Source organism: Heloderma suspectum, chromosome 7, assembly GCF_057233095.1.
Source record: "Heloderma suspectum isolate Gila_16-S chromosome 7, 16-S_ref, whole genome shotgun sequence".
NCBI classification, from domain to species: domain Eukaryota; kingdom Metazoa; phylum Chordata; class Lepidosauria; order Squamata; family Helodermatidae; genus Heloderma; species Heloderma suspectum.
The window spans coordinates 96,783,433-96,855,521 of NC_139464.1; the positions used below are offsets into that span (position 1 = coordinate 96,783,433).

Sequence of the window (72,089 nt, forward strand, 5' to 3'; positions counted from 1 at the left end):
AAGCAAGAATTTAGCTGCCCTGTACCTCATCATGTCCTGTTTTAAGCTTGGGATTTACAAATACAAACAAACTGAGAAGCTTGCCTTTGAAGTCCTGCAAATCACCCCACCGCCTCCCCGAAGATTAATGGCTGCCTGAAAAATGCAAGTATAAAGCGATGCCCATCACCCCCCAGTGTCCTGAGTTTCGGCACTCAGTGTTTCAGTGCTTTCGTGTACCAGGTTAGAAAAGAAAAAAAAAAAGAGTAAGTTCTTAAAATGTCTGTGAGAGAACCTGACAGAAGTAAAATAAAATTTACAGAGGAGTTGCCCAAGTTAAAGCGTCACGGCTAGAGAGCTGAGCTGTGCGGCTCTGTTTAGACAGAGGCCTTGCTAAAAAGTTAAAGGCCCTTGTCTGTCAGAAGGGGTGTAGGGCCACACTTTCCCTTTTTAAACTCATGCAAAAGTAGAGAGCCTTTGCTGGAAACATCGCATCTTCATTGCCCAAAGCCTTCTCTGTTTGCCTCCATCATCATCTGGGCTTTTTAGAGACACTCTGCACATGAACTAAAATTTTAAATTGTCACAAACTTGCCATGGACAGTGCTATGAAGCTTTTGATAAACTTGAACTCTCATCGCTGTGGACCGTGTGTCTATGTTTGTAGTCAGCTCAGTGTACAGCAGGCTGAGTTTGATCTATAACTTTTAGATTTCCTTCTGCCAGAACTCATGCAGCATAGAGTTGCCGATGCAAAAATGGTGACCTAGAACTCTGCGTGTGTGGGTATGCCCGTCCCTTGATTTTAATGAGCCCTGAGCTTTCAGCCAGAAGAGCAGTATAATTGCTGGATCTGCTCCATCATGCCTTACCATGCAAGAAGTGTTTTCCATTCATTGTGTTAAATTGCAGAAAAAGTTTGTTGTATATATTTTATGATTTCTTAAATATCATAAAATATATGTGATATTTGCAGATTAGTGTTAGTTGCAACTCCAAATGATACTAAGTGTGGTTCCCAATGGATAACGAAGAGAAAAGACAAAAGCAAGTAGAAAAGAAAGAATAGAGAAAGTAGAAGACAGATAGAGAAGAGAGAAAAAGAAAAGGCAAAAGGCAAAGAAAAAACATTTGTAAAAAAGAAGCGTGGCCATAGTTGCCCCCAGGGTAAATTAAAAGCAGCTGATTGTGCCTGGAGCTTATTACCTGGGGTAAAGTAGCCACAATAATGTAATAGTTCTTTAAGATAAAGAAAATCTAACTAGAAGGAGAAGAAGAGCCTATCCCAAATGTGTGTCATTGGGACTAGTGTAAGGCAGAAAGGTTTAAGTAAGTGAGTTTAACTTGAAAAAGACAAATAAAGAAACAAGGCCGGTGCATAGATCAGAAAGTTTTATATAAAAAGTTTGAAACATGATCTGCAATACAGGCAGATCAGCAAAGAAAAAGAAAGCAAAAGAAAGAGAAAAAATTTGTCTTCCCATACTAATAAATAGAAAGTGTTATCAAGCACTTTGGGAAGCGAAGTTGTTTACAGGAAGCTGTGCCTGAGAACCAAGCACTTCTAGCCTATGCTGAAAATGCTTGCTAGTGTTGTGCTGCCTCATGGGTAACATGTATAGTATAAAAACCCATTTAGTGCAATAGCTCGTGGTTCAGAGAAGCTGTCTGATCCAAAAATTAAGTACGCCTGTGTGCTGTAAGTTACCCAATAAAGTCTCCTTGTAAGTAACCCCCCCCTGCTGGAATCCCAAAACACAAGTGGGGCTAGAGCGCCTCACCCAGTATCAAACCCTGCTGTTAAAAGCCATGAAAGCAGGTATGAAGAAGTCAGTTAATATGACCAAAGTGTCTAAAGTGCTGCAAGGTGCCACCGAGGCCCCAGAGCATACTTGGAGCATCTTTCAAATGCCTATCGCCAGTACACCCCCCTCGACCCAGAGGCCCAAGAAGACGTAAACGAAAAAAGAAAAGAAGAAGACCCGGCAGAGGCAGAAGATTCTTAAAAAAAAGAACCAGTGTGCCCAGTGTGGACAAGATGGACATTAGTGGCATGAATGCCCAAATAAAATAAATCAAATACACAAAGGAAAAAAACAAAGGGGCCAGAATGGGCGAAGAGGGAGACAGCTTGAGAAGGGCCGTGACATTGACTGTGAGGGGCCGTGACATTGACTTCATAATTGACACTGGAGCAGCATCAAAAGCAAGCAAACGTTAGCCTTAAACAAGAAGTCCAAACACTGAGCAAAGTTCTTCAAGCCCAGCGCCGCTTTGTCTTAAAAAAATAAGCCATTCCCATCACAGAAGCTCATCCTTTCCAACCAAGAGTTAAAGTATGAGTTAAAGAGGGAAAAATAACCCTTTGACTCCCAGATGGAAAGAACTCAGAACTGTCATACTTTCCACCCCCGCAGCTATGAAAGCAGCTAGAATTAAACCCTGGATACATTGGACACGAGTCAAGAGAGCGAGAGGGGGAAAGTAGACCATAAACAGAAATCCTGAAAATCCTTTAAAAATCATTCTGAAAAAGCAGTAAGAAGACTCAGACTAGACCTTACTGTGGACACACCGGGAAACTGTCCCCCTGCGTACGGTCAGACCTGCAACTGGAGAATTGAAGAAGGGGACTAGACCCTACTGCAGCTTGCCAGGTGAATAGCTGCCCAGCGTACGGTCAGATCCCAAAGAAGATCAAACATGCGTGTTGTAGTGTTAGTAGTGTTGCATTGTGTTTCCTTAATAAGGTGCAAAAAGGGGGGTCTGCCCCTAGAAAAAGAAGTTTGTCCCAGTGATTTGCTGATAATTACTGGCTTCACCTGGCTAACATCACGAGAGTAAAACATTTTTGTTTGCCAAGAGGTATACCTGCAAACAGGCTTATTAGCTCTTGCCTAATACCTGTCTGTAGACATCCTGGGAAAATTCAAAAAGATACCATGTTAAGAGTTTATGGTGTAAGTTTAACTTATTCCCAAAATGCTAATTGGGGCGTGGTTGCAAAGATCCTACCCCCTACAGAGTTCACTCTACGCACCCCCATCATTGCTGAAACAAATGCTACGTGTGCACAAATGCTTAATTGTCAAAAATTTTTCCAGAAAATACAAAGCTATCCCTGGCCCCCTTCCACTGTAATAAAATTCAAAACATATCTTTTAATGATGCCCACATACTTTTGCCTCATGGATGGTTTTAGACATGTAATTCCCGCACTTGGTCATTCATTCCTGCCAACTTGTCTGATAACCACCCATGTTGCCTCAGCCGCCAATTGAACTGGTGCCAATTCTTCCCCTGTAGCCTGAAAAAATCCATCAACGGCAGCCTCGAGCACTCCAACTAACTAAAAATTGTAATAGTCATGTGCAGTTATATTCTGACTCAGAAAAATTGGCCTTAGCAATGTCACTGGTTAAGGTTCCAGGTTTAGCCTTGGCTAATGGTCTAAAGAACAACTGGTTAGCTTGCAGCTTAGCCAAAAGCATAAATGCCACCTCACAAGCATTGTCATTGTTAAATAAAGAGTTGCGTGATCTAAGAGGTGCAGTTCTAGAAAATAGAGCTGGTATAGATTACCTCTTCCTTCTTCATCATTTAAGTTGTGAGACACACCAAAAGCTCTGTTGTTTTAACTTAACTGATAATGGCAATGCTGTAGATGAACAGATCAACAAGCTGCACAATATAGTAGCTAACAAAACAATAAGACAAAACAATTAGCTAAATTGGTTAACCCCTTGGCTTCCAGATCTTAGCTAGCTTAAAAGCATTGTTCATCCTAATTCTACCAGTATTGTTCATAAAAGTTCTGTTATGTCTCTGCGTTCCTTGTCTTATGCGCTGTTTAACCAATCTGTTTTATGTCTCAGCTAGTAAAACTGCTGCCCTCTACGCTCTAATAGCCCAACAAAAGGCTAAGTAATATGTATGTCACAAAAAGCTTTGTATGGTTATCAAAAATGCTATAATTGTAATGAAATTATGCATTTAAGGGGGGAATGTAGCAGCCATATCGGGGGTCAGACTAAGTAGCCTCATGCAGTCTCATGCTTCATGTTCTTGCTGAGCTCTTTCTCCTTTGAATATATTGTTGTAAGCTGACGAGACACAGGAATTCCTTATCTTGTCAAAGGTCATACAATTGTATATCTTGTTCTCTGCTGTTCTCTTCTGTTCTCTCCTTATCATGGCTACCCTATAACCCAGTTCTTGTATTATAAACAATGGTGCTAGGAGGAAAAATGTTGAGGATTGCAACCCCATGCGGGAGGGAGAGGAGGAGCCATTTCATATATGTCACAATGTCTATAAAACCAATGTGCTAATGTAAATCGGGGCTTCTGGCTCTTTGGAAACGATTCCAGCCTTAAGCCCGCGCGTTAAATAAAGAATCTCTTTTTCCTTCACTCCGTGGTCTCTCTGACTCTGGGTTCTGCAACACTACCAAAAATCTGAATCAGTCAGTCAATGGACAGTAGAACAAAAGATGCCTGACAAATCCATGAAACACTCATGGAGTGTGGATTTAACAAAGTCTGTACATCCCTAGGCAAGATTTATATTGAACTGGTAGTAATAATACTTAATATATAACTCACCACCTTTATTATTATATAGTTTTAGGAGCCAGTGCATGTTCTAAAAGATTAGGAGCTTGTGTGCCGAAGAATTTTATTTTTAAAAACAACTTCTGAGGTGAGTTAATATTTATCAAACCGTATTAAATATTCTGAAATCAGTTCCAAAAATGCCCCATTATTCCAGTAATCTCCAAGCTAATGAATCTGAATCATTAAAGGTCACAGCCTTTAATGAGTTCCCTGGGTATTTCTTAAGAATGAATATAAAGAAATTTGCACTTTAGCTGAAAATATTAAAATTTTATTTTAAATTTTAAGAGATGCTTCCTTTCTAGAAACATTTTTTTTTAGTACAGTATGATAATATTTCATCCTGTAGCATTTTCCCTATGATACTGAAGGTAAGAAATACAATAACAGAATATGCTTCTGATTAGGGATGCTGGATAAATTCGATATGGACTAAAATAAGCTTGGATTTCTGAGAATCCGACTTGCGGACTCTGCTGCGGAGTGACTCAGGCCGCACAGAGTCCGTGGGCATTTGCATGATTTTTTTTTACTTTCCCAAAATTTTGCATAAAAATGGTGGCTTTAGGGGTGGACGAAAGTCACTTACCTTTTCTCAAAGCTTGTTCGTGGTGGGGGGGAGGCGCTTCGCTGCTCCCCCCGCGAAGTTCAGGCCGGGGGGGGAGGCTTCCCGCCTCGCCCGGCCGAAATTCAGGCCGGGGGGGAGGCTTCCTGCCTCGCCCGGCCGAAATTCAGGCCGGGGAGGAGGCTTCCTGCCTCGCCCGGCCGCGAACGCGAAAGTTAAAAAACAAAACAAAACGCCCCCTGATAGGCTACGTGATGATTCACGTAGCCTATCACGGCTAGATCTGCAAAGTCAGCCGTGATAGGCTATGTCAATCGTCACGTAGCCTATCACGGGTGACTTAAAAAAAAAAAAAAAAGCGCGTACACTAATGGCGGCCCGTAGACTGCGGCGAAAATAAGGGCAACGCATAGCGTTGCCCTTATTTTCGCCGTAGTCTACGTAAACATTTACGTAGACTACAGCGACCAAATAAGGAGCGGGAATGGCGGCTCCCTATGGGGGCCACCATTATCCGTACACACTTTTTTTTTTTTTTTTAAGTCACCCGTGATAGGCTACGTGACGATTTACGTAGCCTATCACGGCTGACTTTGCAAATCTAGCTGTGATAGGCTACGTGAATCGTCACGTACCCTATCAGGGGACGTGTTTTTTTTTTTCTTTTATTGCAATGGCGGTGGTGGCAGCCGGTCGAAAGACCAGCTGCCGCTCCCGCCTCGCTCGAACACCCGCCGAACCACCGGCCGGACCCGCCGCCGGGAGGGACATTCGGCGAAGGTAAGTCCCGTCCCGGGGGGGGTGCGGGGGTGGGGGCATGCGGAGGATTTCTCCCCGAAACTTGTTCGGGGGGCCGAACACGTTGGCGCTCGGCCCCCCGAAGTTTCGGGGAGAAATTCTCCGCCAACCCTAGGTGGCTTGGCCTTTTTTGTAAATGCCCATCTGTGCAAATAGTGGCTGTAAAGCAGCCATTTACGCAAGATGACTTGGCCCCTTAATGGCTGCCATTTGTGCAGATGGGCATGTACAAAAAAACCCAAGCTGCCATTTTTATGGAAAATCAATGCCAGCTTAGTGGCAGGGACTGCTGCACTTGCCTGGCTTGGCAAACGCTGAATCAGGCAAGTGCAGCTGTCTCCAAACTGGAGTCTGGGAGGCTGAGTGGGGGGAAGTCCTCCAGACTCCACCCCCTTCCCAGACTCCTGCAACATCCCTACTCCTTGCTGGTTGAACCTCACCTAGCAAGCAGTAGCACCCAAGCAGCTCACGTTTCCAATGAGCCTGGACGGTTGGTTTATGAATTCACTATGAAGTTTGCAATTAATCACGAGCTTCTGAGCATGTGCCGTCTGTATCTCAACAATGCAATTCTCATGCATGCACTGCACTGGTAGGATTAAACCTTGCCTTGCCTAATCTGGGGCTGATTCTACATGGCTCTGGCTCTGTGAGAGGGAAAACTCTGCAGTGCCTCCCCCCCAATTTATGATCATCATACCAGCTCCTCAGTGGCTTCCCTTGGCACCACCACTACCACCACCACTGCAGCTCTTGTCTCCAAGGAGACACTGCAGGGTTATCAGCTGCAGCTCCCAAGATGCACTTTGATATCACACATGTGCAAAAGTTTGTTTACATGGAATGAGAATTCACTTTGAAGGTGAACTCTCCTCCCAGCCTTCAGGTGTAAGTAGGGATGCATGCATTCTGTAAAATTAGTTCTGTTTGCATTTCACAGATTGTCAGGTACCTTTCGTTCCATTATCTACTCATTAGCAAAATTGGATTTTTTCCAATTTCCCGAGTTTGTGCAAATATGCACTTGCAAAAATGCACAAAGCCATCCAACATGTGCATTTTCATGCATCAGCCTATGGGGGAAATGGGCATTTTTCGCCAGTTTTTTTTTTTTCATTTTACGTATTTTTCTATAAGTAAATGTGTATACATTTCCAGAAAGTTTAAAAAACAAAAAGGTCTACAACTGCATGGAATCCATGCATCCCAGGAACAGCCTGTGGAATCCATGGGTCGGATTCATAGAAACCTGAACTCATTTGATTCTTTTGCTGATTTCTCCGACATCTCTAGGGTGAATCTGTAATTTTCCAAATAAATATTAAACTCACTTTGGGTATGTTCACTAGGGCTGTGTATGGACCCCCCGATTTGACTCAGAAGCCACTTCAGGGCTTCCGGGGTGGGCCTGATTCAGCTTGGGCTGATTCAGGGCCCCCCTGACCCACCTCGGCCTATGAAGCCAAAGCGGGATTCAGACATTAAAATCTTGCTTTGCTCCCCCCAACATGCCACCCAGCCCAAGGCTCCTTACCTGAACCCTTGTTCTGGGGGCTGGGGGCTGATGCCAGGAGAGCCGCCATTGCCTGCGCTGCCAGGGAAAGCACTGCTGGGAAAACGGTTGCCTGTCAGAGCCCGCCAATCACCAACAGGCACAACAGTAGGAGTCACCCTCCAACTGTGCTCTCTCACTTCCTTTCAAGGAGGGGAGGGTGCCTGGTCGGAGTCCGACTCCCGCCTCTGCTCAAGCCCTCACAGGTTACTCCCTTTCAAGGAGCCTGCGAAGGCTTGAGTCAGGCAGAGGAGGCAGGAGTTGCCCTCTAACTTCACTCTCTCCCTTCATTGGAAGGACGGGAGGGTGCCCAGTTGTAGGCCAACTCCTGCGAATCAGGGTAGGCTGCCACCATTGCCTCCACCAGCTCCTAGGCCCTCTGGATGCACACCAGCAGCCATCTTGTTCCAGGGAATGAGGGGTCCATTTTTTCCTGTTTTTGCATGGCTGTGCCCATGAGTGGCAGATCCATGATTTTTCTGGTTCAATCTGGGCAGGCAGATGTGCTCTGTGATATGTTGGTGGTTTGGGAGATTTGCTCTGCAAAAATTTAGGGATGACGGAGAATTCCACCACGGATTTCAGTGAGGCCGAACGCACTGGCATTCGGCCCCCTGAAACCTGTGGTGGAACAGCCTCCCACCCCCTGCCATGCTGTGGAATTCCCCCTGGAACGAAACTTACCGCCGGTGGCGATGGCTGGTCTTTCGGCCGGCTGCTGCAGCTGCCATTTGCATCCTGCCAGGCTGCCATGATAGGCTACGTAAGTATTTACGTAGCCTATCACGGCAAAGAGCAGGGACGCAAACGGTGTAGCAGCCGCCATTTGCGTTCCTGCTCTTTGCTGTGATAGGCTACGTAAATACTTACGTAGCCTATCATGGCAGCCTGGCAGGATGCAAATGGCAGCTGCTATGGTGGCCGCCATTTGCGTCTGCAGCAGCCTGGCCGTGGCCAGAACTCCGGCTGCGGATGGCCCTGGCCGGCGGCTCCATGGAGCCGCTGCAGAGCAGAGCTGGCCAGGGAGGATTCTGGGGGGAAGGACAGAGCGCCTCCCCCCCACCATGAATCACACCTGCAAAAAGGTAAGTGACTTTCGTACATCCCTACAAAAACCATATGAAATCTAGAGGATCCCTGCCAAGGATCCATGTTTCTCCACTGTGGCTGCACCCATGAGTGGCAGATCCATGATTTTTCTGGTTCAGTCCACAGAAGCAGATGTGCTCTGTGATTGGATGGTGGTTTTGTGGGTCTCCCCTTTAAAAATCCTATGAAATCATGAGGATCCCTTTTTGATTGTATGGATCCTCGTTTTACCCAGTCCCCATAACATGCACTTTCTTCTCAGTTCCATTCTGCCAAAGGAGAGTGGGAAGGGTTAAGGTCTCCTCTGCCATGCCTGGCAGAGACTGGCGCAGTTGCTCCCAGTGGCTAGGGCTGGATCGGAGAGAGAAATGCCATGGAGCTTCCCTCTCAGCTCCCATCCCATCCTGCCACCATCACTGCTGCCGCCACCATTGCACACAATGGCAGCTTGTCAGGGCAGCAGGAGTCTGCTCAATTATCAGGAGACTTGTGCACCCAATGGATCATCTTGTGCCCCCCCCCCCAGGGTACATGCACCCCACTTTGGAGACCACTGCTTTAGCCAAATAACATTCAGGCAGTCCTCTCCTCTCTAATAAACCACCTCTCTCACAATGACAAAATGGAAGCTGACTCACAGCAAAGCTCACTCACTCCTCCTCCTCCCTCTCCTTTCCCCCTCCCCCGCCTCACCCAGTGGCCAGATCTCTCTCAAGTTGATACATTTGGTGCCTCTGCATCCTCTCACCTTTCCCCCCTCCCTCCTCCTCCTCCTGACCCTCCACATGATCTTTCAGAGGTTGATACATTTTGGAGACAGCCTGTCTAGGCTGCTCAGAAGGCATAAGAAGAGCTCCAAATATACGAGGCGGACAAGGCACTTTGTGGAGGAGCTGCTTCGCTTCAGGTGCCTCAGTGCTGGTCTGATCTGCTTCATTTCACAATGAGGCACCTCTGAATCAGCCTGCTTCTCCTCGTTATTCAGGCTTCGTACTGAAGTAGTGCATGTTCGCCTTAATGTTCGCCCATCGCTACTGTACAGCATCCCTTACTTTGATCCTTCTGTGTGCAGCAAACAAGAACATATGTACCACATGGGAACATGAGGCATGCCAATAATGAAATAATCCTATGTGGAGTGACAGGACAAATATGCAGATCCATTTCTGCGAGATGTGCATGAAGAGTTGGCTAAGTAGCCAGTCCATCCTCTCATCCTCTGCTGCATCTAAGGTAGAAGTAGATGAGCATCTGAATCAGAGTCCCACATGTGATGGTGATAGTAGTAGTTACACATAGGGCCCCTGAGTGCACAAGCATCTCTGGATCAAAACAGTGAAGAACCTATGTGTCACAAGTAGAAGGACTGCGCCCTAAATCAGTATGTGTAACTACCTATCAATTCTTATTGGCTAGATCAAGATTATTTGAATTTTGATCTTCCCAATACCAATGTTGACATAATATTAATCAGTAATGCCCAATTATCTAAGCAGTCTTAATATCTAACAGGATATTTGGATAAAATTGCTTTACTATGTAGGCAATTCAGGTAACACTTGTTTGTTTCTCATGGGAAACTCTGCTTAAACAACCTTAAAGTTCTTTATACTTGAAAGTTTACTGCTACGAGATTACAGAAAATTGCTTTTAGTACTGCTGCCATTAAGCAGATGTTAGATTGAGAATCTGAAAGTTTGCTTTTCTTTTTCCATTAGTTGGTCTCAGATCATGTTAAAAATCTGTTTACTGTATCAGTCCAGAAAATAAAAATGGAAGTGCTAATTACATTGTAAGCATTCATTAGTAATTAATGTTAAATGAGGTTGAAAAACTGGGGCCATCATGAGACAACAGAATGTTATTGGCATTTCTGATGTTTAATAAAAAAAAAAAAGCAAAACCTAATACGTTTGATTAGTTCAACTTATATTCCAAATAAGTAGTTCACATTTTATTTCGAGAAAAGAGCCGAGAGATAGTAACTGTGTAGACATACTGGGTGAAAGCCTTACCCATAGGATACCGTTGTTTTTGCAGGGTGATCTTATGCTTGTTTATTCAGAAGTCAGCATCACTTAATTTAATGGTTCTTACTCCTGGGAATGTGTGCATAGGATTATACACTTGCAGCCCAATCTTACACAAGTTTACTAAGAATGGATTTCTCAGTGTATGGGTATTCATATCCAGGTGAACATATGTCAGATTTTTAGCTTTAGCCTACCATACATTGCTAGGACATACAACATACATATGGTCCATCCACATGTACAATGCCAGTTGTTTGTTTGTGTCGTGTTCTGCACAGGAGTGCTTGGGGCTCAGAGCCAGGCAGCCAGAGCTCCCAGTGAACAGCTTACTTCAACAAGGTCTGAGACCAAACTGAAGCCTTTTAAGCTACAGTCCCAGATGACTTCTTTCCTACAAAATGGAAGCCTTAAAGGGACAGGTCTGGTCTGTAGCACTCTTCTGTCTCTTTAAGAGCTCATGCTAGGCATGCTGACATTGGTATGTTGGATCCGGGGAATGTGGGTTCCTTAGAGAAGGAGGTGCTGATCCAGTGCTGGAGCTAGGCTCAGGGGTCTCAGGCTTAGAGATGTATGGATTGTGTAAAATCCATTCCATCTAAGTTTCACAGATTGTCAGATGCCTTTCGTTCCATCATCTGACCATTGACAGAATCAGATTTTTTTTGTTTCTGAATTTGTGCAATTTCCACTCTTTAGCCTATTTGGAAAATGCGTATTTTTGGCTGTTTTTTTTTTTTTTAGTGTATTTTTTATGATACAATTTGCGCAAAATTCAGAAAAGTTAGAAAATCGGTCCACAAATTCACAGAATCCACCCGACAGTGGAAAAGCTGGTCCACTGCGGAATCCGTGGATTACTATCAGATTATTGATGTCGGATTACTGAAAATCTGAACTCATTTGGTTCTGTTATGAATTCCTCTGGCATCTCTACTCAGGCTTGGGGAGTGTCTGTCACCTTTTCAGCTCAGGGGTCTCTGGCATATCAGGTGTTTCTGGCACCTCAGCCTCAGGGGTCTCAGATTCCACAGTGGTGCTCAGGCCTGGAATTTCTTCTATTGGCATCACTGTTTCTTCAGCCTCTGAGTCAGTGTCCAAGTCACTGCTAAACTCCAGGGTCATGACAGTTTGGGAGTGGGTTGACTGAAGCAGTCCCCCTGTCTTCTCTACAAGGCATAAGTGGCACTGTTAAAGTTGACAGCCCCAACCATCTGAACCATTGATGGACTGCATACATTTGTGGATCAGAGCCTTGCTATTTTAGGGCAGTTCATACAAGCAGTGGACTGCCAATTTCCTGACTGGCATGGAGGGTGTGTGTGTCCACACCCCTATTAATAAGAAATTAATTGGCAATCCATTCTTTGTATGAACCTGGCTACCTTGGAAAGAAAAGAGTAGCATAAGATATTTTACTGTGTGTAAAATATGTGTGCGTGCTAGAATATTACATTAACCAAAATAAATCCTCAGTATTCCAGTTCTTGAAATCACCCTTGGGGCAGGGGGAATCAATCAGGAAGATTTTCTAACTATGTCAGAAAGTTTTAGATTTTCTAAAATGGCAGTTGGCTTAATAAGTGAGCTCCATCCACATGCAGGTCAAATTGTTTGACATTTTGGGATGCCCAGCATGACACCATTTCCATCCAGAATAGCCAGAAGAACAAAGCATGATTAGGAAACTCTAGGTTGAGGCAAGCCCCACTGTGGTCCTTTGAAAAACCTACCATGAAATAAATAAGACCCTGAATTTGGTCCTTGAGGAATAATTACAGAAGAAGGATAAAGCCAATAAAAAGAGCTTTCCAAATAAAATCTGTGCACACGCCAGTATTTGAACTTGTGCTTTCATCTGTTTAATTGTGCTCTGAAGTATGAAATCCTCATTTGTTATATTATGCCAGTCCCTTTAAACATACCAAAATAGGTGGCACAAGCAGTATGAATGTGGTGACTGGATATGTTCGAGAGGTGGAAACAAGGCTTGTAAGTATTGTAGTTCAGTTACATGACTGGGATTTACACAGAAGATGGGTGACATGTAAGCTTTGGGGCTTTCTGTTTAATTATCAGAATACAGGCAAGGAAGATTACAGATCAAGACACCTGGGGTCATTTTTGAAAAAAGGAATAGAGAAAGTTTCATTGGTTCTTTTTCCTTTCTCTTCTTATGCCTGTTATAACTCCAATCCTACTATTCTATGATTCTATGATCACAGGGTTGTATATATGTAGGGATGTGTGAGAATTTCAATTCAGTTCTGATAAGAATTTACCAACATTTGGAAAATTCTTCATACTTGAGACAAATATTTGGCCTTTGTTCAGTTACGGGCCTTCTCAGGCATGCTTCTAGTAAGAAAAGGGAAGGAAGGGGAAGGGGAAGGGAAGGAAAAGACTATGTAGGTTTGTAGCATGGGCCTCATCCCCATGTCAAATTACCTCAGGAGACAGGTGGAAGCTCCAAATTGACTAGCTGCAGGAAAGTTACCATTAGCTTTGGACTTTAGCTTCTGTTACTTCAATCCTGACAGTTCTTGGCCATACCATTTGGGCTGGCTATGGAGGAAAGGCCCAGATGAAAAGAGTTGTTTTCTGCCAGTATTGTGATCCTGGTCACTTTCAACACTTTTTGATGAGCTGAAGGAGAAGCCATAACTCATAAGAAGAGCCGTGCTAGATCAGACCAAGGTCCATCTAGTCCAACATTCTGTTCACACAGTGGCCAATCAGATGCCCCAACGGGAAGCCCACAAGCAGCACATGAGTGCACCCACCTGCCCATGCAACAGCACCCAGCAAGTGGCTCTGATACTGGAGGTAGCATATAGCCATCAGGACTAGTAGCCATTGATAGCCTTTTCCTCCAGGAATTTGTCCAAGCCCCTTTTAAAGCCATCCAAATTGGTGAAATAACTCAGAAACAGAGTCCTTTTGCTTTCTATGAAGGAGATCCCAGGTTCAGTCCATAGGATCTCCAGGCTTTTTGTTTTTGGTTTTTTTAAAAGAAAAATATCAGGTAGCAGGTGATGGAAAAGATCTCTGTCTGAGACGCTGGAGAGCTGCCAGACAAAGATGACACTATTAGGCTACATAAACAATCTTCCGACCAGGCATAAACCCTTTGTTCTGTGTGAACATGCCAAGTGAAGTGGCTGAAGCTGTGGGTGCCATAGTTTATTACGAGAGCTGAACTTGACACACATTTGGCAGGGGGAAAGCACAATATGCATATTAATGTCTGAGTCCATCATATTGCTTTGATAGTTAATATTGCCAAATGCATTTGCAGCTCACAGTAATTTTCAAATCAAGATTATATTTCATGCTAAAATGTGGCCTTTTAAATGTAAGGAAACAAATTAGCATTTCTAGCATCCAAGAAATTTCAAATGACATGATCTGTGGCATTTAAGATGTCTTCATATTGAGTATGCTATTTGAAATTCACCGTAAATCTCGTCTCTCTTCAATTCATTGAATGTTCATGCCCTGCTGAATTCAAGTTTTTTAAGTCTGTTGAAATAGGTTCATGTAAGGTTAAAAACATGGTATGATTAAGACATCCTGGAGTGTAATAGCAGTAACATTCCTGGGTTAAGTATATGTTGATATGACAAAGGAAGGAAGAATTGCTTTCAAGATTGATTAATCCTATTACTCTGTTTCATTGCTCTGTAGAAACATATAGTACCTGATATGGAGATCTGGGTTGCTGGCTGGTAGAAAACTGGTTATTTGACCAGAAATGCTTGGCAAGTGTATTTTCTAAATGTGATCCAATTAAAAGTGTATTATTTGTGTTCTTCTTTAGGACTGAATTCCCTGTTTCTACTGTTACTGTTTCTACTGACCTGCAGAAATTACTGTTTCTACTGACCTAAAGCAATATTGCATTAATGAGAAACACTGCAGATATATGCAAACCCAGAGTCTGACTATAGCCCTATATATGCAATTGTGTGAATATTTGTCAGGGAGGAGAGGGAAATGGATGCAAGCCCCTGATGTCCCAGTATGCATTGGTTTCATTACTGATCTGCACACATTTAGCATGAAGATCTGAAGGTGGATTCTAAGAATATTCATTTAAACATGCTTAGAATCCCTCTTTGATCTTCATGTGCAAAATGTGGAGCAGGTACATGGAGGGAGATTGGGACCAGGGCTTGTGTGAATGCCTTCCCCACTTTAAGCCCACATGCATTCACACAAATGCATTGATAGGGCTTATGTACCCTAATAAAATGACCCCAAATACAAGAGTAACACTAAATATTAACATAAACTCATGGTTGCCTTTAAAAATGTCAGCCATGCACCTCATTCTACCCTTCCATCCATGACGTCCAGTATAATTTATCTTATATTGTGACATCACAATGTTCTTAGTTTTTCTTGTCCTTGCCAGCAGCTAACAATGATACTATGTGGGGCAGGAAATGTTCCGAAAGGCATGATGTGCTGAATTGACAAGGTGGTGGTTGGGAACCGGCCATACAGTTACAGGTTTTGGAACCATATTTAACATTATTTCTAATAATTTGGGCTAATTTAAGCATCTTCAAAATGACAACAACAACAACAACAATAATGAATGCCTTTGTAACCTTTTTCTGCATATAACAATGTATGAGAAATGCTCACAGCAGCATGAGACCAAAGTACAAAAAACAGATGGAAATAACGTTTTCTTTTTCTGAGAAGACCTCACATGGTAAAGTGGTAAAAATCAGCTATGCAACTGATGTGTTCTATTTCTGCTTTTTGAGATTCCAGTGTAATATGTAATGGGAGAACTTAGGGGTATACAAAACCCCGCTTACCTGGCTCCGCCGGGTTCCACAGGTGGGGGGAGGTGATCCGTTCCTCCCCCCGGAATCCTTGATGGGGGGGAGGCAATCCGTTCATCCCCCCAGAATCCTGCCTGGCTGGCTCTGCTCCGTGGCCAGGCCGCGGAGCCGCCGGCTGGGTCAACCTGCAGCGGGGCCTCCAGCCGCTGCCAGGCTGGTGTGGACGCAAATGGCGTCCTGTGTAGGGGACTCCATTTGCATCCCTACGCTGGCCCATGATAGGCTACATAAATATTTACATAGCCTATCACAAAAAAAAAACAGCGAATGCAAATGGCGGCGGCTACAGCAGCCATTTGCGTTCCCTTTTTTTCCCGCCGTGACAGGCTACGTAAATATTTACGTAGCCTCTCATGGCAAAACAGAGGGGCACAAATGGCGGCCACTATGCCATTTGAGCCCCTCTGTTTTGCCGTGATAGGCTACGTAAATATTTACATAGCCTATCACGGCGGGAAAAAAAAGGAATGCAAATGGCGGCCACCATAGCCACTGCCATTTGCGTTCCCTTAGTTTTGCCGTGATAGGCTACGTAAATACTTACGCAGCCTATCACGACTTCTGCAGGGACACAAATGGCATCCCTGCATTAGCCGTGATAGGCTACGTAAGTATTTATGTAGACTATCATGGCTATATGGACAAAGCGAATGGCGGCTGCGGCCACGGCCACCATTCGCTGTGCAGCGCGGATGGCAGAAGGTAGGTGCTCCGTTCCGGGCTCATTTCGTGGGGTGGATGGGTGGGGGGGCTTCGTTCCGCCACGGATTTCAGGGGGCCAAATGCACTGGCATTCAGCCTCACCGAGATCCATGGCGGAATTCTCCACCATGCCTAGAACTTACACATGTCACCTGCAGCAAGATCTGTGATCACTCTGCACCAGCTATGGATATCTCTCCCCCAGAATTGTTTCCCTTTTCTGTTGTTGTTGCAGTGGTTCAGAACATTTAAATTTAATTTCTGTTGCAATACAGAATATCTGTGCAGCTTTTAGTCAAACCATGACTGGCTGTGACGTCTTTGTGATGCACTTTAACTGTTCTTTAAATTCTATTTTAAGCAGTTGAACCACAATTGAAATATATATATATATATATATATATATATATATATATATATGTATTAGCAGGGAAAGACTTGCATAAGACTTGACAATAGTACTATGGACTATCCACTTGATTAGGCAGTTAGACAGGAGCAAAATGTGTAGGTGTTTTAAACTAGTTATATTTATGCATCTTTGGAGTTTTGTGTTTGAAGGTTGCTAATAAATATTAGAATGCAAATTAAGATGACAGTAATATTGGTAACTACTGGTGGATATCAGAAGTTTATCTAAGACCAAAGCTACTCATTAAAAGTATTTTTCTGAGCAATGCTGGAACTAATTAGTAAAGAAATCCATTTAGCATTCAACTATATATGCATTCAACTATATATGAAGGCTACCATCAAAATCATCAGTATTTTTTGTTCGTGTTTCTGTCCCACGTGTTAGCAGAATTAGTACCACTATCTATTTCTTACATTTTTTTAAAAAAATAAAGCTGTAAATCTCAGGAGGATAACATTGATTAGACCTACAGTAGCACATCTTCAAATGACTTAAACTAGTTTCCAGCCACCTACACCGGTTGCTCATCCAGTCTCTTAAAACCTACAGTGAAGGTGTTTACACAGATTTCTGTTTGTGTATTTGTCCTGATGACTAGGGATGGCGGAGAATTTCTCCCCGAAACTTCGGGGGGCCGAGCGCCAACGTGTTCGGCCCCCCGAACAAGTTTCGGGGAGAAATCCTCCGCCCCCCCGCCCCCCCCCCGGGACGGGACTTACCTTCCCTGAATGTCCCTCCCGGCAGCGGGTCCGGCTGGCGGTTCGTCCGGTGTTTGAGCGGGGCGGGAGCGGCAGCCGGTCTTTCGACCGGCTGCCGCCCCCGCCATTGCAATGAAAGAAAAAAAAAAAAAGTCCCCTGATAGGCTACGTGACGATTCACGTAGCCTATCACGGCAAGATTTGCAAAGTCAGCCGTGATAGGCTACGTGAATCGTCACGTAGCCTATCACGGGTGACTTTAAAAAAAAAAAAAAAGTGTGTACGGATAATGGCGGCCCCCATAGGGAGCCGCCATTCCCCTTCCTTATTTGGTCGCTGTAGTCTACGTCAATGTTTACATAGACTACGGCGAAAATAAGGGCAACGCTATTTGCGTTGCCCTTATTTTCGCCGTAGTCTACGTAAACATTGACGTAGACTACAGCAACTAAATAAGGAACGCGAATGGCGGCTCCCTATGGGGGCCGCCATTCGCGTACGCGCTTTTTTTTTTTTTAAAGTCACCCGTGATAGGCTACGTGACGATTCACGTAGCCTATCACGGCTGACTTTCCAGATCTAGCCGTGATAGGCTACGTGAATCGTCACGTAGCCTATCAGGGGACTTTTTTTTTTTTTTTTTACTTTCGTGTTCGCGGCCGGGCGAGGCGGGAAGCCTCCTCCCCGGCCTGAATTTCGGCCGGGCGAGGCGGGAAGCCTCCCCCCCCGGCCTGAATTTCGGCCGGGCGAGGCGGGAAGCCTCCCCCCCCCCGGCCTGAACTTCGCGGGGGGAGCAGCGAAGCGCTCCCCCTCACCGCGAAAAAGCTGCGAGAAAAGGTAAGTGACTTTCGTTCACCCCTACTGATGACACACCACGGTATTGAATAGTTTATCAATTAATGTGGGGGTTTCCCCACCTGAGGTGGTCTTAATAGTGATCTTGCCAAAATTTGTAATTATCTGGTTCAGAATATGAATTAGCCAACATGGTATTATGAAACAAGCACCCCAGAATGTCTTTTGCTGGGAATGTACAACAGGATTCTGCATGTGTATGGTCAGTGTTCAGCAGACCAGAGTACCCAAAGCCAGCTTCCTGGTAGGTGCATGTACAGTATTTAATATTAGCTCTACTCTCAATGAAACTCTTGCTGAATCTCCCATTGACTGCTTCCAACTACAAAGCCCATTGCTTCTTAGGTGTATGCACAGATATTCTTTAATAGTAACTAGTGCCATGCCGAAAATGTATCCCATTTTTTTCAACCATACACATTCAGTTTGATAGAAAAGAAATTGTTTTCAAAAAGAAATTCAAAGGAGAAGGAATTTTGGAGAAATTCTCATGGGTTGGGTTCAGAGTTCTTGTATTTACCTTACTTATGAGGTGGCCAAGGAGGGTGTATGAGTGTCCTGTTTTTCATTGTATAATCATTTATGTGGCAGCCTGTAGCCTCCACGGCTTCCCACACCTCAGTTAAAGCCCAGGGGAAGACATAATAAAACCACTCCTCCCCTAGGGCTTATGCAGATCAGGAAACACAGGCAGCCTGGGAGGCCGTAGAACAACTGGGAGATGTGTAATAGAAAGAAAACACACACGTGCAGCACACTTCACTACATCACAATGATTAGGTAAGCTCAAAAACATCACCAAAATAAATTATAAAATGCAGAGAATTATGCAGAAAAGTGGAAGCTTCAACACTTATAGTGACAGCAGAAAAAAACAAAAACCCTTAGGAAAAAGTAAGGATGGACAAATCCCTTACCTCTGGGTCTGGCGGGGGGAGGGGAGGAGATCCCTCCCTCCCCCCGGAATCTGTCCGGGCTGGCTCCAGTCCACTGGCAATACAGCCGGCCGCCATTTCCGTGCCGTATCACTGGGGTAGGGTAAGTGAGTCTCCGGATACAAATGGCGTAGTGGGCGCCATTTGCAGCCATAAAGCTGGAAGATTAGCTTAAATGCAGCCATTTACAATGGCTCCCTAGGTAAAGTGGTCCGGAGACTCACTTTACCTAGGGAGGTGGTGGGCTCTCCCAAACTGGAGGCGTTCAAGATGAGGCTGGACAGCCATCTGTCAGGGATGCTCTGACTTGGGTTCCTGCATTGAGCAGGGGGTTGGACTCGATGGCCTTGTAGGCCCCTTCCAGCCCTACTAGTCTATGATTCTCTGATTCTAAGTGATGCTTTCAGAAGGAAGGCCAACAAGTTAAACAAGATTTAGAAGTGAGCCATATAGATAACAAAGGATTTGAAATGCAATTGGTATATGAGAAAAGCTGAAGGAAGTGCTCATGCTTAGCCTAAAGAAAGGGAAGAATAGGCACCACACTTTAAGAAGGATGCAGACAAACTGGAGAGGGTTCAGAGGAGGGAAAGAAAGTCCTATGAGGAGAGACTGAAAGAACTGGGCATGTTTAGCCTTGAGAAGAGAAGACTGAGGGGAGATAGGATAGTGCTCTTCAAGGACTTGAAAGGTTGTCACAGACAGGAAGGCCAGCCAGGATCCCTTCTCGATCATCCCAGAATGCAGGACACGGAATAATGGGCTCAAGTGACAGGAAGCCAGTTTCCAGCTGAACATCAGGAAAAACTTCCAGACTGTTAGAGCAATACAACAATGGAACCTATGACCTAGGGAGGTAGTGGGCTCTCCCACACTGGAGGCATTCAGAATTAGTCTGGACAGCCATCTGTCAGGGATGCTTTGACTTTGATTGCACTGAGCAGGGGTGTAGCAGCCATGTCGGGGGTCAGACTAAGTGGTCTCATGTTCTTGCTGAGCTAGCATAGTTTGGCAGGAACAGCAATGTAGAGACTTCCCCTGTCAGCAAGCCGAATTGCACAACACAGTCATGATTTTGCCTTTTTGCTTACTGCAAGACTGTATCCTTGTTCTCAAGATAGAATGTCCTATGGCCCATTTCCTGTACTATAAACAACTATACCAACTGTAAAACCACAGGAGAGGGAGTGGGAGAAAGGGTCGCTTGTGTGTCATCATCTCTATAAAAGTAATGTGTGGCTATGCCTCGGGGCTTTTGGCTCTTTGGAAAAGATTCCAGCCTTAAGCCCGTGCGTTAAATAAAGAATACTTTGACTCTCTCTGACTCTGATTTCTGCTACATAAATGGTGCCGTGACTCGGATGTGGCAGGCTCTGAGACAGAGAGGTGGCAGTTGCCTGCTCTTTATCGCCGCACCGGGAGGGAGAGCTCGGCGCACGCCTCCCTTTCTTGGCGCCACCGACCTTTTTGTCGGGTAAATGGGAGGGAGCCTGCGCCGGGATCGCCCAAACGGCAGCGAGCAGCAAGAGAACCTTGGGAAGTGGAGGAAGGAACTTGAGCCCTGCCTGTATCGCAGCTGCAATTGAGTTGAAACCCACATTGGAAGCCTTCAGGAGTAAGGCAAGTATGGAGTAAAAGTGGGCCCCGCCTTTAGGGAGAAAGGCCACTGGGCAGAAAAAAAGAGGGCCCCGCCTTATGAAGAAGGTCAGTGTTAGTATACGTATACGAAAAGAACCTACTCCTTGCGAGTAGAAGGGGGGCCTGATCACACCCCCGAGCAGGCGCCAGTACCCAGCACGCCAGTACTCAGTAGGAAGCTGAGGAAGCTGGGGAAGCCGCTTTCCGCTCTGGTGAAAAGTGGAAAAAGTGGGTGGCAGGGACATATGGATGCAGTGGAGAGATTGATGATGGTGTGAGTGGCTACTGTGGTTTCTGATGCATACCGTTGACCGTCCGGGTGCCCAGGCCAGTAGCAAAGTGCGTGGTGTGAAATTCCTTTTGTGTCGGCCAGTGAGACCCCTTACTCACTGACCAATCCCCTTTCCCTCCTTGTGTCTGTCTTTATCTTAGGAGAGAGGCTATGGGAGGTGGGGGAAGCAAGACTTGCACCCCCTTGAGATGTATGTTAAAAAAAAAAAAGGAAAAAGATTTTTTTAAAAAGGATTCAGAATAGAGAGGGGAAATAGCAAAAAAGCTCAAGGTCGAGCTGAGAGGAAAAAAAAAGAACAAGATCTGAGGCTGTTAATCAGAGAAATGTTGCAAGACAGCCTGACTTTTGACTAAGTGTGGGAGTGTGAGGCTGAAGAAGTAACCATTAGCCTAGTGTGCCGGGAGGGCAGCAGGAGAATTGCCCACAACGTTCTGAGTTGTGCCACATCATCACCTCGCCTAATTGAGATGAAATCCCTAAGAAATGGAAACTGAAAATGAAGACCCAGAAGATGAAGGCAAAATAGAAAATAAAGGTGAAGAATCAGCCCACAGGGCACAGGCTAGACCCCTCTTCAAGTGGAAAGTGTGCCATGCCCATAGGACGGTCCCAAGGCAGAATGAAGCGGAGAGACCATGATGAAGATCTCTGTCAAGGTAGCTGTGTTTAGCTTTGAACTGTCCTAGAATTTCATAGAGCCTGTAGACCATCAGCTATATGATTTCTGAAGAGCATAACCATTAAGCTTTTGCCGTGGGATTCCCTGCAATGAAGAAATCTCACTGATTTGAGTGTCCAGTGTTACACTGCCTGAGTGTGTGTGCTAAAGAGACGGAGAAACCAGACAGCATGTTCCTGGCCAAGCCAAAATTATGCTACTACCATGCTCCTGGAAGCTGCAATAAACTGTGTAAGCTGGGAGACCCAACCTGATTGAGAAGAAAAGAAGATATTGGAGTAACTGTCTTGAAAAACAGTGAAATCTGTGTAGCTGGCTGGCTGACGCTATCAGTGATGTTACAACTTTAAATTAAGACTGTTTTCCTGTTTGAGACCCCAGCGAAGAAAGCTGACCTGAGTTATTTGTTGCCCGTGCCAAAGCAAAGATTTGGCTGCCCTGTACCTCATCGTGTCCTGTTTTAAGCTTGGGATTTACAAATACAAACAAACTGGGAAGCTTGCCTTTGAAGTCCTGCAAATCACCCCACCGCCTCCCCGAAGATTAATGGCTGCCTGAAAAAAATGCAAGTATAAGGCGATGCCCATCACCCCCCCCCCCAGTGTCCTGAGTTTCGGCACTTTGCTTTTGTGTACCAGATTAAAGGAAAGAGAAAAAAGAGTAAGTTTTTAAAATGTCAAAGTCTGTATGAGCTTATCTCCATCAGCGTTCTCAGAGCCAGGGGGAGTCACCCAACTCCCTAGCTGGTCTGGCCTTGGCAGGCAGAGAAGCTAGAAAAGATGTCTGTGAGAACCTGACGGAAGTAAAATAAAATTTACAGAGGATTTGCCCAGGTTAAAGCGTCACGGCTAGAGAGCTGAGCTGTGCCGTTCTGTTTAGACAGAGGCCTTGCTAAAAAGTTAAAGGCCCTTGTCTGTCAGAAGGGGTGTAGGGCCACACTTCCCCTTTTTTAAACTGATGCAAAAGTGGGGAGCCGTTGCTGGAAACATCTCATCTTCATTGCCCAGAGCCTTCTCTGTTTGGCTCCATCATCTGGGCTTTTTAGAGACACTCTGCACATGGACTAAAATTTTGAATTGTCAAAGACTTTCCATGGACAGTGCTGTGAAGCTTCTCATAAACTTGAACTCTCTTTGCTGTAGACTGTGTTTCTGTGTTTGTAGTCAGCTCAGTGTACAGCAGGCTAAGTTTGATCTATAACTTTTAGATTTCCTTCTGCCAGAACTCATGCAGCATAGAGTTGCTGATGCAAAAATGGTGACCTAAAACTCTTTGCGTGTGTGAGTATGCCCATCCCTTGATTTTAATGGGCCCTGAGCTTTCAGCCAGAAGAGCAGTATAATTGCTGGATCTGCTCCATCATGCCTTACCATGCAAAAAGTGTTTTCCATTCATTGTGTTAAATTGCAGAAAAAGTTTGTTGGGTATATTTTATGATTTCTTAAATATCATAAAATATATGTGATATTTGCAGATTAGTGTTAGTTGCAACTCCAAATAATACTAAGTGTGGTTCCCAATGGATGACAAGGAGAAAGACAAAGGCAAGCAGAAAAGAAGGAATAGAGAAAGTAGAAGACAGATAGAGAAGAAAAAAGAAGAAGAAAAAGGAGGCAAGAAGCAAAGAGAGAAAACATTTGTAGAAAAGAAGCGTGGCCATAGTTGCCCCCAGGGTAAATTAAAAGCAGCTGATTGTGCCTGAAGCTTATTACCTGGGATAAAGTAGCCACAATAATGTAATAGTTCTTTAAGATAAAAAAAAAATGTAACTAGAAAGAGAAGAACAGCCTATCCCAAATGTGTGTCATTGAGACTAGTGTAGGGCAGAAAAGTTTAAGTAAGTGAGTTTAACTTGCAAAAAGACAAGGCTGGTGCATAGAGCGGAAAGTTTTATATAAAAAGTTTGAAACATGATCTGCAATACAGGCAGATCAGCAAAAGAGAGAAAAAGCAAGAGAGGGAGAGAGGTTTCTCTCTCCCAACACACAAGCGGGGCTAAAGCGCCTCACCCAGTATCAAACCCTGCTGTTAGAAGCCATGACAGCAAGTATAAAAAAGTCAGTTAATATAACCAAAGTGTCTAAAGTGCTGCAAGGTGCCACCGAAGCCCCCAGAGCGTACTTGGAGCATCTTTTAAATGCCTATTGCCAGTATGCCCCCTCGACCCAGAGGCCCAAGAAAACGTAGACGAAGAAATGAAAAAGACCCGGCAGAGGCAGAAGATTCTTAAGAAAAAAAACAGTGTGCCCAGTGCGGACAAGATGGACATTGGTGGCGTAAATGCCCAAATGAAATAAATCAAATACATGAAAGAGAAAACCAAAGGGGCCAGAACGGGTGAGGGAGGAGACAGCTTAGTTAGCAACCAAACTGGAAAGCAGGGGTCTATAAAAATGTATAAAGAAGCCCCCTTCATTAAAGTGGCTAAAGCCAAAAGTCTTAAATAAGACAGACCGGGCCCCCTTAATCTCAGCCCTGGGAAGCCCCTAGTCACTGCCACTGTGAGGGGCCATGACATTGACTTCATAATTGACACTGGAGCAGCATCAAGAGCAAGCAAACGTTAGCCTTAAACAAGAAGTCCAAACACTGGGCAAAGTTCTTCAAGCCCAGCGTCGCTTTGTCTTAGAAAATAAGCCCCAATTCCCATTACAGAGATTCATCCTTTCCAACCAGGAGATAAAGTATGAGTTAAAGAGGGAAAAATGACCCTTTGACTCCCAGATGGAGAGGACCAAAAACTGTTATACTTTCCACCCCCACAGCTATGAACTCGTGTACATTAAACACGAGTCAAGGGAGCGAAAAGAGGGAAATGGACTGTAAACAGACATCCTAAAAATCCTTTAAAAATCATTCTGAAAAAGCAGTAAGAAGACTCAGGCTAGACCTTACTGTGGACACACCCTGCGTACGGTCAGACCTGCAACTGGAGAATTGAAGAAGGGGACTAGACCCTACTGCAGCTTGCCAGGTGAATAGCTGCCCAGCGTACGGTCAGATCCCAAAGAAGATCAAACATGCGTGTTGTAGTGTTGTAGTGTTAGTAGTGTTGCATTGTGTTTCCTTAATAAGGTGCAAAAGGGGGGGTCTGCCCCTGGAAAAAGAAGTTTGTCCCAGTGATTTGCTGATAATTACTGGCTTCACCTGGCTAACATCACGAGAGTAAAACATTTTTGTTTGCCAAGAGGTATACCTGCAAACAGGCTTATTAGCTCTTGCCTAATACCTGTCTGTAGACATCCTGGGAAAATTCAAAAAGATACCATGTTAAGAGTTTATGGTGTAAGTTTAACTTATTCCCAAAATGCTAATTGGGGCGTGGTTGCAAAGATCCTACCCCCCACAGAGTTCACTCTACGCACCCCCATTGTTGCTGAAACAAATACTACGTGTGCACGAATGTTTAATTGTCAAAAATTTTCCAGAAAATATAAAGCTATCCCTGGCCCCCTTCCACTGTAATAAAATTCAAAACATATCTTTTAATGATGCCCACATACTTTTGCCTCATGGATGGTTTTAGACATGTAGTTCCCGCACTTGGTCATTCATTCCTGCCAACTTGTCTAATAACCACCCATGTTGCCTCAGCCGCCTGGTGCCAATTCTTCCCCTGTGGCCCGAGAAAATCCGTCGACGGCAGCCTCGAGCACTCCAACTAACTAAAAATTGTAATAGTCATGTGCAGTTACATTCTGACTCAGAAAAATTGGCCTTAGCAATGTCACTGGTTGGGGTTCCAGGTTTAGCCTTGGCTGATGGTCTGGAGATCAACCAGTTAGTTTGCAGCTTAGCCAAAAGCATAAATGCCACCTCACGATCATTGTCATTGTTAAATAAAGAGTTGCGTGATCTAAGAGGTGCGGTTCTAGAAAATAGAGCTAGTATAGATTACCTCTTCCTTCTTCATCATTTGGGTTGTGAGACACACCAAAAGCTCTGTTGCTTTAACTTAACTGATAATGGCAATGCTGTAAATGAACAGATCAACAAACTGCACCAAATAGTCGCTGACATCAAAATAGAGCAACATAATTGGCTCGACTGGTTGACCTCTTGGCTTCCAGATCTCAGCTGGCTCAAAGCATTATTTGTTCTGATTTTACCAGTAGCAGTGGTAGAGGTACTGTTATGCCTCTGCATCCCCTGGTTTATGCGTTGCTTAAACAATCTGTTTATTGCCTCAGCCACAAAAATAGCCGCCCGCTATGCTGTAATAGCTCAACAAGTTATTAAATAAGAAAGTTGCCATAAAAATCCTGTGTTATGCCTTGCCAACCGAGATGTCTACTTGTGTAATGAAATGCTATAATTGTAATAAAATTATGCATTTAAGGGGGGAATGTAGCAGCCATGTCGGGGGTCAGACTAAGTGGTCTCATGTTCTTGCTGAGCTAGCATAGTTTGGCAGGAACAGCAATGTAGAGACTTCCCCTGTCAGCAAGCCGAATTGCACAACACAGTCATGATTTTGCCTTTTTGCTTACTGCAAGACTGTATCCTTGTTCTCAAGATAGAATGTCCTATGGCCCATTTCCTGTACTATAAACAACTATACCAACTGTAAAACCACAGGAGAGGGAGTGGGAGAAAGGGTCGCTTGTGTGTCATCATCTCTATAAAAGTAATGTGTGGCTATGCCTCGGGGCTTTTGGCTCTTTGGAAAAGATTCCAGCCTTAAGCCCGCGCGTTAAATAAAGAATACTCATTTTTCTTTACTCCGTGGTCTCTCTGACTCTGATTTCTGCTACAGGGGGTTGGGCTCGATGGTCTTATAGGCCCCTTCCAACCCTACTATTCTGTGACTATTCTGTGATACCCTACCCCAGCGATACAGCACAGCGATGGAGGCCAGCCGTATCGCCAGCGGAGTGGCAGGATCAACACAGCGAGGGAGCCGACCCACACGGATTCCAGGAGGAGGCAGTGGTGAGTGCTCCATTCTGCCACAAGCCCCAATGGGGCTGGGTTCTTGGAAACTGGCCTCTTTGGGGTCTGTGGCGGAATTCTCCCCCATCCCTAGGAAAAGGAAAGAAAGAAAGAAAGAAAGAAAGAAAGAAAGAAAGAAACTGTGCTACAACCCCTCCAATTGTGAGTCTTATCTATGATAAACTGGAGAATTTCTCCTACCCTTGGAGAAGTTCAGTGAAATCCCCCTCTCCCAATTTCTCTGCCCACAAATACTCTGGAGAATTTTTAGAGGCCATTTGCGCACAGTTCTAATATTAACCCCATACTCTCAATTATTCCTGTGAACAACTGTGGATCAGACCACCCAACAAGGCAGCCCTTTTCTGGATTGGGGTGGGGATGAGGGTAAGTATCCTTCTCTATCTGGGTCAATCAATTTTCTTGACTGCTTCTTGCTAATATTCTACATGGTTGTTGTCTCATAATCAAATCAACAATCTCTGATTTCCAAGTGTATGGTGCAGTGGTTGAATTTCCATGTTGATCTCCATCACCGTTGGCAGGTGAAACCAAACTACAATTCCAGAGAGCACTGCATTAAAGGCCATGTGGGTGACACCTTCAGCATGCTTGCAGGAACAATTATAAGCCAGGAAGGAATCATAGAATCATAGAATCATAGAATAGTAGGGTTGGAAGGGGCCTACAAGGCCATCGAGTCCAACCCCCTGCTCAATGCAGGAATCCAAGTCAGAGCATCCCTGACAAATGGCTGTCCAGCCTCGTCTTAAAGGCCTCCAGTGTGGGAGAGCCCACCACCTCCCCAGGTAATTGGTTCCATTGCCGTATTGCTCTGACACTCAGGAAGTTTTTCCTGATGTTCAGCCGGAATCTGGCTTCCTGTAACTTGAGCCCATTATTCCGTGTCCTGCACTCTGGGATGATCAAGAAGAGATCCTGGCCTTCTTCTCTGTGACAACCTTTCAAGTACTTGAAGAGTGCTATCTTATCTCCCCTCAGTCTTCTCTTCTCAAGGCTAAACATGCCCAGTTCTTTCAGTCTCTCTTCATAGGGCTTTGTTTCCAGTCCCCTGATCATCTTTGTTGCCCTCCTTTGAACCCTCTCCAGCTTGTCTGCATCCTTCTTAAAGTGTGGTGCCCAGAACTGGACACAGTACTCCAGATGAGGCCTAACCAGTGCTGAGTAGAGGGGAACTAGTACTTCCCGGGATTTGGAAGCTATGCTTCTATTAATGCAGCCCAAAATAGCATTTGCCTTTTTTGCAGCCACATCACATTGTTGGCTCATATTCAGCTTGTGATCGACGACAATTCCAAGATCCTTCTCGCTCGTAGTGTGGTTGAGCCACGTATCCCCCATCTTGTAACTGTGCATTTGGTTTCTTTTTCCTAGGTGCAGAACTTGGCATTTGTCCCTATTAAATGCCATTCTGTTGTTTTCTGCCCAGCGCTCCAGTCTATCCAGATCACTTTGAATTTTGTTTCTGTCTTCCAAAGTATTAGCTATCCCTCCCAATTTTGTGTCATCTGCAAATTTGATCAGCATTCCCTGCACCTCCTCCTCCAAGTCATTAATAAAAATGTTGAAGAGCACTGGGCCCAGGACTGAGCCCTGCGGTACCCCACTCGTTACCTCTCTCCAGCTTGAGAAGGTCCCATTGATAAGCACTCTTTGAGTCCGATTCTGTAGCCAACTGTGGATCCACATGATCGTTGTTTCATCTAGCCCACTTCGAGCAAGTTTGCTCATCAGGATATCATGGGGCACTTTGTCGAAAGCTTTGCTGAAGTCGAGGTATATGATGTCTACAGCATTCCCACGGTCTACAAGGGAGGTGACTTGATCAAAAAATGAGATCAGATTTGTCTGGCAGGACTTGTTTTTGACAAATCCATGTTGGCTTCGAGTAATCACGGCATTGTTGTCAAGGTGCTTCCAGATGGATTGCTTTATGATCTGCTCCAGAATTTTCCCTGGGATTGATGTCAGACTGACTGGTCTGTAGTTCCCAGGTTCCTCCTTTTTACCCTTTTTGAAGATAGGGACAACGTTAGCCCTCCTCCAGTCATCTGGCACTTCCCCGGTCCTCCATGATTTCTCAAAGAGAATAGACAGCGGTTCTGAGAGTTCTTCTGCCAGTTCCGTTATTACTCTAGGATGCAGTTCATCTGGCCCTGGAGATTTGAACTCATTCAAAGTAATGAGGTGTTCCTTGACCATATGCCTGTCGATCTCAAGCTGCAATCCTGCCCCTTCAGCCTGTACTTCGCCTTTGCCAGGGGGGTCATAGACCCTCTTTTGGGAGAAGACTGAGCCAAAGTAGGAATTGAGCACCTCTGCCTTTTCTTTGTCATCTGTTATCATTTTGCCATCCTTATTTAATAGCTGAACCACCATTTCTTTCCTCTGCCTTTTACTATGCACGTAGCTGAAGAAAGCCTTTTTGTTGTTTTTAGCATCCCTCGCTAACCTCACCTCGTTCTCCGCTTTAGCCTTCCTGACGCCATCCCTGCAATTCTGTGCTACCTGCCTGTACTCTTCCTTTGTTACTTGGCCTTCTTTCCACTTCCTATATGTGTCCTTTTTTGTTTTCAGGTCATCCCTAAGCTTTTTGTGAAGCCACATTGGCTTCTTCTGTTGTCTTCCACCTTTTCTTCTTGTTGGAATTGTTTGTGATTGTGCCTTGAGAATTTCCTTTTTTAAAAGTTCCCACCCATCTTGGACTCCTTTTCTCGCTAGCATTGTTTGCCATGGGACCTTACTGATCATTGTTCTGAGTTTATTAAAATCAGCTTTCCTAAAATCCAGGGTACGCGTTTGAGTACACTCGGCTTTTGCTTCCCTTAGAACCAAGAACTCAAGTACAACATGGTCGCTTTCCCCCAGAGTTCCTGTAACTGCTACTTTATGCACTAAGTCATCTCTGTTGGTTAGGATCAAGTCAACGATAGCCGATCCTCTAGTTCCTTCCTCTACTTTCTGTAGGAGGAAGTTATCCGCCACACAAGTCAGGAATTTCCTGGAGGGGCCATGTTTTGCAGAATTTGTCTCCCAACAAATATCGGGGAAATTGAAGTCCCCCATTACTACTACATCATGCTTCCTTAAAACATTGGCTATTTGCTTTTCAAAAGTTTCATCCTTGGCTTCTCCTTGATTGGGTGGCCGATAGTAGACTCCGACCACCAGGTTCCTTTTATTCTTTGCTCCATTTATTTCAACCCAGATGCTCTCGATGGGGCTACCAAGCTCCTCCTCCTGTATTTCTGTGCAGAGATATGTATTTTTCACATACAGTGCAACCCCGCCTCCCTTTCTGTTCCTCCTGTTCTTTTTGAACAAGTTATATCCTTCAACTGCTGTATTCCAGTCATGAGAGTCATCCCACCAAGTCTCAGTTATACCTATCAAGTCATAATTTCCCTCCTGTATTAAGAGTTCAAGTTCGTTCTGTTTGTTTCCCATACTCTGGGCATTAGTATATAGACATCGAAGACCATGTGCTTCATAGTCTGGCTTTCTTCCTACATGTGTCTGAAGACTATTATTGGGCGCTATCAGCGCTGTTCTCTCCATTGCAGTGCATGCGCCTACGTCCATTGTTACCCCCAACATTACATCTCCCTTCCCCGTAGGATTCAGTTTAAAGCCCTCCTGATGAAGTTCTTCATGCTGTGGCCAAACACATTCTTCCCAGCCTTTGTGAGGTGCAACCCATCCCTAGCCAACAGCCCATCTTCCAGGAAGTATAGCCCATGGTCCCAGAATCCAAATCTCTCTCGTCGGCACCACCTTCGTAGCCAGTCATTCACCCGGAGTATTTTTCGTTCCCTTTCTATCCCTCTTCTAACTACTGGAAGGATGGATGAGAAAACTATCTGGGCCCCAAAGTTCTTGAGTTTCCTTCCCAAAGCTTCAACGTCTGACGTGATCTCTTCGTAGCTCCGCTTGGCGGTATCATTTGTTCCCACATGGATGAGAAGAAAGGGATACCTGTCAGTGGGCTTTATGAGTGCAGGCAACCTTTCAGTCACGTCTCTAATCTGTCCTCCTGGGAGACAACATACCTGGCGAGTCCACGGGTCTTCACGACATACTTGGGTCTCGATCCCACGCAGCAAGGAGTCTCCCACTACTACCACTCTTCTCTTCTTCTTCTTGTAGGCCTGGGTTTCATCGCCTCTGTTTGACTGACCTTTAGCCTCTTGCTCACTCTCATGCAGGTTCCCCTGTGATTCTTCCTCTGCAGGCTGTCCTCCAGTCTCATCTGCAAGTACCTGGAATCGGTTCCACAGCTCCACCGCTTCCACTGGTGCAGAGTGGCGTCTAGTTCTTCTTCTCCTAACTGTCACCATTTTCCAAGGAGTATCCTCTACTCCATTTTTCTTCTCCTCAGCATTTCCCACTTCTGCCTCATCTTGCTGTTGCTCTTCAAGCTTCTGGTCTGCCCTTTGCTGCTGTAGTTCCCCCATTCTGTCCAAGAACTCTTCGTGTTCTCTTATTCCCCGGAGGGTTGACAGTCGCCGCTCCAGTCCACTTACTTTTTCCTCCAGCAGCGTGATCAACTTGCACTTGTTGCAGGTGTAGGCCATGTTGTTCTCAGGCAAGAAAACAAACATGGCACACACCTTGCAGGTCACCACCACTGGGGAGTCTTGTCCTTCCATAGCCCCGTTTCCCTTTTTGTGTCTAGCTTTGTGATTGTTCTAGACTAGCCTGTGCCTGCTCCTCTACTCAGTAGAGATTAAAAGCAGAGTCCCACTGGTGTGGAAGTGTGTGTTACAAGACAAATAAATGGGAAAAAGTTAGTTAAAAAAAAAATGTTAGGGGCCTCCCCCTTGACCTCCCCTGCCGAACTCCCCTGGCCAACTCCTGTTTGCTCCCCCCGTTCGCTCGCTCTGTTCGCTCGCTCTCTGGGAGCTTGCCTGCTTCTGTAGTCCCTGGACCAGCTGGAGCAGCTTGCTCTGCTCTGCTCAGCTGGGAGGCGGGAAACAGACTGAAGCTTCCCGCCCAGTCAGCTGCTGGGAGTACTCAGGCCACACCCCTCCAATTCAGTTGGAGCTCTCAGAAGCTCCTGGTGAGCTCACAGCCAGTCAGAAGGATAAAGGGCAGCGCCCTGGGCTTCCTGCAACCCACTTACCTCTTAGCCTCTGTCTCCTTTGTCTCCTTTGTCTCTTCAACCACTGCAACTCCCCTGGCCAACTCCTGTTTGCTCCCCCTGTTCGCTCGCTCTGTTCGCTCGCTCTCTGGGAGCTTGCCTGCTTCTGTAGTCCCTGGACCAGCTGGAGCAGCTTGCTCTGCTCTGCTCTGCTCAGCTGGGAGGCGGAACAGGTAATCTTCTTCCAAGAATCTTTTGAGCAAGTTCATAAATAGTGACCTGGTTCCAAATTGACTTGAGGGGTGTTTACCCATCAGTTCTGCCTCTGTAAGCTTTGCAAAGCTAGATATGCCCTCCCCCCTCCCCAAGTGAACTCAGGCTGTTGTGTAGCACTTAGGATTCATAATATATTCTCAAATCAGACCAAACGCAAAAGCTTTTGCCACAGTAGGAGAGCGGGGCCAGCAGGGTTCTCCAGAGCTGCTGCCCATGCAGAAGAGATCTGGAGAGCCCTGCCAGCCCTGCTCTCCCACTGTGGCAAATGCCACCACTGGATAATGGCCAGTGGGGCTCTCTGAAATAGCTAATACCTTCCAGCTCTCTGTAGAACTGTGTAAACCAAAGGAAGTGGCTGGTGCAGCAATTGAGCCAGCCAGGCCAAGTGCATGGCTCTGAGGGAGTCCTTCCTCAGAACCAGGCATTGGTGCAGGCAATTCTTACAACCAGAACAGTGGTGTAGGCAGTCACCTGGAACACCCCTCCCACAATACCTGGCTCTGAGGAAGGACCCCCTCACAGCCAGGCATTTGGGTGTGGCCATAGCTGGCTCACTGAAGAGAGCCCACCTTCTTAGGGGAGGCAGCAGTGGCAATAGGGTGAGGGGTGGGGATGATGGGTGTGGTGGCAATGGTGGGATGGAGTGATGGTGATGGCAAGGGGTGGGGGGCATTGGTGCAAGGGTACTCTCCTGTGGAAGAGCTTGGTTTCACAATGGGAGAACTGGTGTCCAACCATAGCTGATTGGAATCTATTGGTTGCCCTCGCTACAGGACTGTGCCAAGTTTGAAGCAGCCCATCCAACCCCTTGAAGAATGGGGAGGGGGGCATTCTCCTGGGAGAATGGCAAACTCAGCATCCCGCTCTTACCAGACAAGCCCAGTTCATGAGCTGCAAGTAGCACATATGATCCCCCCTATCAACAGACAGGTATGGTGGACTGCCAGGGATCAATAAACTTCCTTTGGCTGATTGTCTGGAACTTCAGCAACACCTTACAGGCTACAATACTTGGCTGATGCACTACGTTTGGCTTATGGGTAACAAGTTATGCACACCTGCTCTGGAACCTATCTGTTCGTTACGGATCCATTTTTCTTCGTTAGAAATCTACTTGCACTTTTCGTGTATACAAGTGGAAAGGAGGCCTAGCAAACGTAAAATAATAATAATGAGAACATGTAGTGCCAAATAGAGAAGAGAATCATGTTTCATGATCAGGAATGCAATACATAATTGCATAATTGCGCCTCTTCCCACTAGCATATTTCTAGAAGGTGCAACCTAAGTAGTAGAACTTCTGTGTGTGTGTGTGTTTTAATAACCCACACATAATTGTTATATAATTATTCATGCTGTGAGAGTGTGGGACAGTTTTTCTATGTTGTGCTTGGTTGCTGGGCTCTTACAATCATCTTCTCATTTCCTCTTCATTTCCTCTTCAGATTCAGCTTGAGTCTTTAAAAACACATTCTTTCTTTCTTACACTATGCCCAAAGCAGAAATGCATGGCATTTATATGGAATCAGGCAGTTAATTTCAGAAATCTGTTTTCTTAGCTTGGGTTGCTATAAATTATTTTGCATCTCCGCAAATACATTTATGCAATAACTTTTATTTGCTGTAATTTATGCAACCCTTTTTAATATGGCTTTCAGGATGCCTCTTAAACTTCATTCTGCAGAGGTGTAAATGTTACATTTAATTCTCAAGATAGTTTCACATTGTTATGGCCTGTGCTACTTGCTGTAAACTTGCTAGTTAAACTTGTACTATTAGATACTAAATAGAAGTGCATCGGCTTTAAGATTTTTTTTTTTTTTTAGAAACTCTACTTAGTTGTGGAAAAATGTGCTCATTACATTGGAATTTTTCTCATGGGAAATTAAAAAAACTTCAGATATCTCTAATTAACAGCAAACTGCAGTAGTTTGTGAGCTGCCACGGTAGAATGTGAAGCTGAATATGAGACTGGCGCTCTCAGTTCACTCTCTCCAAACATCTTCTAATAGCTTTTGCTAATATATTTAGGCCATGATCCTGCACAAACGTACTTGGGAGTAAGTCCCACTGAATTCAACAGGACGTATTTCTGATTAGACATGTATGCATTTATATATCTTTCATAGGGTGAAATGAATTGGTCAGGTGCAGTAATATAAGTGTCAGGGATGTTTCTGAGTGGAGGGAGTGGGATAGCAGTTCAGATTCTGAAGGAGAACCATCAGACATGGGGGAGGTGTTTTCCCAGGCTAGTTCAGATATGAGTAGGCCTGCTTCTTGGGTTACAAACTTCCAGATGGCTGAGCTTGAGGGTCCCTCCTCACCCCCCCCCCCGGTGAGAGCCAGCGAACAGGAGGATGACCTAATAGATGCTGGGCGCAGGTGCAGAGCAAAGAGAGAGAAGGCAGGGGTGGAATTTAGATGGTCTAGCCAATTGGCCTTGTGTGAAAAGCTGTCCTTAGAGGCTTCACAACAAGAAAGGGACCTCCCCCCCTTAAGTTAGGCTAGCGAGACCACCTCCCTCTTCAAAGGGCGGGCAAGTCTCGTAATTTCCATTTGAATCCCCTGAAGCATTCCTTTGTAGACAGAGAATCTCTGAGAATTTGCATCTGTATGAACCTGTGAAGTAATGGATTAAAAGCTGTAGAGTGAAGCCTCTCGTCTGTGTATGTTAGGGTGTTGAAGTGAAGTGGGGGCTAAGGGAATCCTGACAATAAGTGGTATTAGAAAATGGTGTGATGTGGCTTCTCAAAAACACCCCAAACAGAGAAGCCTCCTCTGATTATTGTTTGTGGAGCCCTCTACACCCTGAAAACAAAATAAAACAAGATTCAGTGAAAGGGTACTGTGTCAGTTACTGAAGTAGCCAATTATTTTGTTTTTCTCCTAGCTATCCATCTCTCATAGTGGGCGCTAGTGGCTCTGATGTCAATAGGGTGGTGAATCTGCTCTGGGTTTCAGTCTGAACTCTAAAGGAGTTTTCCAAGATGCTGAATCACTGACATTGGAGCTACCACACTCCACTGCTCTCTCAGGGGCCAAGAAAGACAGGAGAGGGGGACTTGGAGGGATAATCATGTGACAAAGCCTCCTTCCACCCATAGGCAGCTTCACAGTTCCAGTTCCAGGTGTTCTGTTGTTTCACAGACCCAGGTTCTAGAAACATCACTAACAGTGGAATCCTATGCATGTTTAGATAATGAAACCTTTTTCTACATAGTATTGTGCCCTAAACAGCCTTTGAACCTCCTAGTCAGTCCTACCTCTTTGGACTACTGCCATCAGTGGACTGACAGGAGGTAGCACTGGTCAGTCCCTTTCACAGCTGAGTTGTTGGGACTTGCCTTTCAGTATGTCATTGCTGTGTTTCTGTTGGCAAGAAGCATTTGGCCAAACCAATTAGCTTACAGATGTCTTCCAACTATGTGTGACATGGACGCTTGGCTGAGTCCAGGAGTACAGCAACCTTCCCCCTGCTTGTGCCTCCAGACTGCACCTGCTGAGCGGCTACCCCCAATTGTACCATCCCCCTCCCAGCTTGCCGAACCACCCGCACCTACCCCAAGATTTTGCGAGTGCCCATCATTCCCACAGTCACCATTTTGTGAAAAAAATGGCGACTCAGGAACTTCCATACATTTGATATCGCACACATAGCAGCCCATTTATGCCAGTTATATTGCATAGATGTGGCCTCTACAGCCACGATGTGTGCAATATTAAATTTACGGAAGGTCCTGAGTTGCCTTTTTTTTTTTTTTCCAAATGGTGACCGCTGGAATCACACCTCTGCTCTCTTGGCCCTATTAGGAGTAAACATAAAAATAACATTTTGGAAACAGGAAAACCTTTCTTGCCTGAGGATCTGCCTCTTTGACTTCAAAGGATGGTTCCACATCTGCTGGCATGAGGGGTGGGGTACACCAGCCTCACCCACTGGAGCTGCCTTTCTTGGGCATTGCAGCAAATGACAATGGATTGTGCTCCCAATTTCTGGATACCATGACAGCAGCTCAATAAATCTATGGAGGTGGGGGAAAAAGCCCTGTGGGAAGGGGGCAGTGATGCAATGACTAGCATGGCACCAAAACACCATTTGGGTATTGCACTCTTGCGCTCACTAGCCCCATCTCCACTATTACATCTTCTCTGTCCCCACCCTCTGCCATCCACATGTTGGAGGGGAAAGCTCTGAACTACATATGTAGGCAATTTAGAACACTGTTTGATCAGTGTTGCTGTATATCATAAAGGTAGGTAATCTGTATGTATACATAAGGTTCCCTACTTCAGACATCTGTAGGGATGCATGAAAATTTCATTTTTGCCCACGAAACATGCAAGCATACCAGTTGAAGCCCTGAACACAACTGCAAGTGCAAGCACAAGCACATGTCCACCAAAAGTATTTGTAAATTGCTGAACATGTGGTCACATTTGATTTGCACAACTTCTCCAGTTTGATTTGCACAGCTTTCCTAGTTTGTGCAAATTCTCTGTAGACTGAATCAGCCCTGCTTTATTCTATGGAGGGAAGTTATGCAATTTAGGAAATTTGTGCAAATTTGGGGGAAATCGCGTACATTTCACATTTGATCGCAGCTCAATTTGCATGGTTTTCCCATTCATGCAGAGGTAGGGATGTACAGATTCCCCACCATCTGTTCTGGTGGGGAATCCGTGGGGAGGGGAGGTGATTCGTTCCTCCCCCCTGGAATCCTCGCAGAGCGGCTCTGCTCCGCGAGGATTCCACAGAGCCAAGGGCCGCTTACCTGAATCAACCGGAGCACTTTGCCTCCGCCCTGATCGCCATTAAAAAAAAAAAAAAGGCGATTGGCAGGACGTCCACAAAGACTTATACACAAAATAGAGACGTGAATCTTGCGTATACATCTATGTGTCCATAGGCTTATACGCAAGATTCATGGCTCTATTTTGCGTATAAGTCTAAGGGCACATCTTGCTGATCGCCTTTCTATTTTTTAATGGCGATTGGCGCGGAGGCGAAGGGCTCCAGAGCAAGCAGTGATTTCAAATGCGAGCAGGAATTGGGCACTGGATGAGCTGTGAGATGGTGTTCAGAGGATCCTAGCAATCCTGAACATCACTCACCCACCCATCCCTATATCCCCCCCATGTGTGGATGGCAGGGGGGATGGGGCCAGGAAACATAACCTCACTCTCTCCCTCACATAATAGTAATTGTGTGAGGGAACAACGTCCCCCAAGGTCCAGAGATTAGATATGAATGTTAATCTGTATGTAATGACATCATGATGTAACCATTAAAATGGTTGTGGAAATTGTCTTTCTGTCCTTACACTTGTGGACTTGAGTCAATCCACTGCCTAATCATCCTGCTGCTCTGTTGTGTCAGAGCTTATATTCTAAGCAACATTTTTTTTTTAAAAAAAAAATCTTTATTCATAGTAATAAATCACCTCTGGAAATTATTAGTGTATCAAACTGAATGTTTTGATAAAATGTATAATATTTACTTAAAGGCACAGTGTGTTACATTGGCAAGATCGAGGTTGGGATTTAAAGTAACTTTTGCCCATAGGAAGTATATAAGATCCTTAATATTTTTACATTCTGAAATATAAGCAGATAAAAATAAACATGTTGGCTCAGCATTAAATATATTTCATACTACAGTTTGGGTTCTTATTGACTCAAATTGGTCAAGAGAACAACTTTCTCCAATGACCTTGGAAAAAAAAAAAAGGGAAGGTACATTTTCAGAATTAGAATGCAGTACCGAAACTAGCAGTGACAAATTTGTCCATATGCAGGAAGATTACGATACGAGGAAAAAGTATTCTGCAGAAAAATATATTAAGGATATCTGTGGTGGCTTCTGCTATATCAGACTGGGGGATCACTTTGTTAGTGCTGATATCCAGCTGTCCTTGCTCAGCCGTTAGATACGCCTAATATATTTTATGATATATTCACAAAATCAGTTGCCTCTGTCTAGTAAGAATGTTTTGTGCAAGAAGGCTGTTATCCATGTCAACACTGCAAAAACAACAGCAATAACAATAACAACAAGCCAGCCATGTTTTCCCATGGTTATTACATGAATCTGATCTTTGGAATGTAAAAAGATGAGTACATCTTAATTAGATTTGACTCTGTGGGCTATGAGAGTCAGGATTCCATGTATTTTTTTCTCTCTCCATTGATTTTTTTTTTTAAGCAGGTATGGGAGTGAAGGTTTGCAATAAGTTTCACCTTTGTTCCCTTTTTACTATATTAACAGATCATCTCTACAAAATATTTTTCAATTCTCATGCTTTATACAATTACTTGAAAATGCTTTTGTACTGACTATTTTCCTGCAACTGAGTTCAGCAATGACATTCCTTTGTGTTGACACCTGGTTAACTGAAGTCAACATCAGGTAGGATCTTAGATGGCTACAGCTACATTTAGATGCTTACTAACTCAGATCGGACTTTATCAATTCATGAACAATTTTCATGGAGATGATGTAAGCCCGTCTTGCCCCTATATCTTCCTAAGCTATAATCAGGCCTATAGGATGGGAATTTGTTGTTTTTAATGTGTAAAATAATTGGTATTATTGTATTATATAATAATCTGTATTGATGTGTAAAATAATCTGTGCATTCCTATCTCGAGTTCTCAAAAGACTGGGACAGGGGGAGTGTTATAGGGGAGCAGGTATTAGTAGGAAGACTTGGGAACTATTGATGAAACTGTTTACTTGCAAGTTTAATATACTTCACGTGGAAGGACCCCTCCCATCCTAGTTTTCTAGCAAGCAGGGGATTACATCTATATACAGAGGGAAATTATTCTTCATTATGGACTTTCAGAGATTTTGACATCTGAAAATTATGTTTACATTTTAATCAGGATCAATGTTTAATCAAGAGAAGCAAAATTGAGGCTGTTACGTGTGAGAACCATTCATAAATCACCAAAACATATATCAAATCTCTCTTTTTAAAATATTCTCAAATTCTGGAGCATAATTAGGAACAAATCCAATTTATAGGAGGGTTTACGTCAGCTTAGAAGTCTCCATTTTAGTAGTGATGCTCTCTTGTACCCTAAATCCCCAATGTCACTATAAATTAGTTACTGTCTCCAAAGAGAACAGAAGATTCTACCTTCAGGTGAACCATTAAATATGTATCTTCCGACTTTAAAGAAGGCATTTCAAAATGAAAAATGGTTGGCTCCAACTTTTTCAATTTCAATGTTGTACTAGGTGCCAGAAATGACTTTGAAAATGATAGCCTCTGGGTAATAGAGAGTGTATACAAACTGCTTCATTTTACATCTCAATAGGCGAAGTTGACTGCATTAATCAACTGCAGGCAGCCTTAATGTTAGCTGAATAGACACCTTCTGGTTGACCTTGCCGATTTTGGTTACAAATGTGATCTGGGTTTCCATAAATGTGGATCCTAATACTTATTAAGGATTATGAGGGTGATACTAAGCAGTATTAAGTGTATATCAGGCTAGACTGTAAGGAGGGAAATATCTCACAATTAAATATGTGTAGATTTATTAAGACCGCAAAGAAGTCTGCAGTGCTTGTCACTCCTAGCTGCAGTCCACAAGTCTATGTTATCATTTTGGATCTAAGAAATAACCACCTGTGGCAAAAAAAAAAAAATACAAGAATGCAAAGGGTAACTTTTTCCACCTGTCAGAGTAGATGAATAGCACAGAATTGACATTTTGTGGGGCATTTGGTAGTTTACTTGTGAATGTTTCTGAGTCCCTTGCTATCATCAATGATGATGAATAACCTAAATGTTTTTATTCTCCTCTCTGCCATTTTCTTGCCTCACACATGCTCTTCAGTTCTGATTCCCCTGCGAGGCAACTTGCTTGTTCTTTTTTTAATATTAGTTGTCCTCCCTGGTTTTATTTTGCTTAGGTCTCCCTTTAGGCACATATCCACCTTACAATGCTTTTTGTTCTGGTAAATTCATTTGTGCTTCACTGACTTGCAACTTCTTTGTATCAAGTGTACTCCTTATATTTCCTCATTTCTGTCCTCCACCCCACCCCACCCCACCATTCATTTGGCTTCTCCTTCCCCCATTTTATACATTTTGTTTGTAATTTTCTTTATCACTCCCTTGCCATTCTCATTTCTCTTTTCCTCTCCACTCCCAATCTGTTGCCTCAGTCTTATATTTACTTTCCCTGCTCATTTTACTCTGGTTGCCTGCATAGACTGATGGAATCAGAAATGTGTAGGGCTGGAGGTTCATCTCCCCTGGCCCCTACGCCAGTACGAGCTGAAGAAGGAACCCTGCCCCAGCTGCTAGACATAAATTGCTCTTCTGGCTGTTGCGGCATAGGAAAGGGTTGTTCTTGGTGCCTGGCTGCAGTCATAAATGTAGTTATGTGGAAATGAGCTGCAGCTGCTTCAGTGGGACCTAGTGCTGCATAATGGTTGCAATCCATAGCCATGTTTGCGACTGCATACAGGACTGCCGTGGCTTGCTATTGTAGTAGACAGAGCTATCTGAGTATACCCATCTCAATATCCTTGTAATTGTTACTTTTTTTAAAGCAATTTATTAGGTTGTGGTTGAAAATGAGCACATGCCTTACTGGGGGAGGGGGGTTTCTTCAGGTCTCCAGGAATTTGGGACCATTGGGCGTAGATAACAGGAACTATGCATCTCCCTCAATTATGTAGCTAACCTTGAGAATGTCAGATTTAACATGGTTAAAAAGTGAAGATCAATTAAATTTAAATCATTATCAAACAAAACTCCCTGTGCTTAAAATGCCCTAATTCTAATGTTAAAGGAAGATTCTTTAGAAATTAAGTAATGGAGGGAGCAATCCCATGGCCGCTAGTCAGTGGCTAGATGGCCAAGGGTTACGTGGTTTTCTGGGAAGTGACCTCAGAGCCTGCGCTCCAAGGCCGGTTCCTGGAGAACCGACCTCCCCCGGCTTCTGCTCTGACTCACAGGCAGTGCAGAACAGCCCCATGCTCTGCACTTGCAAGAGGAGCACAAAGCAGCCAAAACAGGGCATCCCAGGGGGCATTCTGGGGCACAGAAGACAGAAATGCCGGTACGACACATTCTATGTGTCGTCTGGCAGCCTCCTCCCCTGTTCCACCTTCCCATGGCTAGACAGCCGAAATCGGTTGTCTAGCTGCAAATGCAGGGCAGGAGAAGTGCAGAGGGAACGATCCCCTCCATGTTTCTCTTGCCCTGCGTTGGATAGGCAGTCGCCTTCAAGTTCGGAGGTGGCCACCTATCCCCATACGATTGTGCCCTTAATTGGACAATAATGCCCTCTATTAATCAATCCAATGCTTCAGAGCCCCAAAGATCTGAAGCAGAAATTACTCTTTGAGCAATTACTTTGTTATGAAAAGCAAAAAATATAGGATATTAATTATTCTGTGTTTGCTTATTAGCTTAAATCCCATTCCAAAGTCATGAAAATGTAGCTAATTTTCAACATATGCATCTCTGACTGATTTATTTTATACACAGTGCTTGAAGTGGACTGAGGCGCCATCCTGATTCTTTTCAGGTGCACCTGAAACCATCCCACTTCTGTTTAATGGATGTAAAAATAAATAAATAAAGCCTGAAATGCTGCAGAGAGCAGGGTAATGCAGTGTTGTAGAAAGTCATGTGACCTAGGCCAGAGCTATTTGTGGAGCTTGGAGAAGCAGCAGGCAGGTCCTGGAGAGGCAGGTAGGTGGGTGGGCACTTGGATGCATAGCTTCCTCTTCCTTCATGGCCTAAACCCAGTAGAGGCTTTGCTGGGCTTGAGACTTCCGCTGGTGGAAGGAGGAGGAGGAGGAGAAGGAGAAGCAGCAGCAGCAGCAGCAGCAGCTAGGGTTGTGTGAACTCATGTGAGTCCGCCCCGCGACCCACTCGCCAGAACCCTGCCCATGGCTGGACCCAGCTTGAGCTGCTACATGAGCCAACTGGTGGTTCGCGGGGGCCCAGTGAGACTGTCGCTACCACTGCTGCAAGCAACTGTGTCCCTCTTTGTCAAGCACTGGCAGAGAGGGGCACGGTTTCTCTTGGCAGCAGGGTGGGAAGCGCTCCCCCCCCCGCTTGCCATCTTGCCCTCTCCGCTACCACCCAGAGCAACTGCACCCCGCTCTGCTGAGCACTGGCGCTTCCTTCTCCCACTGACCAGTGCAACTGTGCCGCTCTCTGCTGGGCACTGGCAGAGAGGGTCTCAGTAGCTCATGGCAGCAATGACAGAGGGCTTCTCCTGCCACCGCTGCCACCCAGAGCAAGTGCACCTCTCTCTGCCGGGCACTGACAGAGAGGAGTGCAGTTGCTCTCGGGGGCAGGATGGGAAGGCTTCCCATCATGCTGTTGCTGCTTGGGCAAGAAGCAGGGGCCACAGAGCTTGCCTGACTCAGCATGCACCGAGTCGGGCAAGAGCAGACTGGCATCTGGGGGGCTGAACTGGAGAGATCCCACCAAGCTCAAGCCCCCAAATGGATACCCATGACATCCCTAGCAGCAGCAGCAGTAGCTGTCTTGGCAAGTGCCTGCCTCTCCTAGGCCCACTGTATACAGCAGGGGTGGGCAACATCAATGAGTTGGAGAGCCACATTGTCACCCTGGACCCCACCAGGCGCTGTCTCCATACCCCCAAATTTCCTGCCAAAATTTGGTGGCACAGTGGCAGCAAAATCACCACTTCTTTGCCACCACCGCAAATCTGGTGGTGCTGTGGCAGTAAGGGATGCAAAAACGACCAGGGGACCCGCATATTGCTCACAGGCTGCATGTGGCCCACCGTGGTGTACAGCACAGATGTGCACATGTGGGTTAAGAAAGCAAGAAAAACCCTACATTGGATGCCTGTCATGTCATAGTGAAGAACTAAAAGATAAAACGAAAGCGAACCGAGAAACGGTGTGAGTGTAGAAGAGACAGTGTCTACTGGGAGATGTCCCAGCACCAGCACGCAAGGAGAATGCCCACCCCACAAAGAGGAAGAGCATTTTCCAGATTACTGGTCCAAGGGATCAGTAGTATGAAAAACGTGAAAGACATAAGTTTCTGACACTTAGTAGGAAAGGTCTAGGATGTCCTATTTGCAAGCCTGTAGGGACATGGGGATCAATGAAGACACAAGGCCTTGAAACTAATAAGTGAATGGGTGAAAGAGGCTGCTGCCACTGTATCTGGTACATCAAAGAAAAGACACAGGATTTGTTTGTTTGTTTGTTTGTTTATTGATTGATTTATTAGCCACCCATCTGGTCAGTTACCCGGCCACTCTAGGTGGTGTACAATGCAAGCAACAACACAAAATACAACATAATCAACTGAACAAAACAACATTGCTCTAAAAAAAACCCCTAGGGATGTATGAAACACTTACCTGGCTCCTTTCTGGGGCATCCGCAGTGGGGGGAGAGGCGCTCTGTCCCTCCCCCTGGAATCCTTCATGGCCAGCTCTGCTCCATGGTGACTCCACATAGGTGCCGGCCAGGGCCAGCCGCAGCTGGAATTCCGGCCACTCCTGGGTTGCTGCAGCTGCAAATGGCGGCCGCTATGTGGGCCGCCATTTGCATGGTTGCCAAGCTGTGATAGGCTATGTAAGTATTTACATAGCCTAGCACGACAAAAGGCAGCCACACAAATGGCGGCCGCTATGGCATTTGCGTGGCTGCCTTTCTTCGTGATAGGCTACGTAAATACTTACGTAGCCTATTATGGCAAAGAGCAGGGCCATTTGCGCCCCTCCTCTTTGCTGTGATAGGCTATGTAAGTATTTACGTTGCCTATCACGAAGAAAGGCAGCCATGCAAATGGCGGCCACTATGACGGCCACTATTTGCGGCTGCAGCAGCCCGGCAGTGGCCGGAAGACTAGCCGCCGCCACCACATCCACAACCACTGGAGCCGCCGGAGCCGCCACATCCACCACCAGGTACGCTCCATCCTGGCAGGATTCCACGGGGTGGCGGGTCGGGGGGAAGGCCATTCTGCCACAGATTCCAGGGGGCCGGATTCTTAAGAATCCAGCCTTACTGGAGACAGTGGCGGAATTCTCTGACATCCCTAAAAAACCCCTAACCTACCCCAAATGCCCACCTGAACAGCTAGGTTTTCAAAGCCCGGCAGAAGCTCATCAAAGAGGGGGCATGGCAGAGGTCACTAGAGAGGGAATTCCACAAAGTGGAGACCACCTCTCCCTAGTCCTCACCATCCTAGCTGTGCTGGCTGATGGGACAGGCAGAAGGCCTTCCGAGGTCGATCTCGTTGAGCGGCTTCCCTGGTGTTGCTGGAGGCGCTCCTTGAGATAGGCTGGCTGGGCCAGAACTGTTTTAAAAGTCAGTACCAACACCTTGAATTGGGCCTAGAAAACAACTGATAACCAGTTAATTGGGGGGAAGGGGTGAACTGTCTGGTCACAAACAATCAGCTACACACATAAAAGCAAGTCAAACAGAAGCTGAATATTGTTTCCCGCCTCCCAGCTGAGCAGAGCAGAGCAGAGCAAGCTGCTCCAGCTGGTCCAGGGAATACAGAAGCAGGCAAGCTCCCAGAGAGCGAGCGAACAGAGCGAGCGAACAGGGGGAGCAAACAGGAGTTGGCCAGGGGAGTTTGGCAGGGGAGGTCAAGGGGGAGGCCCCTAACATTTTTTTAAATTATTTTTATTTTTTATTTTAACTAACTTTTTTCCATTTATTTGTCTTGTAACACACACTTTCACACCAGTGGGAGTCTGCTTTTAACCTCTACTGAGTAGAGGAGCAGGCACAGGCTAGTCTAGAACAATCAGAAAGCTAGACACAAAAAGGGAAAAGAGGCTATGGAAGGACAAGACTCTCCAGTGGTGGTGACCTGCAAGGTGTGTGCAATGTTTGTTTTCTTGCCTGAGAACAACATGGCCTACACCTGCAACAAGTGCAAGTTGATCACACTGCTGGAGGAAAAAGTAAGTGGACTGGAGCGGCGACTGTCGACCCTCCGGGGAATAAGAGAACACGAAGAGTTCTTGGACAGAATGGGGGAACTACAGCAGCAAAGGGCAGACCAGAAGCTTGAAGAGCAACAGCAAGATGAGGCAGTGGGAAATGCTGAGGTGAGGAAAAATGGAATAGAGGATACCCCTTGGGAAAGGGTGACAGTTAGGAGAAGAAGAACTAGATGCCACTCTGCACCAGTGGAAGCAGTGGACCGATTCCAGGTACTTGCGGATGAGACTGGAGGACAGCCTGCAGAGGAAGAATCACAGGGGAACCTGCATGAGAGTGAACAAGAGGCTAAAGGTCAGTCAAACAGAGGCGATGAAACCCAGGCCTACAAGAAGAAGAAGAGAAGAGTGGTAGTAGTGGGAGATTCCTTGCTGCGTGGGATCGAGACCCAAGTATGTCGCGAAGACCCGTGGACTCGCCAGGTATGTTGTCTCCCGGGAGGACAGATTAGAGACGTGACTGAAAGGTTGCCTGCACTCATAAAGCCCACTGACAGGTATCCCTTTCTTTTCATCCATGTGGGAACAAATGATACCGCCAAGCGGAGCTACGAAGAAATCACATCAGACTTTGAAGCTTTGGGAAGGAAACTCAAGAACTTTGGGGCCCAGATAGTTTTCTCATCCATCCTTCCAGTAGTTAGAAGAGGGATAGAAAGGGAATGAAAAATACTCTGGGTGAATGACTGGCTACGAAGGTGGTGCCGACGAGAGAGATTTGGATTCTGGGACCACGGGCTATACTTCCTGGAAGATGGGCTGTTGGCTAGGGATGGGTTGCACCTCACAAAGGATGGGAAGAATGTGTTTGGCCACAGCATGAAGAACTTCATCAGGAGGGCTTTAAATTGAATCCCACGGGGAAGGGAGATGTAATCTTGGGGGTAACAATGGACATAGGCGCATGCACTGCACTGGAGAGAACAGCTCTGATAGCGCTCAATAATAGTCTTCAGACACATGTAGGAAGAAAGCCAGACTATGAAGCACATGGTCTTCGATGTCTATATACTAATGCCCAGAGTATGGGAAACAAACAGAACGAACTTGAACTCTTAATACAAGAGGGAAATTATGACCTGATAGGTATAACTGAGACTTGATGGGATGACTCTCATGACTGGAATACAGCAGTTGAAGTATATAACTTGTACAAAAAGAACAGGAGGAACAGAAAGGGAGGTGGGGTTGCACTGTATGTGAAAAATACATATCTCTGCACAGAAATACAGGAGGAGGAGCTTGGTAGCCCCATACAGAGCATCTGGGTTGAAATAAATGGAGCAAAGAATAAAAGGAACCTGGTGGTCGGAGTCTACTACCGGCCACCCAATCAAGGAGAAGCCAAGGATGAAACTTTTGAAAAGCAAATAGCCAATGTTTTAAGGAAGCATGATGAATGGGGGACTTCAATTTCCCCGATATTTGTTGGGAGACAAATTCTGCAAAACATGGCCCCTCCAGGAAATTCCTGACTTGTGTGGCGGATAACTTCCTCCTACAGAAAGTAGAGGAAGGAACTAGAGGATCGGCTATCCTTGACTTGATCCTAACCAACAGAGATGACTTAGTTGATATAGTAGCAGTTACAGGAACTCTGGGGGAAAGCGACCATGTTGTACTTGAGTTCTTGGTTCTAAGGGAAGCAAAAGCCGAGTGTAGTCAAACGCGTACCCTGGATTTTAGGAAAGCTGATTTTCATAAACTCAGAACAATGATCAGTAAGGTCCCATGGCAAGCGATGCTAGCGAGAAAAGGAGTCCAAGATGGGTGGGAGCTTTTAAAAAAGGAAATTCTCAAGGCACAATCACAAGCAATTCCAACAAGAAGAAAAGGTGGAAGACAACAGAAGAAGCCAATGTGGCTTCACAAAAAGCTTAGAGATGACCTGAAAACAAAAAAGGACACATATAGGAAGTGGAAAGAAGGCCAAGTAACAAAGGAAGAGTACAGGCAGATAGCACAGAATTGCAGGGATGGCGTCAGGAAGGCTAAAGCTGAGAATGAGCTGAGGTTAGCAAGGGATGTTAAAAACAACAAAAAGGCTTTCTTCAGCTACGTGCATAGTAAAAGGCAGAGGAAAGAAATGGTGGTTCAGCTATTAAATAAGGATGGCAAAACGATAACAGATGACAAAGAAAAGGCAGAGGGGCTCAATTCCTACTTTGGCTCAGTCTTCTCCCAAAAGAAGGTCTATGACCCCCCTGACAAAGGCGAAGTACAGGCTGAAGGGGCAGGATTGCAGCTTGAGATCGACAGGCATATGGTCAAGGAACACCTCATTACTTGGAATGACTTCAAATCTCCAGGGCCACATGAACTGCATCCTAGAGTAATAAAGGAACTGGCAGAAGAACTCTCAGAACCACTGTCTATTCTCTTTGAGAAATCATGGAGGACGGGGGAAGTGCCAGATGACTGGAGGAGGGCTAACGTTGTCCCTATCTTCCAAAAGGGTAAAAAGGAGGAACCTGGGAACTACAGACCAGTCAGTCTGACATCAATCCCTGGGAAAATTCTGGAGCAGATGATAAAGCAATCCATCTGGAAGCACCTTGACAACAATGCCGTGATTACTCGAAGCCAACATGGATTTGTCAAAAACAAGTCCTGCCAGACAAATCTGATCTCATTTTTTGATCAAGTAACCTCCCTTGTAGACCGTGGAAATGCTGTAGACATCATATACCTCGACTTCAGCAAAGCTTTCGACAAAGTGCCCCATGATCTCCTGATGAGCAAACTAGCTCAAAGTGGGCTAGATGAAACAACAATCCGGTGGATCCACAGTTGGCTACAGAATCGGACTCAAAGAGTGCTTATCAATGGGACCTTCTCAAACTGGGGAGAGGTAACGAGTGGGGTACCGCAGGGCTCAGTCCTGGGCCCAGTGCTCTTCCACATTTTTATTAATGACTTGGAGGAGGAGGTGCAGGGAATGCTGATCAAATTTGCAGATGACACCAAATTGGGCAGGATAGCTAATACTTTGGAAGACAGAAACAAAATTCAAAGTGATCTGGATAGACTGGAGCGCTGGGCAGAAAACAACAGAATGACATTTAATAGGGACAAATGCCAAGTTCTGCACCTAGGAAAAAGAAACAAAATGAACAGTTACAGGATGGGGGATACGTGGCTCAACCACACTACAAGCGAGAAGGATCTTGGAATTGTTGTCGATCACAAGCTGAATATGAGCCAACAATGTGATGTGGCTGCAAAAAAGGCAAATGCTCTTTTGGGCTGCATTCATAGAAGCATCGCTTCCAAATCCCGGGAAGTACTAGTTCCCCTCTACTCAGCACTGGTTAGGCCTCATCTGGAGTACTGTGTCCAGTTCTGGGCACCACACTTTAAGAAGGATGCAGACCAACTGGAGAGGGTTCAGAGGAGGGCAACAAAGATGATCAGGGAACTGGAAACAAAGCCCTATGAAGAGAGACTGAAAGAACTGGGCATGTTTAGCCTTGAGAAGAGAAGACTGAGGGGAGATATGATAGCACTCTTCAAGTACTTGAAAGGTTGTCACAGAGAAGAAGGCCAGGATCTCTTCTCGATCATCATCCCAGAATGCAGGACACGGAATCATGGGCTCAAGTTACAGGAAGCCAGATTCCGGCTGAACATCAGGAAAAACTTCCTGACTGTAAGAGCAATACGACAATGGAACCAATTACCTGGGGGGGTGGTGGGCTCTCCCACACTGGAGGCCTTTAAGATGAGGCTGGACAGCCATTTGTCAGGGATGCTCTGACTTGGATTCCTGCATTGAGCAGGGGGTTGGACTCGACGGCCTTGTGGGCCTCTTCCAGCCCTACTATTCTATGATTCTATATGATTCTATGATTCTATGATTCCTTATATTACTATTAGGGCTGTGCAGATCATCCGAAGCAGCCGCACTCCACTTTGGACTGATTCAGACACCCTCCGCTTCAACTTGGATCCAGATCCGAACTGAGATTCAGAGATCCAAATCACTCATTTTGAGTTTTTTCCCATTGACTTGCATGGGAAAAAAAAATGGCCATAACCTTTTCCATTGTTGTGATACATTAGGGATGCATGAAACCCCCTTACCTGGAGTCTGCGGGGGGTCCCTCCCCCCCTGAAATCCACACTGGCCTCACATAGCCTATTACTGCAAATAACAGGGACACAAATGGCATCCGCTACACCATTTACGTCCCTGCTCTTTGCCGTGAATTAGGGACATACGAAAATCACTTACCTGTTCGCGGATTATGTTTATGGTGGGGGGGAGGCATTCCGTCCCTCCCTCCGGAATCCTGGATGGGGGGGAGGCGCTCCGTTCCTCCCCCCTCCGGAGTCCTCCTTGGCCAGCTGTGCTCCACGGCTGCTCCGCGGAGCAGCTGGCTAGGCCCAGCCAGGCCAGAGCCGTCCGCAGCCGGATTTCCGGCCGCGGAGGGCTCTGGGAAAAACAAAAACAAAAACTGCATACGCAAATGGCGGTGGCTATGGCCACCGCCATTTGCGTTCCTTATTTTTGATGTCTTAAACTACGTAAATATTTACGTAGACTAAGACGGCAAAAATAAGGGGAACACAAATAGCGTAGTGGACGCTATTTGCGTTCCCCTTATTTTCGCCATCTTAGTCTATGTAATTATTTACATAGACTAAGATGGCCCAAAATAAGGAATGCAAATTGCGGGTTTTTTTTTTTAAAGGCGTTTGCAAATGGCAGCGGCCGTAGCTGCCACCATTTGCGTACACCTTGTTTTTTGTTTTTTTTTACCCAGACGTTTTAGGCTACATAAAAACATACATAGCCTATCATGTTGGTGTAAAAACCCCCCAAAAACCTGCAAATGGCGGCGGCGGCAGCTGGTCGGAAGACCTGCCGCCGCCGCTGGAGCCACCGCCGCCTGGAACATCCGCCCCAGGTAAATCTTGTCCCGGGGGGGATCCGTGGGGGGCAGGGGGTGGCAGGCCATTCCGCCACAGATTTCGGGGGGCCAAATGCACTGGCATTTGGCCTCACCGAGATCCGTGGCGGAATTCTCTGCCATCCCTAGCCGTGATAGGCTACATAAAGATTTACGTAGCCTATGATGGCAAAGAGCAGGGACGTAAATGGTGTCTGCTACGCCTAACGCCATTTTCTTCCGCAGACCAGCGGCAGATGGACCGGACCCGGCTGGTGGCAGGTAGGATCCGTTTCAGGGCAACTTTGCAGGGAGGCAGAGATGGGTGGTCCATTCCGCCACGGACTCCGAGGGCACACGGAGCAGAGCAAAATGGTGTTCCTGATCATAATATTTCCTTTCAGGATGAGCCTGCCATCTCTGCAGTTCTGGTTGCTCACCTTTCATCTTCATTTGAAGTACATTCTCACTTCTTCTTTTAACATTGCTTCACATCAGTCATCTTTTTTGTAATAGCTCTCCTCAACCTGCGCCTCCCCTGGTCTCCACTCATCCACATCCACAGACAAAACAAACTTGTGTCGTCCAATCCAAGGCTGTCTCAGGTGTCTGTGTGTCAAGCATCATAGGCCCATGGGGACAGCTATCTCCTTTTGCATACCACTTCTGGGAAACAATGCTACATTTCCAGGGACATTTCTGGTCCTGCTGTGTTGACAGGGTGCAACAGGACCTGCACTTTCTAGCTTCTCTGAGAGGCTTTTACCTTTAAGGAAGTTAAAGAAAATAGAGAAGAAAATGTTTTAAAAGCCTTCACATCATCTTGTATTACTGTAAGTTTACTAAGAAACCTGTGAATATCCTCCCCACCCCAGAACATTCAGATCAGCCCTAATTAAAGTGTGTGTAGCAAGCACCCAAGCATACAGTTGCATGATCCCTAATCCCTACACACCCGGAACAACACTTTAGCAAAACATGAATTCATTTACAACGAAAAAAACCCCAATTTTGCTGTTCCAAAATTAAGGGCGCAATCCTATTCACGTTTAGACAGAAAAAAGTCCTACAACTCCCTAGTGGAGATTGCATCCTAAAGTGCTTAAAGAGAGTATCAGGAAGCATGTGCTTCCATAGCCTCATGCATGCAATTGCAGCCCTGAGTGTAAATATGGGTTTGAATTCAAACTACATGGCAGCGGGTCCCACTGATATCACTGGAGCTCAGTTCTACGTTACTGTTGTATAAACACCTGACAGGAATGATCAAGATTGAAGATGTTACAACTCCTGCCAAAATAGTCCTGATATATTTGATGTTACAGTTGTCATAGCTATGTCATGTGCAAACATCTCAAAACTACATATGTATATCAAATATTGTATTATAAGATGCAGATCAGGCAGGTGTAAACCATGCTCAGACTTTGTGGGGGGTGGGGTCGGTAGTTTTGTTTCTAATTAGGCCAGATTCAATTTTGCCTGAGGTCCATTCACCACTTCTGCATACATGTAAACTAGCTGCTAACAAGTTGAATTACTACAATTTATTTATTTATTTATTTATTTATTTATATACTGCCCAATAGCTGGAGCTCTCTGGGTGGTTCACAAAAATTAAAACCAAAGAGCACAGAATAAAACAATACAAAATATATAAAACATTAAAACCACAGTAAACAATACAACCAGAATAAAACCTAGCAGCAGGGCAGGGATTTTAAAGTACAGATTTAAAACAGCAAAGCTAAAAGTCTAGGAAGCTAAAATGCTAAAATGCCTGGGAAAATAAAAAGGTCCTCACCTGGCACCGGAAAGAATACAGTGTAGGTGCCAGGCGAACCTCACTAGGGAGCTCATTCCACAGCCGGGGTGCCACAGTGCCCTCCTGGCAGGGTTGTTGTGTTGCATCCTGCCTCTGTCAGTTCAGCAGAAACTGTTGTTGCTCTTCATTCAAGTCAACATGCCCACCTGGCAGGGTTGCTGTCATTGCTTCCTGCCTACCAGCCAGTGTTTTCCCAGGTAATTCAGCCAAAGAGTCCCTGAAGTTGTTGACTGTGTGAACAGGAAAGTAGTACTACTTGCACTTCAAAGAAACTTACAATAGAGTTTAGGGATAGTGACCTCCTCACCGCTTCAGCACCCAACTTGATTATCCCTTTATGCACTTTGGTTTGAGTTTCTGAGAACAGCGCATTTTACCTGCACCTTGCACAAAAACTAGTGGGCCTAACTGTCTGAGATTTGGCAGGTGGCATGCCCTCCAGGGGGGGCTGAGAGGGGCCCAGATGTCAAGCACTTATGTGGAAACAATTAAAAGTTATAGCTCTTTGCTTTGAGAGTTTTTGTGAGAAAACATCAAATTTTAACTCCACTTAGCACAAAAACTACCAAGCCAAACTGTCTGAAATTTGGCAAATGGAGTCTACTCTAGGGGGCCTGAGAGTTCCCCAAATGTCATGTATGTATCATAGGGATGTTAGAGAATTCTGCCATGGACTCCAATGAGGCCAGATTCTTTAGAAGCCGGTATCTAGCTTTTTCTGATCTAGCTAGTTCTGGGGATTTCATTGCTTGAGAGGTAAGATCCTAATCCTGACCCTTTTAAATGAAAAGATATTTTGCCAATGCTATTCTGAGGTGCTGAGACATACAAGTATGTTTTGTGCCCCCAAGAAGATATATTCACTCATGAGGAAGCAGCATTGCAGCTTTTTTTCATTACTTCAGGTAGGCACCATTGTTGTCAGTGGGTTCGAAGGTTATTACAACACAGTTGCCATTTTCTGTAACAGATTTGAGATTTGCAATGAAACTGCTAGTTAAATCAGATGCACATGGAGTGCAGAGACCCATTAATGAGATGAGGGTTGTGCTGCCATCGTGCCAGGGCGTATGTCAATGATTTAACAATTACTGCAGGAACAATGGTAGAGATCAGGTGGATAATTTTTGCATTAGTGGAACTGATGGAGTGTGGTGCATATGAAGTTTAGGTCTGAGAAATCTCAGGGTTCTTGTAAAGGAGAAATGATCCTGAAAATTTTAAACTGAACTCTGAGGTGAAGAACTGCGATGAAGAGCTAATGAGGGGCTCGAGGTAAAATGAACAGTGTTGGACTTGGGTATGGAGACAATAAAAACATCTTTACAGGATGAGAATGAAAGCGTTTTGTCCCAGAATGATAGTGCTGTGCTTCCTGAGAAAGGCAACGGTACCAGTTCTGCTATTGAGGGCCAAGGCCCATTTCAGAGGCTTGTTTTGGTCCCCACATGATCTGCCATGGGACTTCACATGGCTGCTGGTAATTTTGTGATAGAAAAATAATCACATAGAGGTGCTGGTTGTACGATCCATTGCATGGTCACAGACACTTGAAAAGGGGCTGTTCTGATCATCCAGATCATGGTAGATGTGTATTCATCTCAGATCTGGAGTCTCCCTTTGACCTCAGTTGGCTTGTGAACATTGTTCGTGGGTCGTGAACATTGCAGCCTTGAACATTCCAGCAGGTGTTCATGTGGCGATCAACAAGCATCTGAACTAGCTATAATTTAGTCTTTATTTACTTATTTACTACGTTTCTATACTACTCAATAACCAGAGCTCTCTGGGCAGTTCACAAAATAAAGGTTCGAACCCAGTGGAGGCTGGTAGCGCCAATTTCGTTGGGGCTGTGAATCCATTCTGGGTTTCAATCGGAACAGCTCTAAAGGAGCTATCCAAAGTGCTGAATCCTATTGCCACCGAAATCAGAGCTACCAGCCTCCACTGTTCAAACCATAAAATAAAATATGACATAAAATATAAAAGAAAGAAAGAAAGAAAGAGAAAACAGCCGCAGAATAAAACCAAAGTCAAAATGAACAGCACAGCACAAGAGCAGCACAAGGATCTTAAAAGTGCTACCACCACGTACTTAAAATTCAAGGACTGAAAATGCTGAGAGAATAAAAAGGTACCAAGCCGGCACCAAAAAGACCACACCATAGGTGGCAGATGATTCTCTCTGGGAAGGGCATTCTGCAACCCAGGTGTCACCCCTGAAAAGACCTTTTCTCTAGTAACCACCCAGCTCACTTCATGCAGTGAAGGCACCCAGAGAACGGCCTCAGGAGGTTACTGTAGGGCAGGGATTGGGGATTTCTGACCCACTGCTCTAATTTGGCATGTGGACGTTCCCCATCCAGTCTGTGGAGGCTTAGATTCCCTCTGTGGGGCCCACACCCTCCCCAAGCCTTGCACCCTGGAAGCTACTGGAGGACTGGAAAAGAGGTGGGGAGAGGAATCCACACTGTTATCCCCAGTCCACCCCCCACAAGTGGTTCCATACTTAGGATACTGACTTCGGATATGGGTTGGTATTTATTGGGGGCCCACACCTGCAGTTTAAATTGCCAAACAGTGATCCATATGGATTGGTTTTTGGCAATACATATTGCAGATCTCCTGCAATACGGATTGAGACCACAACAAGGAGGAAAGGATTGAAAGTCCCCTACACACACACCAGGTTCCTAATCCAGATTAGGACCACTGCACTTACTCTAGAGTTAAACGGAAGGGGGGGAAAGGAGAGTTAAAATACATGCTTTCACCCCCAGAGGCCATTTCGTGTGTGTGTGTGTGTGTGTGTGGTATATATGCGCATGCACACACACACACACACACTTTAAAATCTGGAGTTCAGACTGAGTGCAAGATCACGTGGATACTCAAGTGACAGCTACAGACAAGGCAAAATATATTTCTAAGCTCTTAAATGTAAGTGTTCAATATTAGAAATCATTTCTGAAAGTAATTATCTATCATTCTTCTTTGCCTGTTGTGAAATGCCAGATCTCTATCCTTCCCTTCCCTGCCCGTCCCCCAGCCCTCCTCTCTCTCCTCCCATTTTTCCCCAGAACACTCCAAACCTAGACCACTGAGAATGCGGAATTAAGAAAAGTGACTTAATAGAAATCTGTCTTGCAGCTGAGCTCTAACCAAATAAACAGTGCAGACTGTGCAGTCATGCATAGGCTTAGAGAATAGCACTCATTACTAGCAAATTATGATGTCGAAAGCCGGCTCAGTAGAAATATTGATTTCAAAGTATGGTGAGAGCAGTGGAATGTAGTAGTTAAAGAAGGCTGGAGTGGTTTTGCGAGTAACTTTGATTTATTTCATTGCCCCGCAGTTCATATGTCAGAGAGGTGCAGCAGGTGGCCAGCTCTGCAGGGAGGACTGGTTGCCTTGCTTAGCAAAACAGGAGCTGCCTAATACTCGGAAGAATGGTGATAAAGCTGACTGTTATTCATTGCTTTATTTAGCTGATTATAGCTAGCCAGGGAGCAATCAATAAGTGTAGTCAGTAGTAAATTGTACGCTAGTGGTTACCACCTATTATCTGAGGAGCTTGGGTGACAATTGTCAGCACAGCCTCTGTCCTAAGCAAATTAGTTGCTTAAAGCAGAGATTATAGATAAAGGTAGAGGGTGGACAATCACCCTCTGAGCACAGAGGAGGTTGGGGAAAGATGAGGCTATTTCATTCATTGATGGAGAAAGCTCTGGAGCAAATTAAGGGGCAAATATTCCCCGCCCCCACTCTGAATTCTTGGCTCTCCTTCATCGTCTGAGAGATGACAGGACCTCGCAGGGGGTGGGGGTGGAGTGGAACACCTCATTGGTGATAGGCTAGTGAAAGTATAGGAACTCAGCATCCTCATAAGCAAGAAAGTAAGTAGCAGAGCAGCAGAGGGAAAAGAAAGAGGATGATGCAATGTTTCCCCAGAGAGCGATGGCTACTGGGCAGTATAGAAATGAAATGAAATGAATGAATGAATAAATGAATGAATGAATGAATAAATAATTCAGTCCTAATCATGACCTTATATTAGCATGGCTTGCAGCAATGGGAGAAAATGGGAGAACTCACCAACTCTTCCTGTTCACATAGAATCATATAATAGTAGGGTTGGAAGGGGCCTATAAGACTGTCAAGTCCAACCCCCTGCTCAATGCAGGAATCCAAGTGAGAGCATCCCTGACAGATGGCTGTCCAGCCTCGTCTTGAATGCCTCCACTGTGGGAAAGCCCACCACCTCCCTAGGTAATTGGTTCCATTGTTGTATTGCTCTAACAGTCAAGATGTTTTTCCTGATGTTCACATGGAATCTGGCTTCCTGTCACTTGAGCCCATTATTCCATGTCCTGCACTCTGGGATGATGGAGAAGAGATCCTGACCTTCTTCACTGTGACAGCCTTTCAAGTACTTGAAGTGTGCTATCATATCTCCCCTCAATCTTCTCAAGGCTAAACATGCCCAGTTCTTTCAGTCTCTCTTCATAGAGCTTTGTTTCTAGTCCCCTGATCATCTTTGTTGCCCTCCTCTGAACCCTCTCCAGTTTGTCTGCATCCTTCTTAAAGTGTGGCGCCCAGAACTGGACACAGTACTCAAGATGAGGCCTAACCAGTGCTGAGTAGAGGGGAACTATTTGGAAGCTATACTTCTGTTAATGCAGCCCAAAATAGGATTTGCCTTTTTTGCAGCAACATCACATTGTTGGCTCATATTCAGCTTGTGATCGACAACAATTCCAAGATCCTTCTCGCTTGTAGTATTTTTGAGCCAAGTATTCCCCATCTTGTAACTGTGTATTTGGTTTTTTTTTTCCTAGGTGCAGAACTTGGCATTTATCCCTCTCAAATGTCATTCTATTGTCTTCTGCCCAGCACTCCAGCCTATCAAGATTAAACATCTTCTGTTTAATCTTGATACCATGAAGACTCCAACCATGACACTCTACTCATTATGGATGTATACAAATCAAAACTGAAGAAATTGATGCATTTGCAAGCAGGCTATTCAAATGTTCAGCACACCAAATAATGGAAAGCAGTAACTATTTCTTTTCTTTTATGGAGGTTTGGCATGCAAGGAGTAATAGTGTGGTTTTTTATTTGTTTGGGACTCCTCACTCCCCATTGATAGTTCAGTTAAGAAACTGATAGAGTGTCATTTCACACTGCTGGAGACAATATGTGTTTTAAGCAACTGTGTGCATGGCATACTATTAAAAGAACTAAGACACATCTGATTTTCCAAGGTCTTTGTTTCAACTAGCTCTCAAAGAATGCTGTGTCCTTCTGATGACATCATTGGGTTATACTCCTGAACAAGCAGCACCAATGGCATGCTTTTGATGTCCACACATACTCCCTAATAACATCTGATCTCACTATGGGAAGTGGCTCTGAGTTTGCTGTGTATAGGTGGGAGGGACATTTCAGCACAACTGTGTTGCATTGGCACTGTGAATTGACTATACACTGTCTTCTTACTATTTCTTAGACTACACAAGGCAGGCCAGTATTAGGGGCCCTGTCAGGGATATGTATATGGGTGTCTATATGTTACCAGCACCTGCATGGAGCCTGAATCCAATAGTTAAGGGCCAAAGCACATGTTACATAATGGCATAGCATGTATCTGAGCCTGATAGTTTAATTTAGTTTAGTGTAACTGTGCATGGCCCTGATTAGGATTGGGACCAGCATGCACCTGGAAGGGAAGATTAAACCTTCCTCCCATTTCACCACACCCAGGTTTAAAAAAGAAAACCACTCTCCATTGGCATCAGTGGAGACTTCCCCCTTTTAACCCCCCCCCCCGAGGTCTCTGTGTGTGGATTTTTGTAGTGAAATCAGGGAAAATTTAACCCTTCTCTCCCAGAGCATAGGGTGGTCAGAATCTGAATTGGAGCTGTGCATGCTTACACTAGACAAGCCTCAGCTACACACTACACGATTAGTATAACGTGTAGTTTGGCTCTAAGATTCAACAGACAACACAAGGTGTTTTCAGTCCAACTACAGAGAGATGCCACAAAACAGGTAAGCCTTGTGAAGGTACTCAGCCTGCACCCATGGGGGCTAAAAGGGTCGTTGGGATGAGGAAGTGCACACAAGCTTTGCCTGCAATGTCCATGGGCCTGCAGACACTGCAAAAGACCTTTGCATGTTTAGCGCTAAGCCCTGCATGGGTTTGCAAGCACATTTGGCTTACAAGCCTCCCTGTGATCAGGAACACCAGTCACAGGGTAGTTTGTAAACCTGTTCTGCTGAATGCAGTTGCAACCCCCCTGCAGACCTTCATGCTCAATATGCAATGATCTACAGAGGGGCCAGGCACATGGAGAGGTTGAAGGCAGGACTTGCAACCATCTGAGCCTGAGCCACACTTTTAACCCTCACGTGTGCCAGCTGAGCGCCTGCACAGAGCTGTAGAGAATGACTGAACTATCCAAAATACGTAGGCCACCATGAGGATGACATCTTATGAAGAGAAAATACTGACTGTCTGCTTGGGCTTCATGAGGTAAATCTTCCACTAAAGCCAGAAGTGTGAAAAGAGAAAAGACTTTAGAAGTCCAGGAGTTCATGCAAGGTCTTAAGAGCAGAGGATGTTTAACAACAACAACAACAACAACTGCAACAACTAACAAAGACTTTAGATTAAATTCTGCAATCTGCTCTAGGGTCCTATTCAGTTTTAGTGTAGAAAAGACATAACCCAGAACTGGATGAGGTAGAAAATCTGTGTCTAGGCTGTATCATTTCAAAGTGAGGTAGGGGTTAACAAAATTGAATATGAGCTTCCATACAAGTTTTTTGCTCCACAATAGTAAACTTGGGTTCTAACTTAGCCCATTTTCTGACATTCTAAGCCCTATTCAGGCATTCTGTACCTGAACAGAGCAAATATGTCAGAGGAGGGAGCACTCTAATCATGTCCCTCTGTGTCATCACATTTGTCACCCTGTATTTGCGGAGGGTGACAGACTGAAGAGGAGAACCAGAATGATGGAAAACCAGGGTTCTGGTGCATGTGGAGAGCCTCTACAGATACAAGAGGCTCTCCTCTTCAAACTGTCACCCTCCATGAGTACAGAGGACAGATGTGACAACAGATGTGACACCTGGGCTAGAATGCTCCCTCTCCTCACGTATTAGCTCTATTCAAGTGCAAAACACTGAATAGGGCTCCAGTTGTCTAGGAATCTCTCTCTCTCCCCCCGAAGTTTGACTGCTGCAGTATGAAAAAAATGATGCATTTACCTTAACGTAGCTACAAACATGCCTTCAAGCTAGACCTAGTTCACAAAATATGCTATCAAGTATGCTCAGAAATTACTGCAGTGTACTCTGTGGAAGCTACTAGTGTAGTGTGAATATAGAAGAACAGAGATAAAGGAGTGTCTCTATATCTTAATAGTTTAAAGATATTTGGGGGGGAGTAAAGTTCACAGTAGGACTACTATATTACACCACTTTCACTTAGTCAATAGTCTAGGGATCACTAGGAATCAGAAAATGTCTCAGTCCAATATCCCTAATCTGTGTCTGTCCATGGCACTACTGTGGGGCATTCTGTCCCATTATAATGTTGATTATTTGGCAACTTTGGCCCTGTTCAAGCCTTCACTTGAATGCATGAGAGTTTAAAGTGGGTAGAGCAACAGGGCTCTATATCTCCCTGTGCACAGGCTGCAACCTCCTCAGTTCAGACCTTGCCAAGGTGAATCAGCAATATCTGAAAGGGGGTTCTACTCACACTCACTTAAATGTGAGTTGAACTCTTTGTGTGATTTGGATCTCTGATAAGGCAGGGTCCGGTAAGTTCTGGTCTGTTTCCCGCCTCCCAGCTGAGCACAGCAGAGCAGAGCAGAGCAGAGGGAGCTGCTCCAGCTGGTGCAGAGACTACAGAAGCAAGCAAGCTCCCAGAGAGAGAGCAACCAGAGCAAGCAAACAGGGGGAGCAAACAGGAGTTGGCCAGGGGAGTTGCAGTGGTAGAAGAGACAAAAGAGACAAAGGAGATAAAGAGGTAAGTGGGCTGGAGGAAGCCCAGGGGGCTGCCCTTTATCCTTCTGAGTGGCTGTGAGCTCACCAGGTGCTCTTGAGAGCGCCAACTGAATTGTAGGGATGTACAAATTGTGTACCTTCCATGCCGCTTGACTTCCGCAGTTTGTGGCCAGTGCTCCGTACCACCGTTTGCAAGCCCCCAGAATTCTCCTCTTTTTTTTCCGCTCCAAGAATTACGAAGATAAATCCGTACTGACAGCCATAATTCTGCATAACTTCCATAAGAAAGGCTATTTTTCGTAGATATTTACGTATTTTTTCCCCTGCCCTGAGACATGCAGTAATTACTTTCAGCCAAAACACTTCCTCCTCCTCAGGGCTTCCCAAAACAAGGCTGCCCTAGGTGTGCCTGAGCGATGCACTCTTGGTTTAAAGCAATGCTGTTTGAAAGAAAGAAAGAAAGAAAGAAAGAAAGAACCTTTTAAAATGACCATGCCGGTCTGGAGCCCTGCACGAGGTATTATTCCCCCTGCTAGGCTTTCTATTTCCACATCCAGCCTTGTTGGTGACATTGTGAGGCTAAAATGGAGAGGAGAACCAACTCTGTGCATGTCTACTCAGAAGTAAGTCTTACTGAGTTCAATGCAACTTACTCCCACACATGTCAGCACCCCACTTGCCCCCAGCTCAGCTTTGTATTTCCACATCCAGCTCGTTATCAAACCTGTTAGTTATCTCACTGGGTGACTTTGGGTTGGACTCTCACCACTGCACCACACTTCTGTTATGAAACTCATGAAGAAAAAGAGACAGAATAATGGAAAGTTCTTTCTGAAGTAGTCACACTTCATTTGTAGAAATGCAGCATGAAGGGAAAGATCAGCAACCTTCTCTTTGTTTGAATAAAAAGCACACTCTGCACATGTTCAGGGAATGGACAAAATGAGGAATAAACATACCAGGGAATATGAAGAACTATATTCTTCCATTTATCAAAGAGTTCTTGGACAGAATGGTGGAACTACAGCACCAAAGGGAAGACCAGAAGCTTGAAGAGCAACAGCAAGATGAGGCAGAAGTGGGAAATGCTGAGGTGAGGGAAAATGCACTAGAGGATACTCCTTGGAAAAGTGTGACAGTTAGGAGCAGAAGAACTAGACACCACTCTATACCAGTGGAAGCAGTGGAGCTGTGGAACCGATTCCAGGTACTTGAGGATGAGACTGGAGGACAGCCTGCAGAGGAAGAATCACAAGGGAACCTACATGAGAGTGAGCAAGAGGCTGAAAGTCAGAAAAGCAGAGGTGATGAAACCAAGGCCGACAACAACAAGAAGAGAAGAGTAGTAGTAGTGGGAGACTCCTTGCTGCGTAGGATTGAAACCTAAGTATGTCGCGAAGACCCATGGACTCACCAGGTATGTTGTCTCCCAGGAGGATGGATTAGAGACATGACTGAAAGGTTGCCTGCACTCATAAAGCCCACTGACAGGTATCCCTTTCTCCTTATCCATGTGGGAACAAATGATACTGCCAAGCGGAGCTACGAAGAAATCACATCAGACTTTGAAGCTTTGGGAAGGAAACACAAGAACTTTGGGGCCCAGATAGCTTTCTCATCCATCCTTCCAGTAGTTAGAAGAGGGGTAGATAGGGATGGCAGAGAATTCCACCACAGACTCCTGTGAGGTTGAAATCCAGTGAATTCAGACCCCCGGAGTCCGTGGAGGAACAGAGCAATCCCCCCTGCCACCCTGCGATGTCTTTGCGGACCAGCATCTACTTGCCTCTGGTGGGCCTGGATCTGGCTGCTGCTGTCTGCCATCCAGTCTGTGGCCGCGAATGGCGTCCTGTGTAGCAGATGCTATTTGCATCCCCACTTTAGCCGTGATAGGCTACATAAATATTTACGTAGCCTATCACAGCAAAGAGCAGGGACGCAAATGGCATCTGCTATGCCATTTGCATCCCTGCTGTTTGCCATGATAGGCTATGTAAATATTTACATAGCCTATCACAGCAAAGCAGGGATGCAAATGGCATCCCCTACGCGGGACGCCATTTGCAGCTGCAGCCCGGCAACAGACAGAAGTCCAGCTGCGGGCGGCTCCGTCCAGCGGCTCCACGGACTCGCCGCGGAGTTGAGCTGGCCAAGGAGGATTCCAGGGGGGAGAAACGGATTGTATCCCCCCCCAGCGGACCCGCTGCAGACGCAGATAAGTGGGGTTTCGTACACCCCTAGCATAGAAAGGCAAAGAAAAATACTCCAGGTGAATGATTGGCTACAAAGGTGGTGCTGGTGTGAGAGATTTGGATTCTAGGACCATGGGCTATACTTCCTGGAAGATGGGCTGTTGGCAAGGGATGGGTTGCCCCTTACAACGGCTGGGAAAAATGTGTTTAGCCACAGCATGAAGAACTTCATCAGGAGGGCTTTAAACTGAATCCTATGGGGAAGGGAGATGTAAAGTTGGGGGTAACACTGGATGAAGGCTCATGCACTGCAATGGAGAGAACAGCTCTAATAGAGCCCAATAATAGTCTTCAGAAACATGTAGGAAGAAAGCCAAACTATAAAGCACATGGTCCTCGATGTCTATATACTAATGCCCAGAGTATGGGAAACAAACAGAACCAACTTGAACTCTTAATACAAGAGGGAAATTATGACTTGATAGGTATAACTGAGACTTGGTGGGATGACTCTCATGACTGGAATACAGCAGTTGAAAGATATAACTTGTTCAAAAAGAACAGGAGGAACAGAAAGGGAGGTGGGGTTTCACTGTATGTGAAAAATACATATCTCTGCACAGAAATACAGGACGATGAGCTTGGTAGCCCCATTGAGAGCATCTGGGTTAAAATAAATGCAGCAAAGAATGAAAGGAACATGGTGGTTGGAGTGTACTACTGGCCACCCAATCAAGGAGAAGACAAGGATGAAACTTTTGAAAAGCAGATAGCCAATGTTTCAAGGAAGTATGATGTAGTAGTAATGGAGGACTTCAATTTCCCCGAAATTTGTTGGGAGACAAATTCTGCAAAACATGGCCCCTCCAGGAAATTCCTGACTTGTGTGGCAGATAACTTCCACCTACAGAAAGTAGAGGAAGGAACTAGAGGATCGGCTATCCTTGACTTGATCCTAACCAACAGAGATGACTTAGTGGATAAAGTAGCAGTTACAGGAACTCTGGGGGAAAGCGACCATGTTATACTTGACTTCTTGGTTCTAAGGGAAGCAAAAGCCAAGTGTAGTCAAACGCGTACCCTGGATTTTAGGAAAGCTGATTTTCATAAACTCAGAACAATGATAAGTAAGGTCCCATGGCAAGAGACTCTAACGAGAAAAGGAGTCCAAGATAGGGATGTCAGAGAAATCCACTGCGGATTCAAATGAGGCTGTATTCTTTGGAATCCAGCCTCAGGAATCTGCAGTGGATCGGGACCACTTACCGCCACTCCAGGAGGACTGGAGGCAGAATAGCACTCGGCTGCTTCTTGCCAGCCAGAGCCGTGTGCCTCCTCCCTGTCCCTGCCAATTGCCATGTCTTAAAAAAACAAAAACAAAAAAATGTAGTGATGTACGAAGCGACTTACCTGTTTGCGAATGTGATTCACGGTGGGGGGGCGGTGCTCCGTCCCTCCCCCCGGAATCCTCAATGGGGGGGAGGTGATCCGGTCCTCCACCCTGGAATCTCGCCCATCCGGCTCCGCTCCACGGCAGCTCCGTGGAGCAGCCGCCCAGGGCCGGCCAGGCTGCTGTGGACGTAAATGGTGGCCGCCATAGCAGCTGCCATTTGTGTCCAACCAAGCAGCCATGATAGGCTACGGAAGTATTTACGTAGCCTATCACAGCTAACCCCCCAAAAAAAACCAGCGTACGCAAATGGCGGCTATGGTGGCCGCCATTTGCGTTCCCTATTTTTCGCCATTCTAGCCTACATAAATATTACAGCGAAAAAAAGGGGAATGCAAATAGCGCCCACTATGCTATTTGCGGTTCCCTTTTTTTTTTAGCCGTAATTGCCTATGTAAATATTTATGTATGCTAAAACGGCAAAAAAAAGGGAACGCAAATGGTGGCTGCCATAGCCGCTGCCATTAGCGTACACTGTTGTTGGGTTTTTTTGCCGTGATAGGCTACATAAATATTTACATAGCCTATCACGGCAAAATACAGGGATGAAAATGGCAGCCGCTACGGCCACCGCCATTTGCATCCCTGCAGGCTGCCCAGTGGCCGGATGTCCGGCTGCAGGCGGCCCTAGCCGGTGGCGCCGCAGAATCTCTGCAGAGCGGAGCGGGCCAGAGAGAATTTAGGGGGAGGGACGGAGCGCCTCCCCCCCACTGCGAATGTCACCCTTCAAAAAGGTAAGTGACTTTTGTACATCCCTAGATTCACAGCTCTATTTTGCGTATAAGTCTATGGGCACATCCTGCCGAACGCCATTTTTTATTTTTAAAAATAGAGCCGTGAATCTTGCGACCTCAGCAAAGCTTTCCACAAAGTGCCCCATGATATCCTGATGAACAAACTAGCTCAAAGTGGGCTAGATGAAACAACGATCCGGTGGATCCACAGTTGGCTACAGAATCGGACTCAATGAGTGCTTATCAATGGGACCTTCTCAAACTGGGGAGAGGTAACGAGTGGGGTACTGCAGGGCTCAGTCCTGGGCCCAGTGCTCTTCCACATTTGTATTAATGACTTGGAGGAGGAGGTGCAGGGAATGCTGATCAAATTTGTAAATGACACCAAATTGGGCGGGATAGCTAATACTTTGGAAAACAGAAACAAAATTCAAAGTGATCTGGATAAACTGGAGTGCTGGGCAGAAAACAACAGAATGACATTGAATACGGATAAATGCCAAGTTCTGCACCTAGGAAAAAGAAACCAAATGCACAGTTACAAGATGCGGGATACGTGGCTCAACCACACTACAAGCGAGAAGGATCTTGGAATTGTTGTCGAACACAAGCTGAAGATGAGCCAACAATGTGATGTGGCTGCAAAAAAGGCAAATGCTCTTTTGGGCTGCATTAATAGAAGCATAACTTCCAAATCCTGGGAAGTACTAGTTCCCCTCTACTCAGCACTGGTTAGGCCTCATCTGGAGTACTGTGTCAAGTTCTGGGCACCAAGAAGGATGCAGACAAACTGATTCTTTGATTCTCAGCTGAGGAAAGTGGGGCCCATGCACTGGGAGACATAGGAGGTGGAGCTATTGGGCACAGCCCTGTCGATGTACGGACTTTAAGCCCATATGTGTTCAGGCCTGAACAGGGCAACAGTCGGGTCTCAAACTGCTGACCTGCTGACCTTCCAGTCTGAAGTTCAGCGTCTTAACCACTAAGCCACCACGGCCCCTTTACGTAGGGAGATGTCAGTTTAATTTGTTTCATCTGGGCCTCTCTCAAGTGTGGGTCCGTTGACTGAACCAAGGTTTAAAATTACGTAGGGAGACATACAGTAATTTTAAACCTTGGTTCAGTCAACGGACCCACACTTGAGAGAGGCCCAGATGAAACAAATTAAACTGATATCTCCTATGATTATCTCTACATTAGGAATGTTTTTGTGTTCTTCCACATTTTTTTTTAAATCTCAAGTTCTTTGGGTGAATTCTCATAAAAAATGAACTGAAATAAAATTCTCACCTGTCTGCACTAGTCAAATTCAATAGGTAAGCTACTCCCAGCTGTTAAATCTGGGGAGCATATCAGAAAAAAGAGGTGGCGACACTAATTCAGCAATGCAAGCATGGCTGAAGATACAGGGATTCAAACCCAGACTTTAAAGAGCTAAGCATTCAAAGGCCTGGGCCTAGATGGACAAATCTGTCAGTTTTCAGTTTCTCCTACATTCATTCATTCATTCATTCATTTATACCATCTTAAGTTCTTTCTGTTCTGAATATGACAAAATCTGCAAATTTTGAAAAATTCTTATTAAAAATGAACTGAAATGAAATTCCCACCCATCTCTACTCTGCAGTAATGTATCTTCTGTTGATGGTGCTGGAAGTCAAATTAGTCACTTCCTAAATTGAACCTGATATGTCTGTAATTAGCAAATGTATAACAAGCTCTGACTTAGATCCAGCTATATTTTTCCCAAATACAAACTGAGTTAATTTATTTTTTCTGCCCCTGTAGTATACAGTCTGCATGGTTGTGGGAGGATGTCTAATTTCACTCAAGTAGTGTTTTTTCTGTCTAAACATGCATAGGATGGCATAGGATTGCACTCTTGCAGTAATACAAGCTGATCCAAGGGCATTTACCATTTTCTTCTTCATTTCCTTTAACTTATTTGAAGGTAAACAACAACAAAAAAACTCTCTGGGAAGTTGGGAAGTGTGTGTCCTGCCGTGCACTCTTAAAGCATGCCTGGAATTATCCTTGGCCATGGCTCTATGTGTTCACATATGTTGTTCACAGGGGCTGTTGAGGCTTTTACCTTTAAAAAAATTAAAGAAAAAGAACCAATGGTTGTAAGGCCCTTGTTTTTACTGAAAATTTAAATTCAAAGGTTCTTTGAAATCTTGTAATAACAGAACTTTTGTCTGAAGTTAAAGCTTTGGATTGGTAGCTTGGTGAACAAATTACGAATTCTGATGGGGTCAATTTGTCCATCGCTAGTATGTTCTACAGCTCAAGAGAGCCAGTGTGGTGTAGTAGTTAGAGTACTGGATGTGGACTCAGGAGATGTAGGTTCTAGTCCCCACTTGGCCCTGAAGTTCACTGGATGACTTTGGGCCAGTCACTGACTCTCAATCTGACCTACCTCACAGGGCTGTTGTGAGGATTAACTGGAGAGGAGGAGGATTATGTAAGCTGCCTTGGGTTCCTTGCAAGAGGAAAAAATGTGGTATATAAATGCAATACTAATACTAAAATGTAATAAGAAGATATTTAACTGGCAAATTAATTAGGCGTTACTGTTGTGCATACAGGTTGCTTAAATGCCATTGACTTTGATGCGAATTATGTGCAGGTTTACAGCATTAGTAAATATTTAGTAAATTAGTAATTAGTAAATATTTACAGAGATGACTTAGTGGATAAACTAGCAGTTACAGGAACTCTGGGGGAAAGTGACCATGTTGTACTTGAGTTCTTGGTTCTAAGGGAAGCAAAAGCCAAGTGTAGTCAAACGCATACCCTGGATTTTAGGAAAGCTGATTTTAATGAACTCAGAACAATGATCAGTAAGGTCCCATGGCAAGCGATGCTAACATGAAAAGGAGTCCAAGATGGGTGGGAGCTTTTAAAAAAGGAAATTCTCAAGGCACAATCACAAACAATTCCAACAAGAAGAAAAGGTGGAAGATAACAGAACAAGCCAATGTGGCTTCACAAAAAGCTTAGGGATGACCTGAAAACAAAAAAGGACACATATAGGAAGTGGAAAGAAGGCCAAGCAACAAAGGAAGAGTACAGGCAGGTAGCACAGAATTGCAGGGATGGCGTCAGGAAGGCTAAAGCTGAGAACGAGCTGAGGTTAGCGAGGGATGTTAAAAACAACAAAAAGGCTTTCTTCAGCTACGTGCATAGTAAAAGGCGGAAGAAAGAAAAATGGTTCTTCAGCTATTAAATAAGGATGGCAAAATGATAACAGAGTTCAAAGAAAAGGCAGAGGTGCTCAATTCCTACTTTGGCTCAGTCTTCTCCCAAAAGAGGGTCTATGACCCCTCTGGCAAAGGCGAAGTACAGGCTGAAGGGGCAGGATTGCAGCTTGAGATCGATAGGCATATGGTCAAGGAACACCTAATTACTTGGCATGAGTTCAGATCTCCAGGGCCACATGAACTGCATCCTGGAGTAATAAAGGAACTGGCAGAAGAACTCTCAGAACCGCTGTCTATTCTCTTTGAGAAATCATGGAGGATGGGGGAAGTGCCAGATGACTGGAGAAGGGCTAACGTTGCCCCTATCTTCCAAAAGGGTAAAAAGGAGGAACCTGGGAACTACAGACCAATCAGTCTGACATCAATCCCTGGGAAAATTCTGGAGAAGATGAGAAAGCAATCCATCTGGAAGCACCTTGAAAGCAATGCAGTGATTATTCAAAGCCAACATGGATTTGTCAAAAACAAGTCCTGCCAGACAAATCTGATCTCATTTTTTGATCAAGTAACCTCCCTTTTAGACCATGGGAATGCTGTAGACATCATATACCTTGACTTCAGCAAAGCTTTCAACAAAGTGCCCCATGATATCCTGATGAGCAAACTAGTTCAAAGTGGGCTAGATGAAACAACGGTCCAGTGGGTCCACAGTTGGCTACAGAATTGGACTCAAAGAGTGCTTATCAGTGGGACCTTCTCAAACTGGGGAGAGGTAACGAGTGGGGTACCGCAGGGCTCAGTCCTGGGCCCAGTGCTCTTCCACATTTTTATTAATGACTTGGAGGAGGAGGAGGTGCAGGGAATGCTGATCAGATTTGCAGATGACACCAAATTGGGCAGGATAGCTAATACTTTGGAAGACAGAAACAAAATTCAAAGTGATCTGGATAGACTGGAGCGTTGGGCAGAAAACAACAGAATGACATTTCATAGGGATAAATGCCAAGTTGTGCACATAGGAAAAAGAAACCAAATGCACTGTTACAAGATGGGGGATACGTGGCTCAACAACATGACAAGCGAGAAAGATCTTGGAATTGTTGTCAATCACAAGCTGAATATGAGCCAACAATGTGATGTGGCTGCAAAAAAGGCAAATGCTCTTTTGAGCTGCTTTAATAGAAACATAGCTTCCAAATCCTGGGAAGTACTAGTTCCCCTCTACTCAGCACTGGTTAGGCCTCATCTGGAGTACTGTGTCCAGTTCTGGGCACCACACTTTAAGAAGGATGCAGACAAACTGGAGAGGGTCCAGAGGAGGGCAACAAAGATGATCAGGGAACTGGAAACAAAGCCCTATGAAGAGAGACTGAAAGAACTGGGCATGTTTAGCCTTGAGAAGAGAAGACTGAGGGGAGATATGATAGCACTCTTCAAGTACTTGAAAGGTTGTCACAGAGAAGAAGGCCAGGATCTCTTCTTAATCATCCCAGGGTGCAGGACACGGAATAATGGGCTCAAGTTATAGGAAGCCAGATTCTGGCTAAACATCAGGAAAAACTTCCTGACTGTGAGAGCAATACGACAATGGAACCAATGACCTAGGGAGGTGGTGGGCTCTCCCACACTGGAGGCCTTCAAGACGAGGCTGGACAGCCATCTGTCAGGGATGCTCTGACTTGTTTTCCTGCCTTGAGCAGGGGGTTGGATTCGATGGCCTTGTAGGCCCCTTCCAGCCCTACTATTCTATGATTCTATGATTCTATGATATCCTCTAACTTGAAACCTAACATTCAGTTAGTAGAATCAACAGGTAACAGTAACCAAAAAATGTCACATGAATTTCTTTCACTGAGACTTTATTTCAATGCATACCTGGAGTTAGGAAAGCAATATACATTACAACCCATATACTTTCTAAGGTCATCCCTTCTGCATTTTTACAAGTAATTCATTGGGACCGAAAGGGTATGAACTCCTCCCATGCATAAATATGACTAATAGGTGATGAAATCTGACATTTCTTGGTGAACCAAAGGCTTGAATCAATGGGTCAATAGTTTATAAGAAATTATAGATAGGGCAATGTTAACCCATATGAAGTATTAACGTTGTTTGGTGTCTGATAGACTGGAAAAAGAATGATAGCTGTATAAAGCAGGGAGTAGGAGTGTATGTATGGAAGCTGGAAGAAAGGGGGACACACACACACACACACACACACACATATTCCGAAACTCACATGTTAAGGCAAGAGCGTATCTTCTCTGCTTTCTTTTATGCTTAATAATAATTCTCTGTTTTACAACTGGGTGATATATATAAAATATTCGGCTTACAGATACATAAAATTAATTACAAACCAGCTAAAGTTGAAGAGTTGTTTTCTTCTTCACAACAGGAATGTTAAAAGAAATCTCCTTTGACATCAAAGCAGGCATATTTCTGAGGTGTGATATCAAGAGGTTTACGAGAAAAACCTCTTTATGCCACCCTTTTCAATCTGTAATGTATGAAATGACTGAATCTCAGAGTCATTGAGCTTTGCAGGATCCTTTAATAATTCCTCATCATGAAACCCTTGTCTACTGTCAATGAGCACTTATATTTTGTGAACAATTCTTAGCTATTATATTCAGGGGAAAACCAGCACAAGATGAGCAAAAGGAAATGGGAATTTTCCTTCTTGAGAGAGGGAGTGGAACTGACCTTCTTAAAAGAGACTCTAAATAGGCCATTCGTGAAAAACCTTGAACCAGATGTAGGAATGTATGGATTTTGTAAAATCTGTTCCATCTGCATTTCTTGGATTTGTCAGGCGCCTTTCATTTCATTGTCTGCTCATTGGCAGAATTGATTTTTTTCCCAATATCTCGAATTTGTGCAAATTCACATTTGTGCAAATGTGCACTTGCACAAATGCACAAATCCCCCACCCAAGTGCAAATCCCCCCAAATGTGCATTTCCATGTGTGGCCTATCAGGGAAATGTGCATTTTTGGCTGGCATGTGTGTGTTTAAATTTTACATATTTTTCTATGATAAAATCTGTGTAAAATTCCGGAAAGTTTTTTTTAAAAAAACAGGCTGCAAATTTGCAGAATCCATGAGACTCAGGAAAAGCTGGTCTGCTGCAAAATCCATGGACTGGATTCATAGAAATCCAAACTCATTTGATTTCATTGCAGATTTGTCTAACATCCCTACCCAGATGGTGTTAACAACTATAGGCCAGTAGCCAGCATCCCCTTCCTGGGCAAAGTGCTTGAGTGGATGGTTGCTGGTCAACTCCAGGCACGCTTGAATCAAACTGATTATCTATACCTATTTCAACTGGGCTTTAGTCCTGGTTTTGGAATGGAAACTACCTTGGTCACCTTTGCTGAGAAAGGGACAGGGGAAGTGTGGCCCTTTTGATTCTCTTGGCTGTCTTGGTATCTTATGGTACCATCAGCTATGGTACACTTCTGGATAGGCTGTCTGGGTTGAAAGTTGGAGGCACTGCATTGCAGTGATTCTGCTCCTACTTGGATAGCCAATTACAGAAGGTGATGCTGGGGGATTATTGCCATGTGCCTTGGCAGCTATTCTATGGGGTTCCACAGGGCTCAATTCTATCCTCCATGCTGTTCAACATCTACATGAAATTGCTGGGGGAGGTTATCCAGGGGTGTGGGATGAGGTGTCATCAATATGTGGATGGCATCCAGCTCTATCTCGCCTTGCCATCAAATCCAGGTGAAGCAGTGGCTGTTCTGAATCAGTGCCTGGGCACATTAATGGACTGGATGCAGGCCAATAAACTGAGATTCAATCCAGACAAGATGGATTACTGTTAGTGGCTGGTTTGTCTACCCAGCTAAGTGATGTTCAACTTGTTCTGGAGTGGGTTGCACTCCCCCTAAAGGATCAGGTTCATACTTTGGGGGTGTTCTTGGATCCAGCATTGTTGCTAGAGGCAGAGGACTCAGTGGCATGGAGCACCTTTTATCAGCTCAGGCTTATCTGGGCAGAGATAGCCTAGCCTGGTAACCTGTTGTTTGGATTACTGCAATGTGTTACATGTTGGGCTGCCTTTGAAAACAGTCCAGAAACTTCAACTAGACCAAAATAGGGCAGCAAGATTGTTAACAGGAACTGGCTAACATGGTCATATTATGCCAGTACTTTACCATCTGGACTGTCTGCCAGCCCATTTCTGGGCCCAGCTCAAAGTGGTGGTATTGAAAGCCCTAAATGGCTTGGGGCCAGGTTACCTGAAGGTTCATTTCCTCCCATATATACATGCCCAAACCCTAAGATCATCTTCAGTGGTCTGTCTCCAGGAGTCCCTGCCAAAGGAAGATGGCTTTTTCTGTTGTGGCTCCCTGGTTGTGGAATAAGCATCCCGGAGAGGCTTGCCTGGAATCTACCTTGTACTCTTTTCAGTGCTAGCTGAAGACCTAATTTTCCTGGGAATTTCAGTCTTTCAATTTCTGTTCTTTTAAATCTGTTGCGGTATTTTAAATCTTTGCACTGCTGTTACAAAAAGAGATGTGTGCAAAAATGCACACATTTTGTAAAAATGTGCACAAAAATGTGTATATTTCAGAAAATGTAGACAAAAGGTTTTTTAAAATGCACACAAAAATGCTTTATTCATTGGAAAAATGCTTGAAAAAATGCACAGTTGAAAAAGTCCACACAAAAAAGTGTAAAAAATGTGTATTTAAAAATGTGCACAACATACATACTTTCATACACATACACAAAAATGCAATCTGATGTGGACTCAGG

General features: G+C 45.0%; 1 long non-coding RNA gene across 2 annotated transcripts; it reads left to right on the forward strand.

The window, feature by feature from the left end:
- Positions 1–21,340: 21,340 nt before the first annotated feature.
- LOC146340092 (uncharacterized) lies at positions 21,341–56,969 on the forward strand. Of its 2 annotated transcripts, XR_014784463.1 has the most exons (4): positions 21,381–22,362; positions 26,535–26,634; positions 50,134–50,169; positions 56,551–56,969. It is a non-coding gene; the product is annotated as an uncharacterized LOC146340092 (long non-coding RNA). The 2 variants fall into 2 exon arrangements; XR_014784464.1 differs by lacking the exons at positions 26,535–26,634; positions 50,134–50,169; positions 56,551–56,969 and adding an exon at positions 24,468–26,424 and having other exon boundaries at positions 21,341–22,362.
- Positions 56,970–72,089: the final 15,120 nt, after the last annotated feature.